Here is a 68,239-nt window from a genome sequence, read left to right on the forward strand (position 1 = left end):
CGGAAACGTAGATCTATGTTTCTGTCATGGTATTTCTTTTATTCGCTATTGCCATTCATAATTCAGCGGGGCACCTTGTGCATACTGTTCTGAGTGTGTCTGAGCTGGCAGACGGTCTTAGACCGCCCTCTAACGCCTTCCGGCATTAAACGGGTTAGTTTATTTTCCCTACCGAGCTGCGGCGTGGGGGCGGGTCCTAAACACTCCGGCAAAACACGCGCTTGTAGGGATGCGTTATTTCTAAACCTAGCCGCATTTCTGGCAGACGCTCTCTGATTGGCACTGACTGACGCTCTCTGATTGGCCACTGACATGTTTGCCCAATCGCGTGACGAGCTGTGTCTTTGCCCATTTCCACGTCAAACAGCCTGCAAAGCACCTGGCGTTCTATCGCCCTGCTCTAAGACAAACTCTAACCTTAACCAACTTCGAAAGAGTGCCTAAGCTTAACCAGTGTAGAAACAGGCATCGGCCAATCAGAGAGCGTCTTGCCAGAAATGCGGCTAGGTTTAGAAATAACGCTGTAGGGATGGTTTGGACTGCTGACCCCGCCCGTCCGTTGAAGTGCAATGCCCAACAACGTCGGAGACAGGATTGCTGTGGATAACTGGAATGACGATGAGATTATTGGATTCTTTTTTTTATCTGTGTTTTAAGTCCATGAGTTTGCTCTGAACAGGTCAAATCTGCATTTTTGCTATAATGGAATGAACTCCAACAGTCATTAAGCTTGAGATTTTCCCCTCTGTTGTAAAGTTTAAACCTTGATCTCCAACCTTTGTCAATCAAGTTGTACATGTTTAATTGATTGTTATCCTTGACCGTCCTTACTTGTCTTATTGTTATGGTTTTATATGCTGTGTGATTTTATATTCCTTTTTTGTTTAACTCTGTATGTACACTTGAGGTGACTGTAAATGGGGGAAACCTCAGTTGCCTTTCGAGTTTAAATAAAGTTTTTCTTTTTTTATCTACTTTTTCTCCCCATTTTTCTATTTTTCTGCCTTCCCCAATTTCATATTGTCCAATTCTACCCTCCCCTGTCTCAAACGTTGTTAGGCCATGCCTCCCACAAGCCGGCGGCAATGTGGACGAAGCCTTGCATCACGTGTCCCCTCCGGTACTCGAGGAGGCAGCCGTCGCATCTTCTCACCTGAACAGCGCAATCTCTCAGCGGCGAGGGTCTGCGTGGGAGGCTCACGCTGCCCTCGTTGCTTCCTGATTCTACCGTGCAGGCGCACCAACCGACCTGTAGGAGTCGCTGTCCACAACGTCCGATCCCCACCCATCAGCTTCCCACCCCCTAATACTGCCAATTGTATTAGTATGAACGACCAGCCAAGCTGGTAGCAACGCCGAGAGCTGGGCTCGAACCCAGCATCTCCTGCGTTGGTGGCGAGCGACTGCGCCACCTAGCCGGCCGAGTTTAAATAAAAGTTTGAAAGGAAATTAAATGTAAAACATTTACAGATTGTAGGGTTTCCTCAGTTAACCTGTGATTTAGGTCGAAACGATTTAGTTCGATCATCTTTATTGACCTCTGAACACACAGTCACACTGGCATCTGAGAGAAAGCCTCAGATTGTTCTTAGTGATTAACAGTAACAGATTAACAGATTAACAAAATTTAATCTGTAGCGTAGCTATGCTAAGCGTAGCTATGCTAACTTACAGACTATTTGATTGCTACATTATACCAAAGCTACGGATAATACAAAATGAAAATAAAAATCAACCCATATCTATTGAACAATATTTCCAGTCCCTGATGTCTGCGTCATTGAGGCTTCGGGCGATCGGGTGATTGTCTGCATCAGTGAAGATGTAGTGCTGGGTGCTGTGATCATCCAGCGGACCGCAGAAGAGCTCCATCATCTCCCCCTGGCCCTGCAGGGTGATGTGGGCCTGGGAGCCCTGGTACCGCCAGGAGTTGACCACGAGGTGGTGGAGACACACCAGCAGGCCCTTCCCCACTTCTCCGCTTTGCTCCAGGTGGGTCTTCACCTCCAGGAGCCTCTCCAGGGTCACGTCGTGGCCCAGGTTGACCCTCCGTGGAGGCTGGATCAGCACACTGCGACGCGGCTGGACGGGGGAGTAGGTCAGGTGGAGCTCACCGCACATGATCCTCAGCTCCAGGTTGCTCAAGTCTTCATCACTGCCATCGCTCAAGATCCGCCGAGCCTTGGCCAGACAGGAGTCCAACTCGTCCCGGCAGTGGTGGCCGCAGAAGTGCGTCTCCAGGACGTCCGAGAGCATCAGCCTGGAGCCGGAGCTGTAGACCTTCTGCCGGAACTCCGGCCCGTCTTCGCCGAGGTGGATGGTGTAGTGGAGGGAAGGCGTGCCGGCCACGAAGCGCACCAGCAGCGCGCCTCCCTCCAGCACCAGCGAGACGTCCCGGAGCTTGGCCGGAGGCAGCCGCACCACGACCCGCATGACGTACTGTAGCGTGGCTTCCAGGACCGCATCGAGGACGCCCGCCTGGCGGAGTTTGACCTTCACTGAGAGCAGGTCTCGCAGGTCCAGAGAGGGAACGGTGAAGGTTCTCCTGGAACGCATTAAACATAGTCAGAAAACATATATACTATAAATTAGGGATGTCCCGATTCGATCACGTGATTTTCAGAAGAGCGGGACACGCTGCACGTGTTTATCAGGGATTCAGGGCACGCTGCAAGTACTTACTTATTGTTAATAATTATATATATTATAATAACTTTTCAATATGATGGTACTTACTTATTGTTAATAATTGTATATATATATTATAATAATAACTTTTCAATATGATGGTACCTACTTATTACCTCTTTGCGCCGCCCCTGTGCCTCAAATAGATCCGCTATCAGCTCTATCTTTAATCTTTCAAAATGTTCAGTTGCTATCGCTATCAGCTTTATCTTAAATTTTTCTAAATTGCTAGGTTTTAGTGAGTTTTTCCTTACCTTCGCGTGGAGTGTGTCTGGGAGTGTTGCATTCATTTATTTTGCATTTATTTTAAATTTGTTGGACCTTATGGTGTTCTTGTTTTGTTCTTGACTTATTGTGATGTTTCTTCTTGACTTGTTTAAAGAAGACATGTCCGGCCCATGGGGACATTAACGTGTGTTGTCGGGCCTTACAAATAAATTTGATTTTGCGGTTAGGTGGCCGAGCGGAGATTGCGTTCGTCACCAGCCCCGGAGCTGAGCTGGATTTGCCTGTTCGAATCCAGCTCACAGCTCCGGGGTTGTCACCAGCTTGGCTGGCCGTCTGCACTAATACAATTGGCTGTATCAGAGGGTGGGAGAAGCTGGCGTGGTGGGTCCGGGTCGTTGTAAACAGCGACTCCTACAGTTCGGTCGGGGCGCCTGCTAAGCGCGGATTGGACGTGAGGGGGATAGTGTGGTCCTCCCACACGCTACGCCCTCTCAATGAGAATCCGCGCTGCCAGGTGAAAAGAAGCGTTGATTGGCTGGACGTGTGTCGGAGGAAGCACGTGGTAGCCTCCACTCTCCCAGATGATCTGACTGTGGGGGGTAAAGCGCAGCGACCAGGAAGGGACTGGGAATTAACATACGACTAACATTGGGATGGGAGAAAATCGGAGGAAAAATGGAGGGGGAAAAAGACCAATAATAAAAAAAAATAAAAAAAAATTTGATTTGATTTGATTTGATTTGATTTATTGTTAATAATTATATATATATATATATATTATAATAACTTTTCAATATGATGGTACCTACTTATGGAGCATGGTTCCTTCACAACACGTCTTCCTCAGGGTTTCTCTGTTCTTGATTCTTCTTTATCAGATCAACATGTTGAGAAACGAGATAGAATAATACATTGTATGTCATTGTATTAATTTGGATCTATTTAGGTCCAAAGGCTAGTCTTCCATGAGTCCATAAGTACAATCAAATAAATACCGTTACACTAATACTTACAAGAAAGAAAAGGAAAAATAAAATATTGTAAGCATTAATTAGTCTAATTACATTCCTGTATATACTATATCTGTATTTATTACATGGCGTTTTAACATTCGCCAAAATGCTTGATTGTGATTGGACAGCGGTGAATTATTTTTCGATAACCACCGGTGATTATTGTTTTTCGCAGCTGGAGCAATCAAGCCCGTGCACTGACACACACTGTTTCAGTGCAATCAGACACACCTGCCGGGCTGCCGGCGATAATAATAATCACTTTATTTGGGCTGACAGAGGAGCCACAGAACAACTGCGTCTGCATTTGATCTCGTCTTGTCGATGAATTGGGTATATTGTTAGTAAGTTAGCCATGTAATAAGCGGGATAATGTATAGCTATACTCGGTCATCATCGCAAAATAATTGACCTTCACTGACGTTTAAAACACCTCGCCGAGGCGCCTCGGTATTTTAAACTCTGTGTCGGTCAATTATTTTGCGACAATGACCTCGTAGCTATACATTATCCCTTACGTATCTCTTACCTACTATTTTTTTCTATCTATTGCCTATTTTATTATAACATATAAGCGATAGGGTATACCGACCCTCATCTGCACCTTTGTTTACACGGTTTATTTTTCTCATATATTTACATTCAGATCTAAATATTGTAACGCTGTGAATACATCTGATTAGCATTATCACTCAGTAGTACTCATTTATATATACACTCCAGTTTAACCACCTGTACATTGTACATTACTATTGCACTTTACTGTTACATTTGCACTCTGGTTCGGATGCCAAACTTGTTTTCGTTGTACTGTTGTGCTGTATGATGACAATACATTTGAATCTAATCTAATAATTCCAACATCATTCCAGAACCACCGTTTACTGACATCAAGCACAGCATTAAAACAGAATAGCAGTGCCATTATAACTGACGGCGTACTGCAGGGCTGGCCAACCAGTCAGAGACAAGAGCCACAAAAAATTACTGTGGTACCACAAGGAGCCACACCATATATACCAGCGTTTCTCAAACTTTCCTATCCGAGATATCCGCATTCATATACTCCCCCAATCACATACACACTGGAAAAAGTATTATCTTGAATGAAGGAATTGATGAAGGCAAGCCTAGTATTTAGATATCCATCCTCATTCTCACGGCACCCATAGGGGTGTATACACATTTAGGATGATAAATTCCTTATCATTATGAGTCAATTGTATTCAATGAATGAATGAATGACTTTATTTGACACTATATAAAACAACACGTGCCAGAAGCGCAGTCAGGAAATACGGACAAGGATGGACACAAAAAAGCTTCAGAGCGTTATTTCCATTGTGGTCCTTGTGATTGCAATACACCAGTCAACTCCAAGCCTGACCACGTTTATCAATGAGTCAAGCTTCTTGTTCCATAGAATAGCCACGCCCCCTGGTATATCCTACACCTGACTATCCCCATGCCAAGGTCAGTTGTGTTATCAAAAGAGTAAAATGTTTCCAAGTCTTGCTTTTGCTAAAAATGTCTCTTGCTATACGGTAGTATGTCACAGTTCTCCAATATGTTTGTCAACAACTATACGGCGAGCTTTACCCCCTGCGCTCAGGCCCAAACGCAGAGGCCACGACAGTTGTATGATAAGACCTGAATGGTGGGTGCACTGCCCATAGCACGAGCAGGCACACTCACCCCCCCCCCCCCCCACAGCTCCAGGCCGCGTGTATGCCTTCTACGACGGAACTGCGTTTCCGCGTTCGAGTTTTGCGCTCTGATTGGCCAGGTCATGTGACATGTACGCCAATCGTGGGACAGAAAGTTCTGCGCCTATTTCCGGGTCTAACAGCCTGCAAACTACCTGGCGTTCTATCGCCATGCTCTAAGACAAACTCTAACCTTAACCAACTTCGAACGAGCGCCTAAGCTCAACCAGTGTAGAAACTTGCGGTCCCACGATTGGGCGTACATGGCACATGACCAGAAATGACCTGGCCAATCAGAAACGCGGAAACGCAGTTCTGTTGTAGACGGCATTCAGGCCTCCAGGCCTGCATGGCTCACAGTAGCGCCGGACAAATGCCCCTTCTGGCCAGAGCTCCGGAATGTACATTTCACCAACATCATTACATATTTCAGCAGATACTTTGAATGAGCCAAATCTACTGTGTACAGTACAGTGTCAATATTTTGGCAAATGACCTCACGGACAACTTTTTTTTTTTTTAAAGATACACAGATAGTGTTACAGCATCTATATAACTTTAAACCATTGGTAACCAAACATAGTGCTGAAAGTATACACTTTGACTGCTGCTTTGATATGTGACATGGGGCTATCCCATGCCCTATACGTAGGGATGCACATACACACACCACTCCTCTATGTATTCTGGAAGACACTGACGTCACGAGACCGCCGGCCATCTTCAGTACAAATTTCGCAGGTCCAACCATTTTAATTAGTATATTTGTTTCTCTGGCCGAACTAACGCTAACGTTATTAATCCTGCGGCCGCGCTTTATTTAAAAACAGCCAATCAAATCCCATCGTTGGAAAATGTACCCGCCCATACCCCTGCCAATTGGTCCTTGTGCAAGTCAGAAAAAAAGTTTTTACTTTTACTTTTTAGTACTTAAGTACATTTAAAAGTAGAAACTTTTTTACTTTTACTCAAGTGTGTTTTTAGCCAGATACTCTGACTTTTACTTGAGTAAGATTTTGAGACGGTACCCATACTTTTACTTAAGTATCATTTCTGGGTACTTTTTACACCCCTGGTTAATGGGTTCTCCGAGTTGGAATGGCCTTAATTGGTTTGGCCTGTTCCCCACATGTGGTTATGTAACGGGTGTAAAACTCACTCCCCAGAGGCATACAAACTGAGCGCTTACAAGGGAATTCCTTTCTTGGCGCAGCGGTTTGTTATGTCGCCCGCAGTGCGGACGCCTGGGGTTCGACTCCCACTCAAGGCATGGTCGAATTCGTGGCAGGGGCGAGTTGCCTCTGTTACACTGGTGCCGTAGACCCGGATGCCTTGGGTGGTGTGAGTTTAGGGGGGGTGAATGTAACGGGTGTAAAACTCACTCCCCAGAGGCACACAAACTGAGCGCTTAGAAGGGAATTCCTTTCTTGGTGCAGCGGTTTGTTATGTCGCCCGCAGTGCGGACGCCTGGGGTTCGACTCCCACTCAAGGCATGGTCGAATTCGTGGCAGGGGCGAGTTGCCTCTGTTACAGTTACATGGTCACATGTCACATGGTCATGTGGTCACAGGGGCGGTGCTAGCATCAGACCTTTAGGGGGGCTCAGCCCCTAGAGCAGTAGCATAATTTCACTAAATGCCATGGTCAGGCAAGGGAGGGTGCGGGGGGCGGGGGGGTAAAGGATTTTTTTTGTTTTGTCATACTGTACCTGATGACTTATACCTGTATACCTCTAGTCAATTTTGGTGAGTTGTTTCTATATAATTCACTTATGACATTTAGGTAACATTAATGAACAACTACAGTATTAAGGAGACTACTACAGTATGTAAGTAGTAAACCTATTATTATTATTTTATATTCCAGTCGATCATAATGATCATGATCATATTACGGAGCGCTCACTGCGTTCGAGAGAGAGAGAGAGAGAAGGAGAGAAAGAGAGGGAGAGAGAGAGATAGAGAGGGAGAGAGAGACTCACATTTTCGTGACATTACACACACTTCTGCAGTCCCTCCCGCCGTCCCTCTCTCTCTCTCTCTCTCTCTCTCTCTCTCTCTATCTCTCTCTCTCTATCTCCCTCCCTCTCCTCGCTAGTTCTCTGCCTGTCAAACCCCATTTGAGGAAGTGTCGGGTTACACTATGCCTACGTCCCCGACACACACACAGTCGGAGAGAGATGGCGCACACACATTACACACACTTCTGCAGTCCCTCCCGCTCTCTCTCTCTCCCTCTCGCTCGTTCTCTGCCTGTGAAAACCCGTTTGAGGAAGTGTCGGGTTACACTGCACTACAACCATAGAGGGGGCGTTACTGCAGATCAATGCTATGTCGACGTCACAGAAATCGTCAAATCAGAACAGTTTAGTTGAGTGAGGGAAGATCTCGTGAACTCGAGACTAGACTGATGAGTCAATATGGTAATTAGAGACACAGACCCATTGATACTAACCTGTATTACTATAAAACCATGCTAAACACAGAAAAAAGCCATTTATATTGCATGTCCCCTTTAAATCAACTTTCCAGCCCCCTGTCAACTATCAAATGATGTCAACTGTCAACCTGAATTAACATTCAGTATTCAATATGGTCTGATATTAACATTCAGTATTCAATATTGTCTGATTCAATAACATTCAGTATTCTAGTAGAACAGCTAGCTAGCCATTGTGGACACTCACCTCCACAGCAAAACGGTCAGCAAGGCACCTTGGTTGAGAAATGCAGGCTTTTTCAATCTATGTTGTTTAGTCTATCTGTTCAGTACTGTCTCAAGATGCACAATGAGATCTTCTGAGAGAATTGTTGAATATATATAGAACACAAATGTCCTAGAATGTACTATTATGACATCATACTGTGACATCACAAACGTTCTAGAATGGTCTATTATGACATCATACTGTGACATCACAAATGTTCTAGAATGGTCTATGACATCATACTGTGAGATCACAAATGTTCTAGAATGGTCTATTATGACATATTATCTATTATCTCCCTGTCTCTCTCTCTCTCCCACTCTCCCTCTCTCTCGCTCTCTCTCTCTCCCACTCTCTCTCTGTCTCTCTCTGTCTCCCTCTCTCTTTCTCTCTCTCACTCTCTCTCTCCCTCGCTCCCACTCTCTCCCCCCCCTCTCTCTCTCTCTCCCACTCTCTCTATCCTCTCTCTCTCTCTCTCTCTCTCTCTCTCTCTCTCTCTCTCTCTCTCTCTCAGAGTCCTGTGGAGGGTCAGCTGCTGGGAACGAGGATGTGCTCGTATAAAAACGTTCTGATCTACTGAAGCGTGTGATTGTGATAAGATATTCAGTAAATACACAATACTACAACCTAACTTATTACAATCATCCAGAAACAGACATCATACAAAAGCTGTGGTGACTCTGAACGTATGAACTTAAAATGCATTCATTCCAAATGACTTGTTCGTCACACCCCATTGGGCCTGTTCTCCCCCTAGCATATCTCTCTCCCACCCCCATAGCATCTCTCTCCCCCCATAGTATCTCTCTCTCCCTCTCTCGCCCCCCCATAGCATCTCTCTCTCTCTCTCTCTCTCTCTCTCTCTCCCCCTTTATCTCCCCCATAGCTTCTCTCTCTCCCCCCATAGCATCTCTCTCTCCCCCATAGCACCTCTCTCTCCCCCTCATAGTATCTCTCTCCCTCTCTCTCCCCCCCCATAGCATCTCTCTCCCCCTTTATCTCCCCCATAGCTTCTCTCTCTCTTCCCCCATTTACATTTACATTTACATTTAGTCATTTAGCTGACGCTTTTATCCAAAGCGACTTACAAGTTCTGTACGACAAGACAGCAAGAAGGGTACAACTCTATCAGCTGAGTAACAATGTTCATCAAGTGTTGCGTGTTACAGTGTAGGTTATAGTTTATTAGGACAAGTGCATGACAGTAAGGTTAGTCAGGGTTAGATCTTTTTTTTTTTTTTTTTTTATTAATCATTTCAGATAATGGTTGAAGAAGTGAGTCTTTAGTCGACGGCGAAAGATTGGACGGGATTCGGCTGTCCTAACTGGGATGGGTAGTTCATTCCACCATTGTGGGGCAAGGACTGAGAATAGGCGGCTTCTCTTTGATGACCCTCCGGGAGCTTGGATAGGAGTGGGTCTGAGGCGGCCAGAAGATGCAGAGCGTAGGGGTCTTGAGGGTGTGTAGTTAGAGACCATTGACCGGAGGTAGGCGGGAGCGGTTCCCTTTGCCGCACGGTATGCTAGGTCGAGGGCCTTGAAGCGGATACGTGCCATAGCATCTCTCTCTCTCCCCTCATAGCATCTCTCTCCCGCCCCCATAGCATCTCTCCCCCCCATAGCATCTCTCTCTCTCCCCCTTTATCTCCCCCATAGCATCTCTCTCTCGACAGCTTCTCGGTTACAGTGGGTGACAATATTGTCACAAGGAAAGATGAAATTACCTACCTGAGTTCCATCCTAGAGGCTAATCTTTCCTGTGACAAAATGGCATCCAATGTAATAAAAAAAAGTCAACCAACGAACTCGATTCTTGTACCGGATCTCCTCTCTGGTAAACAAGAATACCCTGAAGACTCTGGCAGGAGCACTCATTCAAGGGTACTACGACTATGCTTGCACCTCATGGTACCAAAGCACCTCAAAGGCGCTAAAACAAAATTACAAACATCTCAAAACAAACTGGTCAGACTACTGCTTGACCTTACTCCTAGAACGAATGAAAATGGGGGACCCTGATGGAAACAAGACGAAAGTCTTTCTCAGGTCTGCATCCTCTTAACAATTGTATGTATTGAGCTGTACTAGGGCGGCTAGGTGGTGTAGTGGGCAAGGCACTCGCCACCAGTGTGGAGACGCTAGGATTCGCGTGTTCGAATCCAGCTCTCCACATTGTTTTTCAGTTTGGCTGGTCGTCCGCAGTAATACACATTGGCCGTATTACGGGGAGGGAAAACTGAAGGGTGGGGATCGAACGTTGTGAACAAGCGACTCCTACAAGTCGGTTGGTGCGCCTGCGCAGTAGAATCAGGAAGTGTCGGGGGCAGCGTGAGCCTCCCACGCGTTACTCCTCGACACTGAGAGATCGAGCTGCGCAGGTGAAAAGATGCGACTGCTGTTACCTCAAGTACCGGAGGGGACTTGTGCTATGTATGACTTAGTCCACATTGCAGCCGGCTTGTGGGAGGCAAGAAACAGCGTTCGTGACAGGGGAGGGTTGAATTGGATGATACGAAATTGGGATGGGAGAAAATATGGAAAAATGGGAGAAAAAGTGGATCAAAAAAAATGTATTGAGCTGTACTGTACTGTACCCATTCTGCAATCTGTTAATAAACTTTTCAATCAATCAATCAATCAATCAATCAAACCCACCTCACCCCTGCCCACTTTGACAACCTAGGATGGCTTAGAGTAGACGACAGACTACAGCAACTTGCAATGGGCCTGGTCTACAAGATACACTACACGACCAAGGTACCCATGTACATGTCAAAATACTTCCCAAAGGTCAGTGAATACCACGATCACAACACCAGAGGGAGCTCCACAAATCATGTTAAACCCAGATTCGGCTCAAACAAGGGACTAAGCACGTTTCGCAATTATGCCACATCAATGTGGAACGCCCTACCCAAAGCTGTAAAGGAATGTGAATCACTACCCACTTTCAAAAACACTCTCAAAGAACACCTACGGGAGACTGCAATTAGAAACTGGCCCCTACAAATGTCCTAACCCAGTTGTACAGTAAATGACCAAGTATGGCTTTGTCAGTATTCCAATGTACAGTGTACAGTGTCGTCGTCGTCCCCCTACCAACCCCCCCCCCCCCCCCCCCCCCCACCTCCAATGTACAGCCCCCACCCACCCACCCAACCTCCCCCAATGTACAGTTTCTACGTCAAATGTATATACACTCTTTTTCTGGACACTTTTTGTATCACAAACAGTACTGTATTTGCAAATCTGATATGTCATAAATGTATAGATGTAGCAGTACTGTCTATCTGTATGTCATGTATGTCATATATGTTATGATGAATTGAAAATGGGGGACCCTGATGTAAACAAGACGAAAGTCTTTCTCTGGTCTGCATCCCCTTAACAATTGTATGTATTGAGCTGTACTGTACTGTACCCATTCTGCAATCTGTTAATAAACTTTTCAATCAATCAATCAATCAATCAATGGTCTGCATCCCCTTAACAATTGTGTATTGAGCTGTACTCTATTGTACCCATTCTGCAATCTGTTAATAAAGTTTTCAATCAATCAATCAATCAAGATGTGGATATATTGAGGCATATGTCAATTATATTGTTTACACTGCCTATTTATATTTTTCTACTGTACTATAATTTGTATTGCCTGTATTTATGTCTTTCTATTATAAACAGAAACTTTTATTTTCATCATACACTTTTATTTTGAATGTGCAAAGTGGGCATGTTCGACTTTAATGTTTTTGGGGGTAACTTTCCTGGTTTTTAGATGATATTAATTTCCTCATGTTGAGTTACTGATTCTCCAAACGAAATCCCATTTGGTTTTTATAATGGGTTTAGAGTTTATAGATCATCATTTTGGTTGGGTATTTCGTTTATTTTAATGAATGTACATAAATATATATATATACATAATGGATTCACCTGTTCTGCGTCGTAAGGGACTTCACTGTGCGCATGCGCGCTCTTTCTGGCTGGAACACGCAACACACAGGTACCATTCTCGGTGTTCCGACACTTGTTTGAAATTCTTATTGTCTACATATTGTAATTGTGAGTTATGGTTTAGTTTTGGTGCTGCCTGCAATTTTCACGTGTGTGATACTAACTATTTAGTCCTGTGTCGAACAGCAACAGTACCGTGGTGTAATTAGGAACATTGGCACGTGGAGTCGCAGACGGCAGCTCACGCCATCTTGTTTGTGACTAGCCCCTTTCGTGACTGTGAACTTCCTTATTATTTCATATGTTTTCTCCTGAGTTAAATGTATATATGTTTGTAGTACACGACTAGGGTTGCCACCTTTCACTAATAGAAATAAGGGACACCTGTTTATTTCGGGGTTAGGGACATAGGGTAGCCCCTTTCGTGACTGCGATGTGCAAGCCAGGGGCTTTTGAATACGCAGTCACTCGCAGCGCCCTAGTATAGCCAGGTTAATTTGCACCACCAAGCACTGCTTAACAGCTCGGGGTGGGTCCGAAATATATCAGATATACATTTCAAAGGTACCCAGCGTTCAATTAGGGTTTCAGACACACACACGCGGCAGGGTTTGAAAGCTCGGCGTTGCTAATAAACATTTTAAATCATTTTATAAACTGGTCAACACTGCTCAAAAAGGCTGTATTTCCGTATTTGGCTGCCTGGCGCGCCGCCTGTGCTGTGATCACAAATAATGCCGTGTTGACTAGTTTATAAAAATGATTTAAAATGTTTATTAGCAACGCCGAACCTTCAAACCCTGCCGCGTGTGTGTGTGTGTCTGAAATGAATGAATGAGAACTTTATTTAACAGATTGCAGAATGGGTACAATACAGTACGGCTCAATACATACAATTGTTAAGGGGATGCAGACCTGAGAAAGACGTTTGTCTTGTTTCCATCAGGGTCCCCCATTTTCAATTCATATAGACATTTATGACATACACAACATACATGACATTTATGGCATAGGGACATATAGGTATTTAGTACTGATACATTTGTGACATAACGGTATTCAAATATACAGTACTGTTACCCCTAGATCCTGACAGAGTATATACATATGATGGGGAGGGAACTGTACATTAGGAGGGGGTGGGTGGGTGGGAGGGAAATATACATACGGCGGGGAGGGAATATATACATGCGGTGGTGAGGAGACTGTCTATTAGGAGGTGGTGGGGGTTTTGGGCATTTACGGTGGCCAGTTTCGAATTGCAGCCTCCCGTAGGTGCTCTTTAAGAGCTGTTTTGAATGTGGGCAGGGATTCACATTCCTTTACAGCTTTGGGTAGGGCGTTCCACATTGTTGTGGCATAATTGCGAAACGTGTTTAGTCCCTTGTTTGAGCCGAATCTGGGTTTAACATGATTTGTTGAGCTTCCTCTGGTGTAGTGGTTGTGGTATTCACTGACCTTTGGGAAGTATTTTGACATGTACATGGGCACCCCGGTCGTATAGTGTATCTTGTAGACCAGGCCCATTGCAAGTTGCTGTACTCTGTCGTCTACTCTAAGCCATCCTAGGTTGGCAAAGTGGGCAGGGGTGAGGTGGGTTCTGGGGTTCAGGTCAAGTAGTAGTCTGACCAGTTTGTTTTGTGATGTTTGTAATTTTGTTTTAAGCGCCTTTGAGGTGCTTTGGTACCATGAGGTGCACGCATAGTCATAGTACCCTTGAATGAGTGCTCCTGCCAGAGTCTTCAGGGTATTCTTGTTTACCAGAGAGGAGATCCGGTACAAGAATCTAGTTCGTTGGTTGACTTTTTTTATTACATTGGATGCCATTTTGTCACAGGAAAGATTTGCCTCTAGGATGGAACCCAGGTAGGTAATTTCGTCTTTCCTTGTGACAATATTGTCACCCACTGTAACTGAGAATCCGTCGGTCTTGCTGAGTTTGTTATTTGAACCGAAGAGAATGGACTCTGTTTTGCCCATGTGTAATGATAGTTTGTTATCAGCGAGCCATATGCAGATTTTGCCTAGTTCCGTGCTGAGGGAAACCCTAATTGAACGCTGGGTACCTTTGAAATGTATATCTGATATATTTCTCACCCACCCCGAGCTGTTAAGCAGTGCTTGGTGGTGCAAATTAACCTGGCTATACTAGGGCGCTGCGAGTGACTGCGTATTCAAAAGCCCCTGGCTTGCACATCGCAGTCACGAAAGGGGTTAGGGTTATGTTATTTAATTATTTAGGGGAGCCAGCCAGCCCCCCAAACTCCTGAAATGCATAGAAAACAAACAGTCTGTTGTAGCTGAGGTTGTGTTTAACCGTGTGGTGTTACCTGTGTCACCTCAGCTGCAGTGACCTAGGGGAGGAGTGGGAGGATAACATTGAAATGAAATGAAATAGAACAGCAGGACTTTTATATTGTCTGAACACTATTTATTTATGTTTAAGTATTTATTGTAATCCCCCCTTCTTTACCACCGACAAACTAGCTCAATTGGTAACTCTGCTTGGCTGTGGATCCTATGGTCCTAAGTTTGATTTTTTTTTTTACGTGCATAGCGTATTGTATATTGTATGGTACAATTTACAGTAAGGTGTATGCGTTGCAGTGCAAATGCTTCTTACTGTTGCGCTCCAGAGACCGTTACTGTACCATACACGCTATAGTGCAATGCACGTTAAAAAAAAAAACTTAAGGGAATCGAACTTAGGACCATAGGATCCACAGCCAAGCAGAGTTACCAATTGAGCTAGTTTGTCGATGGTAAACAAGGGGGGATTACTGCTACATAATGCTGCCGCGACGGAGCTCCGCCGCGACAATATTATTAAACAGCGGCTCTGTCATTGAAGTGGGAAAAGTGAGCCGTATTGTATATTAGTACATTGAACAGTGATTAATATTATTAGAGATGACTGATGATATTATTATGACTGATGACAGTGAAAGGCGCCGCGAACTCCTTCTGCTGCGGGCGGCGTTGAAGGCGGAAAGCGCCTGTGAACCACAGCAGCCTCGTTGCCGTGTCGCGGGGCTGCCGCGGCGGTCACGTGCCTGTCGGGGCCAATCAGGTCTACCCCGGAAATAGCTACAGTTGCGGAACAGCTACAGGCCTCCAGGCCCCGCTGCAGGCCCCGCTCCAACGAGAAACACATGGGGGAAAAACAACCTGACAGGATACTAACACAGACAAGAACCAAACACACTGGGAACAACACTAAAGGACGAGAATAACACTTAACAAAAGCACGGGGTAACAGACACACAAGGAGGGATAACAAGATGGGGAAAACACAGAGAAACAAGGAATATATAAACATGGATAGGTGCACAAGGAAGACAAGGGGCAGTGACGGTAAATGTCCAGCAGAGGGAGGTAGCAGTCTGTGCAAAGGTGGGGGCGAGTGAGGAGCAGGGGGAGGAATCTGGCCAGGAAAAGGTGGATCATAACACAATCCCTGATAAACACTTGCAGGGTGCCCTCAAGGATGTTGAGACACCTTTTAATAGAGTTCAGGGCCCTCATTTATCACCAATTCTTAGAAAGTGTTCTATTTTCGTTCTTAAGCACAGAATTTATAATGTGTGTACGTACAGAAAAACCTGGATTTATCACACGTGCGTAGACGTGTCCCACGCACACTCTGTATTGATAAATACCATTTGTTCTTAACGTCTATGCTCGTGCACGATTATCCATATATGGTCATGAAGCACCCCCATGGGATGTGAAATAATGGTCTTACCCGAGCGAACTCTGAGAAACTTCACAGAGCGAGATTGATCACCGAGGTCTAACCAACTAATTCAACGTGTACAGCATTTCCCGTTGTGAAACATGACACACAGAATAATAGTATTTAGCGTTTTATTTTAAACGATATTTAATCGTATGATTATAGATATTTTTAGAGAATAAATATATCCAATGAAGTTGTCAACAATGCCTATTGTGCGCTCGTGAGCCCGTGGTTCTGGTCAGTCATTATGGCTTCAGTCAGTGGATAACCCTGATCTGCATTTAAGTGATGTTTTAATTATAGATTCCCCAGTAATAACATTACAATTGAATTAAATACAATTAGGCCTGAATGAGTCGTGTTCCTCCCGGCCACCGGCAACGACATTATCAGCCAAATTTGCTCCACGCTCCAATGTGGGTCTCAAATTGCGGTACAAATCGAGGAGAATGTGTCTCGGGTAGCGAACTCTACTTAATATTATTATGTTCTCTCTCTGCAAATAGACATGCCCTATATCTCTGAAAACATCTGAGCGTACACCGCGAGAAGTATTCCTATAATAACTAACCAGGCTGAATTCATTCGGAAATACCTATTCCAAATGCTATTTAGGGTTTGACAATAATTACACTAATGTCGCTATTTTACAATGCACTATCGTGAATTACGGGTCATACAGAACACGTCATTGTTGAAACTAATGCATGAAACGGATGAAAGCATAATGCCGTCCGTCTGCAGTCTTCATATTCTACCGCTGGGCGCCAGGTACGCACGGCCTGAGCTGTGCGTAAATATACGCACAAAATCAAGCACACGTTCAAATTGATAAGTCCCACACATTGCTTAGAAATGATCGTACGCACGGGTTACGCACATATCTGTGCATACGCACCATTGATAAATGAGGGCCCAGGATGTTTATCTGATTCTAGATCACCCGTCTCCAAAATAACATCTGATAATTTAGATGTATTTATAGTATATGTTTTCTGACTATGTTTAATGCGTTCCAGGAGAACCTTCACCGTTCCCTCTCTGGACCTGGACGGCCTGCTCTCAGCGAGGGGTCACACTCCGCCAGGCGGGCGTCCTCGATGCGGTCCTGGAAGCCACGCTACGGTACACCCAATTGCCCAAAGCCTCAATGACGCAGACATCAGGGACTGGCGGGGATACTCGCCACTATACTAACTAGGAGGAGGAGGTGCAGCCGAGAGGAGGAGCAGGAGGAGGAGGAGGATGGTCTCTTCTTCTTCTTCTTTCGTGTAACGTCAGAGGTCCAACTCCGTATCTTGTAGCCATGCCTTTTCCTCAGGTCAGTCTTTTACAAATGAAATGATAAAAAATATATATTATTTATTTAAATTTTTCTTTTTTTATATATATATTTTTTTTAATAGTTTAGTTCATAGCAGCGGTGGTCCTAATTCACCAGCATATAAGGGAAACACTAAATACTACCGATACATCCCTATTGGCAAACTTTATATTTAAAAAAAAATATATATATTTTTTTTTGTTCATTATAAAACTGTGGCGAGACTAATTAGACTGGACAAGTAAAAAAATATATATATATATTCCCCAAACGAATAGTAATATTATTCCATATGATCAGAAAGTGCCTGTCACAGTGTCTCACTGGAAACTCTCCATCTCTGTACGTCAATATTACTTGTCCGTCTTCTGAGCGCTCGCTTAGTTGACACTGACAGTGGCACGAGACCTGTGAAAATATCAGAATGTTTAATAGAATGTTTAATAAAAGTAGGTTGTTTTGTTGTTACCTGTTGATCTAATGTGCCTATTGTTAAAAGAAATTATTTCAACAGGGTGTCCGCGGATCCTTAAAAAGTCTTACATTTGTTTATCAATAATTAAGGCCTTAATTTGTCTTTAAAATGTCTTAAATCCATCTTTCATAAGTCTTAAAAATGCCATAGACAGGAAAGATAAAATGCCATGTCATCTTATGTTTTATTATGTAATCTGGGGGAAAACGGTTAACGGGAGATAAAGTTTGACTTTTTATTTACCGTGTTGTAGCATCACGCAGACCGGGGCGGAACCAACACGGGTCCTTATGTTGGCCGGGAACTATTTCAGCAACGGAGTGTTCTGACTATGTTTAATGCGTTCCAGGAGAACCTTCACCGTTCCCTCTCTGGACCTGGACGGCCTGCTCTCAGCGAGGGGTCACACTCCGCCAGGCGGGCGTCCCACGCACACTCTGTATTGATAAATACCATTTGTTCTTAACGTCTATGCTCGTGCACGATTATCCATATAATTATGGTCATGAAACACCCCCATGGGATGTGAAATAATGGTCTTACCCGAGCGAACTCTGAGAAACTTCACTGAGAGCGAGATTGATCACCGAGGTCTAACCCAGGGGTTCCCAAACTTTTCAGGCCAGGACCCAGAAAATAAGGCGTCAGAGAGCCACGGCCCAATGCACATCGTCAGGCTTTTTTTTTTTTTTTTTTTTTTTTTGCCAGGTGACCGATTTTTTAAGCCAAATATCACTTCAAACCTATTAAGTTAGTTCATGTTAGTTATTCATTTATATGTGCTATTTATGAGAGGGCTAACTTGTTGCAAAATAATAATAATAGCCTCATTAAAATACTATTGTTGCTTCGGTTGTTTTCAGTGTTTTATGTGCATAATCTGTTATTTAGTTTGAAATGTTCGTTGAAATAAGTAGATTTTTCATTTTTGTTTATTTATTAAGTTAATATAAAACCATATAGTCACATTTTAGAATACAATAGAATAGAATTTTAGAATACAACTAGAAACACTGTCCTGGCCTGTTTCTAAATAAGTAGATTTTTCATTTTTGTTTATTTATTAAGTTAATATAAAACCATATAGTCACATTTTAGAATACAATAGAATAGAATTTTAGAATACAACTAGAAACACTGTCCTGGCCTGTTTCTAAGTTCAGTGGCCTTTTTTTTTTTTTTTTTTTTTTTTTATAAATCATCTCGCGGCCCTCCCGTGGCTGCTCGCGGCCCACCTTTGGGTCGCGACCCCGACTTTGGGAACCACTGGTCTAACCAACTAATTCAACGTATACAGCATTTCCCGTTGTGAACAATCTTATTTGGAAACATGACACACAGAACAATAGTATTTAGCGTTTTATTTTAAACAATATTTAATCGTATGATTATATAGATATTTTTAGAGAATAAATAAATCCAATGAAGTTGTCAACAATGCCTATTGTGCGCTCGTGAGCCCGTGGTTCTGGTCAGTCATTATGGCTTCAGTCAGTGGATAACCCTGATCTGCATTTAAGTGATGTTTTAATTATAGATTCCCCAGTAATAACATTACAATTGAATTAAATACAATTAGGCCTGAATGAGTCGTGTTCCTCCCGGCCACGACTTTATCAGCCAAATTTGCTCCACGCTCCAATGTGGGTCTCAAATTGCGGTACAAATCAAGGAGAATGTGTCTCGGGTAGCGAACTCTTACTTAATATTATTATGTTCTCTCTGCAAATAGACATGCCCTATATCTCTGAAAACATCTGAGCGCACACCGCGGGAAGTATTCCTATAATAACTAACCAGGCTGAATTCATTCGGAAATACCTATTCCAAATGCTATTTAGGGTTTGACAATAATTACACTAATGTCGCTATTTTACAATGCACTATAGTGAATTACGGGTCATACAGAACACGTCATTGTTGAAACTAATGCATGAAACGGATGAAAGCATAATGCCGTCCGTCTGCAGTCTTCATATTCTACCGCTGGGCGCTAGGTACGCACGGCCTGAGCACAAAGTCAAGCACACGTTCAAATTGATAAGTCCCACACATTGCTTAGAAATGATCGTACGCACGGGTTACGCACATATCTGTGCGTACGCACCATTGATAAATGAGGGCCCAGGATGTTTTATCTGATTCTAGATCACCCGTCTCCAAAATAACCTCTGATCATTTAGATGTATTTATAGTATATATGTTTTCTGACTATGTTTAATGCGTTCCAGGAGAACCTTCACCCTTCCCTCTCTGGACCTGGACGGCCTGCTCTCAGCGAGGGGTCACACTCCGCCAGGCGGGCGTCCTCGATGCGGTCCTGGAAGCCACGCTACGGTACACCCAATCGCCCAAAGCCTCAATGACGCAGACATCAGGGACTGGCGGGGATACTCGCCACTATACTAACTAGGAGGCCCAGGTGCAGCCGAGAGGAGGAGGAGGAGGAGAGGTGAGGAGGAGGAGGAGGAGGAGGATGGTCTCCCTGCAGCCTTTTCCTCAGGTCAGTCTTTTACAAATGAAATGATAAAAAATATATATTATTTATTTAAATATTTTTTTTATATATATATATATATATATATATATATATATTTCTTTTTAATAGTTTAGTTCATAGCAGCGGTGGTCCTAATTCACCAGCATATAAGGGAAACACTAAATACTACCGATACATCCCTATTGGCAGACTTTATATTTAAAAAAAATATATATATTTTTTTTGTTCATTATAAAACTGTGGCGAGACTAATTAGACTGGACAAGTAAAAACAAAAATATATATATATTCCCCAAACGAATAGTAACGTTATTCCATATGATCAGAAAGTGCCTGTCTCAGTGTCACACTGGAAACTCAATCTCTGTACGTCAATATTACTTGTCCGTCTTCTGAGCGCTCGTTTAGTTGACACTGACGGTGGCACGAGACCTGTGAAAATATCAGAATGTTTAATAAAAGTAGGTTGTTTTGTTGTTACCTGTTGATCTAATGTGCCTATTGTTAAAAGAAATTATTTCAACAGGGTGTCCGCGGATCCTTAAAAAGTCATACATTTGTTTATCAATAATTAAGGCCTTAATTTGTCTTTAAAATGTCTTAAATCCATCTTTCATAAGTCTTAAAAATGCCATAGACAGGAAAGATAAAATGCCATGTCATCTTATGTTTTATTATGTAATCTGGGGGAAAACGGTTAACGGGAGATAAAGTTTGACTTTTTATTTACCGTGTTGTAGCATCACGCAGACCGGGGCGGAACCAACACGGGTCCTTATGTTGGCCGGGAACTATTTCAGCAACGGAGTGTTCTGACGATGTTTAATGCGTTCCAGGAGAACCTTCACCGTTCCCTCTCTGGACCTGGACGGCCTGCTCTCAGCGAGGGGTCACACTCCGCCAGGCGGGCGTCCCACGCACACTCTGTATTGATAAATACCATTTGTTCTTAACGTCTATGCTCGTGCACGATTATCCATATAATTATGGTCATGAAACACCCCCATGGGATGTGAAATAATGGTCTTACCCGAGCGAACTCTGAGAAACTTCACTGAGAGCGAGATTGATCACCGAGGTCTAACCCAGGGGTTCCCAAACTTTTCAGGCCGGGACCCAGAAAATAAGGCGTCAGAGAGCCACGGCCCAATGCACATCGTCAGGCCTTTTTTTTTTTTTTTCTTTTTTTCTCCAGATGACCGATTTTTTAAGCCAAATATCACTTCAAACCTATTAAGTTAGTTCAAGTTAGTTATTCATTTATATGTGCTATTTATGAGAGGGCTAACTTGTTGCAAAATAATAATAATGATAATAATAGCCTCATTAAAATACTATTGTTGCTTCGGTTGTTTTCAGTGTTTTATGTGCATAATCTGTTATTTAGTTTGAAATGTTCGTTGAAATAAGTAGATTTTTCATTTTTGTTTATTTATTAAGTTAATATAAAACCATATAGTCACATTTTAGAATACAATAGAATAGAATTTTAGAATACAACTAGAAACACTGTCCTGGCCTGTTTCTAAATAAGTAGATTTTTCATTTTTGTTTATTTATTAAGTTAATATAAAACCATATAGTCACATTTTAGAATACAATAGAATAGAATTTTAGAATACAACTAGAAACACTGTCCTGGCCTGTTTCTAAGTTCAGTGGCCTTTTTTTTTTTTCTTTTTTAAATCATCTCGCGGCCCTCCCGTGGCTGCTCGCGGCCCACCTTTGGGTCGCGACCCCGACTTTGGGAACCACTGGTCTAACCAACTAATTCAACGTATACAGCATTTCCCGTTGTGAACAATCTTATTTGGAAACATGACACACAGAACAATAGTATTTAGCGTTTTATTTTAAACAATATTTAATCGTATGATTATATAGATATTTTTAGAGAATAAATAAATCCAATGAAGTTGTCAACAATGCCTATTGTGCGCTCGTGAGCCCGTGGTTCTGGTCAGTCATTATGGCTTCAGTCAGTGGATAACCCTGATCTGCATTTAAGTGATGTTTTAATTATAGATTCCCCAGTAATAACATTACAATTGAATTAAATACAATTAGGCCTGAATGAGTCGTGTTCCTCCCGGCCACGACTTTATCAGCCAAATTTGCTCCACGCTCCAATGTGGGTCTCAAATTGCGGTACAAATCAAGGAGAATGTGTCTCGGGTAGCGAACTCTTACTTAATATTATTATGTTCTCTGCAAATAGACATGCCCTATATCTCTGAAAACATCTGAGCGCACACCGCGGGAAGTATTCCTATAATAACTAACCAGGCTGAATTCATTCGGAAATACCTATTCCAAATGCTATTTAGGGTTTGACAATAATTACACTAATGTCGCTATTTTACAATGCACTATAGTGAATTACGGGTCATACAGAACACGTCATTGTTGAAACTAATGCATGAAACGGATGAAAGCATAATGCCGTCCGTCTGCAGTCTTCATATTCTACCGCTGGGCGCTAGGTACGCACGGCCTGAGCACAAAGTCAAGCACACGTTCAAATTGATAAGTCCCACACATTGCTTAGAAATGATCGTACGCACGGGTTACGCACATATCTGTGCGTACGCACCATTGATAAATGAGGGCCCAGGATGTTTTATCTGATTCTAGATCACCCGTCTCCAAAATAACCTCTGATCATTTAGATGTATTTATAGTATATATGTTTTCTGACTATGTTTAATGCGTTCCAGGAGAACCTTCACCCTTCCCTCTCTGGACCTGGACGGCCTGCTCTCAGCGAGGGGTCACACTCCGCCAGGCGGGCGTCCTCGATGCGGTCCTGGAAGCCATGCTACGGTACACCCAATCGCCCAAAGCCTCAATGACGCAGACATCAGGGACTGGCGGGGATACTCGCCACTATTCTAACTAGGAGGCCCTGGTGCAGCCGAGAGGAGGAGGAGGAGGATGGTCTCCCTGCAGCCTTTTCCTCAGGTCAGTCTTTTACAAATGAAATGATAAAAAATATATATTATTTATTTAAATTTTTTTTTATATATATATATATATATATATTTCTTTTTAATAGTTTAGTTCATAGCAGCGGTGGTCCTAATTCACCAGCATATAAGGGAAACACTAAATACTACCGATACATCCCTATTGGCAGACTTTATATTTAAAAAAATATATATATATTTTTTTGTTCATTATAAAACTGTGGCGAGACTAATTAGACTGGACAAGTAAAAACAAATATATATATATTCCCCAAACGAATAGTAACGTTATTCCATATGATCAGAAAGTGCCTGTCTCAGTGTCACACTGGAAACTCTCAATCTCTGTACGTCAATATTACTTGTCCGTCTTCTGAGCGCTCGTTTAGTTGACACTGACGGTGGCACGAGACCTGTGAAAATATCAGAATGTTTAATAGAATGTTTAATAAAAGTAGGTTGTTTTGTTGTTGCCTGTTGATCTAATGTGCCTATTGTTAAAAGAAACTATTTCAACAGGGTGTCCGCGGATCCTTAAAAAGTCTTACATTTGTTTATCAATAATTAAGGCCTTAATTTGTCTTTAAAATGTCTTAAATCCATCTTTCAGAGGTCTTAAAAATGCCATAGACAGGAAAGATAAAATGCCATGTCATCTTATGTTTTATTATGAAATCTGGGGGAAAACTGTTAACGGGAGATAAAGTTTGACTTTTTAATTTACCGTGTTGTAGCATCACACAGACCGGGGCGGAACCAACACAGGTCCTTATGTTGGCCGGGAACTATTTCAGCAACGGAGTTGTTCTGACTATGTTTAATGCGTTCCAGGAGAACCTTCACCGTTCCCTCTCTGGACCTGGACGGCCTGCTCTCAGCGAAGGTCAAACTCCGCCAGGAGGGCGTCCTCGATGCGGTCCTGGAAGCCACGCTACGGCACGCCATGCGAGGGTCGCGGAGCGGCTGCCTCCGGCCAAGCTCCGGGACGTCTCGCTGACGTGCAGCTGGTGCGCTTCGTGGCCGGCACGCCTTCCCTCCACTACACCATCCACCTCGGCGAAGACGGGCCGGAGTTCCAGCAGAAGGTCTACAGCTCCAGCTCCAGGCTGACGCTCTCGGACGTCCTGGAGACTCACTTCTGCGGCCACCGCTGCCGGGACGAGTTTGACTCCTGTCTGGCCAAGGCGCGGCGGATCTTGAGCGATGTCCAGGGAGGCTTGAGCAACGTGGAGCTGAGGATCATGTGAGGTGAGCTCCACCTGACCTACTCCCCCGTCCAGCCGCGTCGCAGTGTGCTGATCCAGCCTCCACGGAGGGTCGACCTGGGCCACGACGTGACCCTGGAGAGGCTCCTGGAGGTGAAGACTCACCTGGAGCAAAGCGGAGCAGTGGGGAAGGGCCTGCTGGTGTGTCTCCACCACCTCGTGGTCAACTACTGGCGGTACCAGGGCTCCCAGGCCCACATCACCCTGCAGGGCCAGGGGGAGATGATGGAGCTCTTCTGCGGTCCGCTGGATGATCACAGCACCCAGCACTACATCTTCACTGATGCAGACAATCACCCAATCGCCCGAAGCCTCAATGACGCAGACATCAGGGACTGGAAATGATCAAAGCCTCGTCGCTCGTACATAAAGAGTTGACTTGACGTGTGCGACTCAAGAAATGCTTTGCTATTGTTCGATAGATCTGGGTTGATTTTTATTTTCATTTTGTATTATCCGTAGCTTTGGTATAATGTAGCAATCAAATCTGAGTCTGTAAGTTAGCATAGCTACGTTTTGTTGTTGTTTTACGATCAAATTGTTAATCTGTTTGTTACTGTTAATCACTAAGAACAATCTGAGGCTTTCTCTCAGATGCCAGTGTGACTGTGTGTTCAGAGGTCAATAAAGATGATCGAACTAAATCGTTTCGACCTAAATCACAGGTTAACTGAGGAAACCCTACAATCTGTAAATGTTTTACATTTAATTTCCTTTCAAACCTTTATTTAAACTCGAGGAGGCAACTGAGGTTTCCCTCATTTACAGTCACCACAGAGTTAAGCAAAAAAGGAATATAAAATCACACAGCATATAAAACCATAACGATAAGACTCGTACGGTTTTAAACTCTACAACAGAGCGGAAAATCTCAAGCTTAAGGACTGTTGGAGTTCATTCCATTATAGCAAAAATGCAGATTTGACCTGTTCAGAGCAAACTCAGGGACCTTAATTGGCAGATATCAATCCCTGTCTCCTGAGCCGTTCAGCCATTGTGTGGTGTGATGTGTGCCTGGTGCCAGTGTATGGCAGCCATTGAGCCTGCATAGCCCAAGGTTGGGTGCTACCAGTGGTGGTGAAGGAGGCAATTTGAACCCTACTGTACATTGTGGGGAGCGCTTTCGAGTGTCTAGAAAAGCGCTATATAAATGTAATGAATTATTAATATTACCACAGTCTGGTTTCTACTGCTCTGCCCCAGGCAGTGAAAACAGTGTTATACAATGGCATGCACATTTCTTGATTCTGATTGGCTGAAACAGTGAAGTTGCCGGTTGTTATTGAGTATAACACACTAGTGTTGTCAAAAATCGAAGTATCGATACATATCGATACTGAATATTTAAAACTGCTTCGATACTCATTTCCCGAAATACCGATACTTTCTGCAGTATCGGTACCAGCTGGCGAGTGTTCTACAGCAAGTTGTTGACGCGCTGTTCCGCCTGCTCCGAGTCCAGCCCTCCCCCTCACAGAGCAGTCTTCAGTTTGTATTTGTAAACAAGAGCTTTTAGCTGAAAATGATGGCAAATGCAGAGCCTCCGCAACTTGTGCTTGTGGATAAAGAAAACAGCAGAAGTGCTGTTTGGAGGTACTTCGGGTTTGAAGTAAACAACGAAGGACAAGCTAAAGCTTCCCCAATGCTATTTGCAAGCGGTGTTACAGAGCAGTGCCAGCGTGGATCTCCATAAAGAAATTAAAGAGGTTCGTGACAGCTGCTCTTTCAACGTCACTGTGACTGAAGCATTAAACCATTAACTCTAGTTTAATACATGATACGTTGTCTACTGATGGCGCATAATATCAACAGCTGATTCGTTGTAACGTTACAGCTACCAGCTAACGTTAGCTACTGCTAGCAGTTAGCTCCCTTAGCTTAGCTGGCCACCGTTATAAATACTGCATGGAAACGGAGTAACGTTAACGTGTAAACGTTATGTCGAGGTCATACAATACTACAGTCGACATAAGGTTAACGTTACCCCGTTTCCACCAAGTGTTTAAATAGCAGCAATCTTGTTGAAAATGTAACATTACTAAAATGCTCCGAGCATAGCCTCTCTCTCTCTGTCTCTCTCCATCTACCGCTACCTCTCGCTCTCTCTCTCTCTATCTACCGCTACCTCTCTCTCTCGCTTGCTCTCGTTATCTTTAAATAAAAACTGTTACTAACTGTTCAGTTTGTGAGGTACATGCAACACAGATTACAGTGTTTACATCTGTCTGCTTGAGAAAATACCATGTTCTGCATTTGCAATAAAAATGATTGAAGTGAGATGAACAGTTATTTTTAAATGTGTGATCTAAAGATAAACAAAGGGTTTTAAAAGTTGTAATGGAAATTATTAAAGGACAAACGATGAGCCGCTTACATTAATCATTCTGAGTCATTATTAATAATAATAAGGTTTATTTAATAAAGAAAGTTCATGACAGCGTGGCCACGCTGCCAGACCAGTCACCCCCCCAGAGGCAGACATGTTAACCCACTAGCGTCTGACAGGGGACTGGCCTAGAGGCCTGGTCAGACATACAATTGAATACATGAAATTACGTAGAAGAAAACAAAATGGCTGGTTAGAGAAATTAATAATACGACTATGTTATGGCTAAGCCTGGAAGGAAAAACAGCTCCATCTTACAGTTCCCATGACCTTGGGTTATAGCTCTATGGCTGGTAGGAACAGCAACTTCGTTACGACTGAGAGAATGATAGAGTATCTTAAAGAGACATACACACATTAACCAGTAAATCTGGTTGGACTGAAACTCTAGCTGTATGACATGATAAAATAACAGAGACTCATAATGACATGATAATATATTCCACGACAGTTCCCTCCTCTTGATAATTATTAATCACAATCATTTATCATTTCATAAAGATAACAAAAAATATTATCATTCAAACACAGATTATAATAACCCAGCAAAAACTATTTTTATTATCTAAAAAACAAAAGGTCCTCTGCATAGACCCCGTGGCACGTGCAAAAGAGAAGTTGTCATAACAGCAGCCATCATTAGCGTCTCTTTGCAAATGCCCAGACGGATGGTCGGAGGACTCAAGGGTACAGTGTCCAGTCTCTGGTTTTGTCAAGGCCATACTTCTCCCACCACCAAGCTGAAAAATTGAAATCACAAAAGAAAACACAGGGCAGTACCTTGCAAGATAGACTGCGCTCACGAAATATAACATAGCGAAAACAGAATACACGTGACTGCATTCTCCGGGAGATAGCCAAAACAAAAACAATCTGCAGACTCCTCACAAAGAATGAAAAAATAACTGGTTACTATTATAATGCACAACATATTACAAAATCTCCACCTGAATCAAAGAAAGTTCATTACATCATTACCTAACATCTTTTAGGACGATACTGTAATATCTGCATGTATTGTGGTTCAAACCTAAGCATTGTGGGTAAAACTTGCCTCATCCCGGAAACGGTCTCTTCTCCCTCCCCCGGTCGCTGGTCCAAGCACCCCCCTCTGCAGTCCATGTATGCCGTGGCTCGGTCAAGGAGCCTGTCCGGTGAATGGCTTAGACCTGCTGGAAACTGTCTCTAAGATCTTTATCTCAGGACCACTGATCCTATCAGACTGGAGTCAGCTGTCGGTTGATGGTCTTAGCGCCCCATCGTTCACTAGCCGATAGGCCCTCTGCCTCCTAGTTCTGGAGCAGATTGGGACAGCTTACTTTCACAGAAACCAGCTGTAGTCGGTCCCCCCACTCAGGCCCTTGGTTGTGGCCCTGATGGAATAGGCCTGCTAGAAACTGTCTCAGTGTCCATGCTCGGCTGATGGTCACGGAGTACTGTCCATGTGTCACCGCTGTAACTGCAGAAGCCTGGTACAGACAGTGGTCCTCTGCGCGTCCTCCTCTTGGTCAGAGATGGGTGCCCGACCGCAAGGAGAGTGAAGAGACCGTTCAGCAAGACCCCACCACAGAAAAAAGAAAGAAGGAAAAAAAAACCATCAGTACATAGCTCAAATACAACTGAGGTTTTTGACCTAGGCTTTCTGATACTTATTGTTATGGGAGATTTATAATATAATATGAGCAATAACTTGTAATGTTATCAGTACATGGCTCAATCACAACTGAACACCATCACGTGCACTCCTGTGACATACGAATAAGATTAAAGAGAGAGAAAGAAAATAAAGAATTAATAATAAAAAAAACTGTATTCTGAAGCTGGACGAAGGTCATTCAATCACACTGTCACTCAGGGGTGACATGTTGTAGTTCTCACCTCCTTACCAGAGGACAGGTCTAAGACTGAACTGAACTTAAAGGGGAGACACTGCAGGTGAACTAATATATATCACACTGAAACTTCCCCAGTTCACTACTTACATTAAGACACTACTTTTTTTTTTTTTATCACAATTGTATGTTCAAACATGCACATGAGGCCTGCTCTACTTAAATATGCACTAATTTGCATATAATTCCAGGACAGAAATCTGAACATTGGATAAAGCCATTTTCAAAATTATAGCTCCATTTTGTCGACATATTAGAGCCAAAGGGGATTTTGGATATCTCTTTTTATCACTCCATAAATCAGAATATACTCCATTCAGTCATTGTTATGGCAAAATTCCATACTATGCCAAATCAGATATGAATAGAATCTGGACAAACCAAATAAACAAAAAATAAAAACCCACTCTCGCTGGCAGTGTGCTAAACATCCTGCCTCTGAACCACTCCTTCTATCGCCCTTTGCTAAGCCAACACATTTCGATCACCGTGTGTATTGAGCCCCACTGTACTGACTCCCCAATAAATCTACTTTAATATTGACTGGTTGAGTGGTGCTGCTTTCCCAGTTCCCTTTTCAATAAATATGACAGGATCTCAGCTAGTGGGGTTCTCTACCTAGGCATAAGTGACCATTGCCCCACAGTTTTAAGGAGGAATTTTAAATCAAATGTACTGTTCTGCGGGCAAGGCTGACTACTATGGCTGCTTTACAAGGAAAACAAAACGGATCCCATAACAATGTCACTTATGGCCTTATAGCAAGGATCAACATAGATCATAACCAAATTGTTTTGACTGGCTAATGTGTGCCTCTCTTAAAGAGAAACGCACATACTACGCTGATACCTGATGACAGCGCCCTCTCATACAATACCAAAATCTTTAAAGAGGACTGTTGTTCATCGTGCCATCAATCATTGGAATAACTGCCCACTGAACATAAGTAAATTGAATAGTAAAGTGTCTTTCAAATACCACCTAAGAATGCACTACTTAAATATGTGAGCTGATGTTGATAATGATGTCTGCCCCCCCATTATACCTGTCTCTCCCCCCAATATATATATATATATATATACACATAACATATATATATACATATATATATATACAGTGGCTTCCCCTCGCCACAATGTATAGCTAAATAAAGCGCTTTGACCCTTTTAACCTCCTTCCAGTTAAGAGTACCCTCCTCCCGTTCGGATGCACTCCTTCCCCTACTTAGATGCACCTCTCCCCGTAAGGTTTAGGCAGTCCGCTACGACGCAACAACCAGCTCCTTTCTCAGGACTGCCTTGTCCGACGTCGGCCCCTCTCCCCCAACAGAGATGCAGGTCTCCACTTCCGGCGGTAAGGTCTCCTCTCATGAACGGAAGCAGTCCCCTTATTTTACCTTCAGGTGCAGTTTAAGGCTGGGTCCCTTTCTCTATTGGAATGGAGACTTCAGCTCAGGCGACAGCTAATGGGGATCCTTTTCAACAATAAACCCGCCTTCTGGTTGTCATGCGACGTGTTGTCATGACAACTGCGTTTAACCTTTACACACACTTCAAAACGTTTCTCTACTGTTGCATTAAAGAGGTCACCCCTCTCCCTCGCTCTGGGCCTCCAGTACACTCTAATCTCAGATGTTCTAATGAGGAATGTCAACAAACATTCTCTCGCTGGCAGTGTGGCAATATGACTTGCTGCACAGGATAAACTAGGGATGGGCAAAAATAATCCAGATCGATTGATCACATGATGTACTCGAGTACTCGTGGAGGAAAACGCTGTACAAAATAAACTTATTTTCCGGTGTTTTAGACTTTTATTTTGAAGCCCACCGCTCCGTCTTTTCCGGTGTTCTAGACTTTTATTATGAAGCCCACCGACCGGACCGGAAGTATTGTTGTGTGATTATCACGACAGCCGCTTTGTATTCCCTTGTAAACGATAACGAACCAGAGCCGCGTTGGGAACCCTGTTGGTAAAAGCAATGACGCCTGCCGCGGACGTCAAGTTGATAAAGTTCCTATAATAACTTTACGAAACGTGTGAAGACATTTTGATCGACTTCTTTTTTTTTAGTTCATGTTATTAGATTAAGCACTTATTGTATACACATGAAGCACTAGATAGACTATTTGTTTAGTTCAATAGTTGTTCTTAAAGAAACATTCCCATCAGGCACCTCGCGGAACCCCTGTGTGCCCCGTGGTGTGCAGGCAATCTACCCGTTATGTCAGTCCTTTGACCACCCGCTTATTGTAAACAATCATGCATGCACTTGTTTTAATGTTGTTCTGTGTCGTTAGCCACGCTATATGTCGTATTCATTTTGTTAGCTATTTAGCCAATGTTGTTATCACTGAACGAACACCACCAAAACGTTACTGATCTCTAATCCTCATTTAGCAGCCCAATTTCTCCGGCAGTAGCTATGTATTGATCACAGACACAAGTGTCAATCTATGTAAATATTGATGAGTATTTTGGTGGCTGATACAATGTGATGATGAGCAAAAACAGTCCAGCTCTACTATCAATAACAAGATACTAACTGACGTAAATTCACCCATGGCAATGTCAACACACACAAACGATGCAGATAAACACAAACGATGCAGATAAACACAAACGATGCAGATAAAATAGCGAATTGTTTATCCCCTATCACAGCGTGCATGCATGTAAACGTGTGTGTGTGTGTGCCTACACAGACAGAGGAAAATATTTCTATGTAATATAACAGCGTGCACAGCCTGTGCTACCGTATGCACTTGTTTCTATTCTATCCTGTATTTAATAAAAATAATTACCCATATTTGTGCCTTTATGGCTGCTCTCTTTTTTTTTTTTTATGTTGATTCAAAACAGGGTATATATTGAAATGTATTTAAATCCCAGTCTCAAAGGTATACCTAAACCCTATACACTTTATGATAACTTTGGAGCTACTAATATAAATTTCAGAAGGCCCATTGTCAGTGATTTGTTCACATGGCCTTAATATATTGCTGTACCTGTATCTCCATCGATCTGTGTGCGTGCATGTGAGTGTGCGCTATACTTTGCCTGAGCTCAGGTCGATGTCTCCCCGCCGTGCGTCCAGCCAATGCGCTGTGGGCCCGTCCCGTCCTGCACCTCCGCACGCCATTGTGCTTTTTTCCCCTCGAACACCTCCTTATAGGCTCTATAGGTCTTTACACCAATGCCCGGCGCACCGGAGTTGATGGTCGCCGGCGAGACCAGCGGATAGGAGACGGGACGGCCGGTGACGGTGACGCACACGGAAAGACACCGAGCCCAAAATCCAGCCCCGGGCACACCGTGGGAGAAAAGACAGAAAAACAGATTCTTAGCTTCTCCCGTCATGACCCCACAGGCCCCCCTTTCTGGCCCCTCTAAACAAACAGAAAATAAAAACCCACAATATGTGGCAGACAAATCGTTTCCTCTGAACACTTTCGAGAAAAAAGCTCTGTGGAGTAGCGTATCACGCCTAATTATCGGATACCATGCCCCTATCTTATTTCTTTTCAGAAAAACTGCAGTATGACCAGATAAGACAGTGAAAACTAATCACACGACCCCCTGACCCCCTATCTTTTGGCATCCCACGCACGGTCCAACTTCCCGCCTCCTTGTTAGGAAAACAACCAAAAAACCCAGAATCAGTGCCTAAAACCCTTTCCACTATACTCCACAGTACATTCTGCACACGCCTACAATATCGGATACAAATGTAATTCACGCCTAATTATCGGAACATACCTCTTAATTTAAAGTGTCCAGAGGAAAACCATAAAAAAGGTACCCAAAAAAATGTACAAATTATGTAGCCCCCAAAAATTGGTTCCTCCTGAGCACTCGGAGACAAAAAGCTCTGTAAACAGCGTACAGCCAGAACATACCCCTTAAATCCCAGTACTCAAGGAAACACAGGGGGGTTACACACATTATCCTATATTCAATACCCCACTCGCATAAGTACTTTATAGATAGAAACAAAAACCGCTTTTAAACAGAATGGCTACTTTATACATAACCGCTTTTAAACAGAATGGCCACTTTATAAATAACCGCTTCTAAACAGAATGGCTACTTTATACATAACCGCTTTTAAACAGGATGGCCACTTTATAAATAACCGCTTTTAAACAGAATGGCTACTTTATACATAACCGCTTTTAAACAGAATGGCCTCTTTATAAATAACCGCTTTTAAACAGAATGGCTACTTTATAAATAACCGCTTCTAAACAGAATGCCCAGCTCAACGAATATCTCCCCCACGCTCCCATGGATTCTAGCCGTAGTTGGCAGCCAAACTGACGCTAGCAAGCGGTTCCTCACTCCCTTCCCATCATGTGCGGGGGAGTATTGAGGAGAAGAAAGCGCTTTCCCTGAAGCCCAAGACTTCAACCTGCCCGCATAGCGCCTCGGCTCGCGGCCAACTCGACCCCCATCGCTCTAAAATATATATTAACCTAATTTAAAAAAAAATCGCTTTTAATTCTTCTCGTCGTCAACATATTTTATTATACTCGTGGTAGGCACCCGCACCCCGTCTATAAGGCACGAGCCTAATCCCTGCCTAATACATTCGGGACGTACCAAGATTGAGAAACTATAGAAAAAAAACCATCGCCAGTCTACCAAGCACAGTAATACACCAATACAATGAAAAAAATAACCACTGCAGAGCACATAGTAATATACATTTAAAAAATAGCTCTGACCGGCACCATGTTCTAGTTTAGACCTCTAATTATAAATTTAAAAACAAAAAATGTTTTAAACAGAAATCAGAATGTCAACAGCTCACCGAGTGTTCCTCATCACACGTCCCCAAGGTTCATGCCGGAGGTGACAGCCAAGCGGACGGCGCAGCTGGTTCTCTCCCCTCGGTGTCTCGCACGGAGGAGCCTCGAGACAGCGCTCCCCCGGAATTCCAGGATTCACCCTTTCTGCAGAGTCCGTTTGGCGGCCGACCTCAACACCCATCGGTTAAAAAAAACATCTCGTCGCCATCTGTAATGGAAATTATTAAAGGACAAACGATGAGCCGCTTACATTAATCATTCTGAGTCATTATTAATAATAATAAGAAGGTTTATTTAATAAAGAAAGTTCATGACAGCGTGGCCACGCTGCCAGACCAGTCACCCCCCCAGAGGCAGACATGTTAACCCACTAGCGTCTGACAGGGGACTGGCCTAGAGGCCTGGTCAGACATACAATTGAATACATGAAATTACGTAGAAGAAAACAAAATGGCTGGTTAGAGAAATTAATAATACGACTATGTTATGGCTAAGCCTGGAAGGAAAAACAGCTCCATCTTACAGTTCCCATGACCTTGGGTTATAGCTCTATGGCTGGTAGGAACAGCAACTTCGTTACGACTGAGAGAATGATAGAGTATCTTAAAGAGACATACACACATTAACCAGTAAATCTGGTTGGACTGAAACTCTAGCTGTATGACATGATAAAATAACAGAGACTCATAATGACATGATAATATATTCCACGACAAAGTGTTATATTTATCTTCTCTTATAGTACCAGACTCGAAGCTGAGGAGAATCAACCAGCAACAAAAGCTAAATTTGTTAAAACATTTATTTATTTTTTATTTTTGGGGTATCGAAATGGTATCGAAGTATCGATACTTTTCAAGGTATCGTATCGAAGTCGAAATTCCAGTATCGTGACAACACTATAACACACTCCACGTGACCCCAGATCCCTCCCACAACCGAATTACTTTATTTCTTCTGTCTGAATCAATCCGCCATAGATAGAAAAATGGAAGTATGAATAGCTTTTGAACGAATCCTCCAAAAAAGATAGTCAACTGGAATATGTTAGTTTGTTACATACACACATGGATTATGTAATTAATTTGTCATGACTCATTGTGAAACAAAAGAAAAATCGCGGAAATTGTAAAAAAAAAAAAAAAAAAAAAAAAAAAAAAAAGGCCGACCTTTTCATTATTTATTTGTGTCGGATTTGATTGATTGAAAATGTTTTACCAGATTGCAGAATGGGTACAATACAGTACGGCTCAATACACACAATTGTTAAGGGGATGCAGACCAGAGAAAGACTTTCGTCTTGTTTACATCAGGGTCCCCCATTTTCAATTAATCATAACATATGACATACACGACATACAGATAGACAGTACTGCTACATCTATACATTTATGACATACCAGATTTACAAATACAGTACTGTTTGTGGTACAAGAAGAGTCTAAAAAAGAGAGTATACATTTGATGAAGAAACTACATTGGAGGAGAATAGGTAGGAGATTGGTAGGTGGGGCGGGTATTTTGTATAACACACTCCACGTGACCCCAGAACCTCAATGTAAATAAACCATAATCAGTACTGTATTTGTAAATCTGGTATGTCATAAATGTATAGATATAGCAGTACTGTCTATCTGGGTTTAACATGGTTTGTGGAGCTCCCTCTGGTGTCTAATAGTGCAGCGGTTCTCGGTGCCTTGAGATAGAAAAAAAAAATTAAAGTGCAACCTCCACGTTGTATTTTTGTTCAATAAACAATGTGGACTAGGCCAACAGTGACTTTCATGAAGAATTGTAAAAAAAAGTATTGAAATTGACCCAGTTTTAGCGTTTTTATCAAAACATTTTGTCTGCCCAACACAATCAACATGCACTTGCATATTTTAATCAATGGTTTATAATGTGCACGTGTAATGTCGTCACAACAGGTATTGGTCACCAGGGGTATCACCAGGGGGCGCTGAGAGTCACACAGCTAGTGGCAGGCAGAGAGCCTTGCTACCATAGATATATGCTTGCTACTACTAGCCGAATGGAAATGTATCTGTTTCACCTCACTATTGCTCCGTGATTATAGCCATCCATCCATCTCTAAAGCTAACCACGTTACCATATTTGTAATAATGTAAATCATTGTGTCGTTGTACACATTGTGTTTATAACGTTAGTAGATAACATAGCTTAGCTTGGTAGCTATTGTGCTAACAACATATCCCGACATCCGGCTCGCTGGCCGGCATGAACGGCCGACCCAAAATGGTTCTCTCCTCTCTGTACACCCCGACCCCACGGGGCCCATGGTTCTTTTTGGATTACAGAAAATTATCACTAAAGTTCTATATGTTGCAGCTGCACTGTTTTCCATGAAAATACCATATTTGGATAAGTTTGACCATTTCTCAAAATCTGAAAATCATTATTTAAAGGGGAACTATTTTACTATTTCTTTCACTATTTGGGCACTTTTACACAATTCCTGTGAGTCTATGGAACACCTCTGTAATATATATATATTTTTTTATTCATTTTGTATTTCTAATCAAGTCCTCAAAAACAGCATTTTTCTACCTCAAGATCTCGAGCCGTTTTGAGGCTGGGCTCCTAAACCACTGTGTGCAGCTCATCATGTACCTCTCCATTATCATGCAGCGGTGTCTCTCTGACATCACAAATCATCACATTTTCAGATGACTCAGTTCAGTGAGGGTGAATATTGTGAGAGGAGAATTGGAAGAATGCGCCAATATGAGAATTTTGAGACATAGATCATATAAACATATAATATATAAACACTCAAAAAGGCCATTTATAAGATAGTTCCCCTTTAATAAAACACAGAAAAGGATCACCAAGTTACTCTGGATAAAAAATAACTTTACAGACAACATTGAGACAAAGCTTCCTGACACATCTCCATCCAAACTCTTGGAAGAACTCATTGAAATCTCATCTGATACATCCACCTGGAGAGCTCGATTCAGAGTGTGGTGCTGAGTACCAAGTATCTCATCGTGCAGCAGTTAAGGTGTTGATACCATTCAGCACCACATATCTGTGTGAAGCTGGCTTTTCATCCATGACAGCTCTGAAAACAAAATATAGGGCCAAGTCGAGCCTTGCGGATGACATGCGTGTTGCCTTGTCAAAGATCTCCCCACGTATTGACCGTATTATTAGCCAGCAGCAGCAGACCTCTCATTGAGCTAGAAATGTCCACTGAGTGAACAAGTGCTTATCTTCTGTATTTATTTATATTTTTTGTGAAATGGTAACTTGGTGATCCTTTTCTGTATTTAAAAAAAATACATGATTTTCTGTTTTTGAGAAATGGTAAAACGTATCCAAATATGCTATTTTTATGGAGAACAGTGCAGCTGCAACAGATGGCACATTAGTGATCCTTTTCTGTATTAAAAAAAAATACTTGATTTTCAGTTTTTGAGAAATGGTCACTTATCCAAATATGCTATTTTTATGGAAAAGTGTGCAGCTTGAAAGCAAGCACTTTTGTCATCATTGTAGCAAAAAAGACAGGATCGGAAAAGTCTATCGTATGTAGGGGTGCCCTGGAATATTTTATTGGACACGGGTGCCTTGGCAGCAGAAAGGTTGAGAACCCTGTAACTAGTGGATCTACTTTCTCTGGATGGTTTTGTGAATAAATCTCCATTATGCTTGATTTACTGTGTGTTTATTCTATAGCAATACGGTTCGGCCATTGTATAAGATAAGATACATTACACCACTTGTAGTCGTGTGTTATATGAATTAGATCATGCCTAGGGGGGTCTAACAACCATCCCTAGGCATGATCTAATTCCTATAACACACTCCTGCACGTGATGTAATGCTTAATCGTTGAGGACCCCTCTCACCCCAACCACAGACTGTTTACCCTCCTCCCCTCTGGGAGGCGCTACAGGAATCTCCATTCCAGGACCAGCAGGCTCAGGGACAGCTCCTTTCACTCGGATGTCACCTCGTTGAACTACACAACCTACTCCAGAATTCTGTGGCACTCTGTTGTCTAGACTCAATGCATACTTATTGGTTAATTGATTGATTGCAATTTTTATTAACAGATTGCAGAATGGGTACGGCTCAATACACACAATTGTTAAGGGGATGCAGACCAGAGAAAGACTTTCGTCTTGTTTACATCAGGGTCCCCCATTTTCAATTCATCATAACATTTATGACATACATGACATACAGGTAGACAGTACTGCTACATCCAGACATTTATGACATACAAATATACAGTACTGTTTATTTACAGACAGAGTTTCTAAAATATAATTATACATTTGAGGGGGAGGAAACTACAACTGTACAAGCAAAACTGTACATTGGAATATCGACGAAACCTTACTTGGTCCCAAGAAGAGGGTCTTGTGTATTATTGGGTTAGGACATTTACTGTACATTTACAGGGGCCAGTTTCGAATTGCAGTCTCCCGTAGGTGCTCTTTGAGAGTGGTTTTGAAACATTGTTGTGGCATAATTGCTAAACGTGTTTAGTCCCTTGTACTGTATCTACTGGCCACATCTGTCTTACACTATATTCATACCTACATAGTTTATAACACCGTATAATGACACTGTACACACTATATACATACATGTATCTATATCTGTAAAAATAAATATACTCTAATATTAGGGGACATTAACCCTTTCACAACCACACTACAGAAGGTTAACCCTTTCACTACCACACTACAGAAGGTTACCCCTTTCACTACCACACTACAGACAGTTAACCTTTCACTACCACACTACAGAAGGTTAACCCTTTCACTGCCACACTACAGAAGGTCTAGTGTTGTGTAGTGAAAGGTTAACCTGTAGTGTGGTAGTGAAATGGTTGAGCTTTCTTGTTGTCGTTTTGTTATTAATTAATTAACTCATTTTACACAAGTACTTTCTGAGATTATTGGTTTGTAATTAATTGGAGGCCATGGATTTGAATAATTTTTCATTGGATTATCTTTTCCCCCCTTCTTTTTCTGTTTTTCTCCCCTCCCAGTGTTAGTCGTTATGCCAGTTCCCAATCCCCTTCCTGGTCGTTGCACACTCTACCCCCCTACCGTCGGTCTGGGAGGGCGGAGACTATCACATGCTTCCTCCGACACGTGTAGCCAGCCCACCGCTTTTTTTTTTTTTTTATTCACTTTTTCTCCCATTTTCTATATTTTCTCCCATCCCAATTTCGTATCATCCAATTCAACCCTCCCCTGTCACGAACGCTGTTTCTTGCCTCCCACAAGCCGGCTGCAATGTGGACTAAGTCATACATAGCACAAGTCCCCTCCGGTACTTGAGGTAACAGCAGTCGCATCTTTTCACCTGCGCAGCTCGATCTCTCAGTGGCGAGGAGTAACGCGTGGGAGGCTCACGCTGCCCCCGACACTTCCTGATTCTACCGACCTGTAGGAGTCGCTGTCCACAACGCCCGATCCCCACCCATCAGTTTCCCACCCCCTAATACGGCCAATGTGTATTACTGTGGACGACCAGCTAAACTGAAAGCAAATGTGGAGCGCTGGGCTCGAACTGACAAGCCCAGCGTCTCCAGCATTTCGTGGCGAGCGCCTTGCCCACTACGCCACGTAGCTGCCCACCCAGCCCACCGCTTCTTTTTCACCTGGCAGCACGGACTCTCACTGGGAGAGTGTACCGTGTGGAAGGTCACACTACCTCCCCCAGGATCCGACCTCGCTGTGCAGGCGCCCCGACCGAACTGTAGGAGTCGCTGTTTACAACGACCAGGACCCACCCTCGCCGGGTTTCCCACCCTCTAACACCGCCAATTGTGTTAGTGTGGACGGTCGGCCAACCCGGAAGCACCACAGCTGGATTCGATCCCACTGTCTCTGTGGTGGTAGACAGCCGCTTACTCCGCTGCACTACCCGGCCGCCCTGGATTTTAATCATTTAATCGTCATCCTTACTCACAGCAGGTACATCGGCTCCTACCAGCGAACAACAACATGACGACCGCGTATTCATTCCGGATACATTGTGAACAGAATACCGCTTCTCCAGCGCCGCGGACGCACGAGGACGCGCAGTCAGTGTCTCGCTGCGTACAGAGCGTTTTCTCGTGCCATATATCAAACGGTACAGGAAGCAGACGTCTTTCTGCTAATGAGGAAACTTGAGGGAAGTCTTGAAGGAAACGGACGAATTCTCTCTCTCTCTCTCTCTCTCTCTCTCTCTCTCTCTCTGGGGTGGAAGAGGCAGAAAGAAACCCTGACAATGTCTTTGAAGCTCTGTGCTGCGGAGGTGGGCTGGGTGAGGGGGGGGGGGCAGGGGGGGGTGGGTGATCTCTGCAGCGGAGGTGGGCTGGGTGAAGGGGGGGGGGGTGATCTCTACAGCGGAGGTGGGCTGGGGGGGGGGGGGGGGTGATCTCTGCAGCGGAGGTGGGCTGGGTGAGAATGGGGGAGAGGGGGGGCTGCGAGGCTTTGGAACCAATTTGAGGACCTTGTGATGCAAAACCAGCCCTTGCCAACAGACAGTTGCCATGGCAACGGCGAGCTGCCAAAGTTCCTTGTTGACAAATGACAGCTCCCCTCTTCTCAGCGGCCTGGCTGTGTGTGCGTGTGTCTGTCCGTGTGTGTGTCTGTGTGTGTGTGTCTGCGTGTGTGTGTGTGCGTGCGTGTGTGTGTGTGTGTCTGCGTGTGTGTGTGTGTGTGTGTGTCTGCGTGTGGGTATGTTTGTGTCTGTGTGAGACGCCGGGTCCCCATCCATGCCTAAGGCTTCTAAAGGAGGAGGGGTGGAGAGACAGACATGGAGAGAGAGAGAGAAAGAGAGGGGGGGGGGGTTGAGAGAGAAAGAGAGAGATAGGGTGTTTGAGGGAGAGAGAGAAGGGGGGTTTGAGAGAGAAAGAGAGAGATAGGGTGTTTGAGGGAGAGAGAGAAGGGGGGTTTGAGAGAGAAAGAGAGAGAGATAGGGTGTTTGAGGGAGAGAGGGTGTTTGAGAGAGGGTGTTTGAGGGAGAGAGAGAAGGGGGGTTTGAGAGAGAAAGAGAGAGAGATAGGGTGTTTGAGGGAGAGAGAGAAGGGGGGTTTGAGAGAGGGAGAGAGGGTGTTTGAGAGAGGGAGAGAGGGTGTTTGAGAGAGGGAGGGTGTTTGAGAGATGAGAGAGGGGGTGTTTGAGAGAGGGAGAGTGTTTGAGAGATGAGAGAGGGGGTGTTTGAGAGAGGGAGAGGGGGAAATAGAGAGGGAGAGAGAGGGGGGGGGAGGAGTTGTATACTGAGAGTGCTGAACTTCACTGGGGAGAGAGGAAGAGAGAGAGATATAGAGATGGAGAAATAGAGAGAGAGAGAGAGAGACACACACTCCACTGGAGCAGTGAGGTAGTGAGAGTGTTGGAGAGAGATGAGAGAGAGGGGGTGCTTGAGGTAAAGTGAGAGTGTTGGAGAGAGATGAGAGAGAGAGAGAGAGAGAGAGGGTGCTTGAGGTAAAGTGAGAGTGTTGGAGAGAGAGAGAGAGAGAGAGAGAGGGTGCTTGAGGTAAAGTGAGAGTGTTGGAGAGAGATGAAAGAGAGAGAGGGTGCTTGAGGTAAAGTGAGAGCGTTGGAGAGAGATGAGAGAGAGAGAGGGTGCTTGAGGTAAAGTGAGAGCGTTGGAGAGAGATGAGAGAGAGAGAGGGTGATTGAGGTGAAGTGAGAGTGTTGAAGAGAGATGAGAGAGAGAGAGAGAGAGAGGGTGATTGAGGTAAAGTGAGAGTGTTGGAGAGAGATGAGAGAGAGAGAGAGAGGGTTCTTGAGAGGTAGTGAGAGTGTTGGAGAGAGGGGACAGGGGGTTGAGGTAAAGTGAGAGAGAGAGGGAGAGAGCGACACACTCCCCTGCGGCAGCAGTGTTGTGTAAAGATGATGATCTCCCATCCTCACCTCGTGACAGAGCTGTCAAGATGTTTCAGCCATGATTTAACCCCCCCCCCTATCGCCCCCCACCCGCTCAGTGGCTCAGAATCCTGCCTCCCAGCAGTCCGTCTGCACCAGCGCAAAACACACGCGCCAGCGTTAGAAATAATAATAATCCAGCAATTAGGCCACATTCATATACAGTGATGTGTTGCAGGATCAAAAGGAACTCAAAACTCTTAATCATTCTTTTTGATGACGATATTCCACAAGCAGCAGCCTAACATACAACAAGGGTAGATAATAATGAGTGTTTCTTCTTTTTATTAACAGCCGACTCCGCCGTCATCTCCAGCGCGCGCCCCCGGGGGGGGGGGGGGGGGGGGGGGGGGGGGGGTCGCTCGCCAGCGCTTTCCGCAGCCAGTAAATATTGTTTCCATAGAGATAATAGATATGATAGAGGGAGGAGAGAGAGCCGAGGTGACGGCGCCTGCAGCAGAGCGTCGGGAAGATTAACGAGAGGGAGAGGGGGAGAGAGAGAGGGGGGGAGAGGGAGAGGGGGGAGAGATAGAGGGGGGGAGAGATAGAGGGAGAGGGGGGAGAGAGAGAGGGGGGGAGAGATAGAGGGAGAGGGGGGGAGAGAGATGGGGGGAGGGAGAGAGGGAGATAGAGAGGGAGAGAGAGAGAGACAGAGAGAGAGAGGGGGAGAGAGGGAGAGGGGGAAAGATAGAGAGAGAGGGGGAGAGAGAGAGATAGAGGGGGGGAGAGAGAGAGGGGGGGAGAGAGAGAGGGAGATAGAAAGAGAGGGATAGAGAGAGGGAGGGAGAGGGGGAGAGGGGGGAGAGAGAGGGAGATAGAGAGAGAGACATAGAGAGAGATGGAGAGGGGGAGAGAGAGAGGGGAGATAGAGAGAGAGGGAGAGAGAGAGGGGGGGGGAGAGTGGGGGAAGGGAGAGAAAGAGAGAGGGGGAGAGGAGCTGTATACTGAGAGTGCTGAACTTCACTGGGGAGAGAGGAAGAGAGAGATGGAGGGAGGGAGAGACTGAGAGAGAGCTAGAGAGAGATGGAAGGAGGGAGAGACTGAGAGAGAGCTAGAGAGAGATGGAGGGAGGGAGAGACTTAGAGAGAGATGGAGGGAGAGAGAGACTGAGAGAGAGCTAGAGAGAGATGGAGGGAGAGAGAGCTAGAGAGAGATGGAGGGAGGGAGAGACTGCGAGAGAGCTAGAGAGAGATGGAGGGAGGGAGAGACTGAGAGAGAGCTAGAGAGAGATGGAGGGAGAGAGAGACTGAGAGAGAGCTAGAGAGAGATGGAGGGAGAGCTAGAGAGAGATGGAGGGAGGGAGAGACAGAGAGAGCTAGAGAGAGATGGAGGGAGAGACACACACTCCACTGGAGCAGTATTCTGGAGTGCTGCACTTGACTGGATATAGAGAGAAATAAAGAGATGGAGGGAGAGAGAGCGGGTGGAAGACAATAAAGGAGAGTGAAGCGGCGCGGCCAAACACATGTAGACACCATCGCTGAGCTAATGTACCTACTGTGTTACACACTTTACACACACTTTTTACTGTGTAACGAGAGTTGAGCATCAGGGGTATTCACATCAGGTGATAGTTATGATAGTTATGAATCTGAACCCTGGGTTACACAGGCATGTATAAGCATTATGCTTCAGTCTGTACCTTTTCAGTCACTGTAAAATCAAATATTGTTAAATGATTGTGCATATTGTATTGTGTGAGATGATTACTGAATAAACTACTACTACTACTACATTTACATTTAGTCATTTAGCTGCTGAACGCTTTTATCCAAAGCGACTTACAAGTTCTGTACGACAAGACAGCAAGAAGGGTACAACTCTTATCAGCTGAGTAACAATATTCATCAAAGTGTTGAGTGTTACAGTGTAGGTTAGTTCATTAGGACAAGCGCATGACAGTAAGGTTAGTTAGGGTTATATATATTTTTTTTTTTTTTTTTTTATTTCTTCAGATAATGGTTGAAGGAGTGCGTCTTTAGTCGACGGCGAAATATTGGACGGGATTCGGCTGTCCTAACTGGGGTGGGTAGTTCATTCCACCATTGTGGGGCAAGCACTGAGAATAGGCGGCTTCTCTTTGATGACCCTCCCGGAGCTCGGATAGGAGTGGATCTGAGGCGGCCAGAAGATGCAGAGCGTAGGGGTCTTGAGGGTGTGTAGTTAGAGACCATTGACCAGAGGTAGGCTACACATGTAGACACCATCACTGAGCTAATGCACCTGTTACACATGTAGACACCATCACTGTCCTTTTATACCTGCTTTTTTAATACCAGACGAGCAGCAAATGGGATGCTTTTAAATGTTCCTTTGATGCAGTCAGAGCTTGGTAAAGCTGCATTCTCCCACTATGCTCCCTTTTTATGGAATACGCTGCAAGTGAAACTTTGTCTAGAGGCACTTCCTACTGTGAATGCTTTTAAAGGTATGCTACGACTAGCCCTTCACGAAACATGTAACTGTTTTACCTGATGCTAGTGCTGATCTGATTATGCTTTATATTCTATATGCCCTGTTTTTATGTTGAAACTTGTTGTGTGCCGTGTCGGTCAGGACTCCCTGGAAGAAGAGATCTTGTATCTCAATGGGACATTCCTGGATAAATAAAGGATACAATTTAAAAAAAAAACATGTACCTACTGTATGTGAGAAGAATGTTGGGGATTGGCGTTTCTTGCGTCTTTAGGTGAACGTTCAAACAGAAATAATACACAATAGCATAGAGAGAGAGAGAGAGAGAGAGATGTAGAAGAATAAATAAATGAGAGAAAAACCAGACTTTTTCAACATTCCTTTTACTGATCTTTTTACACTTGTCACAAAAACATCACATGAAAATTGTCAAAGTAGATTTACTCTCGTCGTCGTGTTCCATAAAAGATGATGCAGATATAATGTATGTCTTCTTCATGTCATTGTCTGGGAAACAACTATTGCTTTTTTCGTCTGCTTCAAACACTTTGATGCCATGTGGGCGTGGCCTCGTGTGAACGGGTGAACGCATGCGGGTAATAGACAACTTATCTGTGGTTTTGGGCTAAGAAGTTAAGATTAAGAAAAATATGTTCTCTCTAATTTAACCTTCTGTAGTGCGGTTGTGAAAGGGTTAACCTTCTGTAGCGTGGTTGTGAAAGGGTTAACCTTCTGTAGTGCGGTTGTGAAAGGGTTAACCTTCTGTAGTGCGGTAGTGAAAGGGTTAACCGTCTGTAGCGTGGTTGTGAAAGGGTTAACCGTCTGTAGTGCGGTCGTGAAAGGGTTAACCGTCTGTAGCGCGGTTTGTGAAAGGGTTAACCGTCTGTAGCGCGGTTGTGAAAGGGTCAACCTTCTGTAGTGTGGCAGCGAAAGGGTTAACACTTTGTCGTGTGTTGTCGCAGTGAAAGGGTTAACCCTTTTGGTAGTGAAAGGGTTAAGGTGAGTCAGGTTTTACTCGCTGACAGAGAAGAGAAGTCACCAAGTCTACAAACCATTCCAAGCACACAGTACTGTATGTCTGGGAGTGTTGCATTTATTTAATTTATTCAAAATATTTTGGACTTCATGGTGGTTTTTGTTTTGTTCTTGATTCATTGTGATGTTTCTTCTTGACTTGTTTAAAGAAGACGTGTCCGGCCCACGGGGACATTAATAACGTGTGTTGTCGGGCCTTACAGATACATTTGATTTGATTTGATTTGATTTACTGTAGTCCATCAGAAAGATATAAGACTGGCAGTGGTGAAGCAGCGATTCCAAACAACCAGCCAACCGGTTTGCTAAAGGTGCGTATACCCTACTCTCTACACTGTAAAAAAAAATAATAAAAAAAAAAAACGGTTAAAATACAGTAAATGTCTGGCAGCAACGGTTGCCAAATACTTACTATTAAATTCCAGTAAAATACCCAAATAAAAGTGGAAAAGCAACACATTTACAGATACATTATTATTATTTTTTTTAGGTGATTTTTACATATAATTCAATGTCATGTAAGATTCAAGACAAATAAGCAAAGGAATAATCCTGTAAAAAAATATTTAAATGCTTATGAATCAATTTATACACCCTTTATTTAAGTAATATTTAATATTTTATATATATATATATATATTCTTTTTTTATATATATATTTTAATATTTTATAATCTGTAAAATAATACAGTGAATTTCCCCGAAAAAAGTTTTACAGTGTAGAGAAGACCACGAGTGTATTGTTTCTGTTACTGCATTTAGTTCTAAAGAACTTATTTTATCGCAGGGTATCTGCAGGTTTCAACAAGTAAAATGTAAGACCCTTTAAACACCACGTTCACGACCACAGAAACACAGCGACACTGAACAGGCGGCGGCCGATTTAGATTCTCCTGTGTTGCACACAAGCTCTCGCCAGACGCACCAAACTCCCGGTAGCCCCGCAAAAAAAAACGACGTGAATACAAAAACATTGAATATATTTAATATTATTTCATCTCCCGACAGCCAGGCTATTTTAATACCGTTGCCTTAAATGATGAAAAACATTATGAATTATGAATTTAAGACTTTTTAATACCCCGCAGATACCCTGTAGTGGCAAATCAATTACATCAGATGTTAGGGGTATAGGGAAAATACTTGTATCTTACAATTCAACGAAGTTTCCAAAAACCACTGCAATCTACACCGTGTGTATTAATGTACAATCTACACCAGTGTATTAATGTAATTGTGCTTTTTACGTTTACATGACAAAATACTTCTAGCCGGTGGAATGTGTTTAGACATCTTGTTCCCTCTCTGGACAGGCCAGGACTTTTTTTATTTTAAATCATGTTATGTCTTTCCAACCTGCATCACACTAAATTTAGACCAAGAATGGCTAACGGTGGCTAACGGCGGCTAACGGCGGCTAACGGCGGCTAACGGTGGCTAACGGTGGCTAACGGTGGCTAACGGCGGCTAACGGTGGCTAACGGCGGCTAACGGCGGTGCGATGACCAGAGGACCTGATGGAGAGCAGTAGGGAGAGATGGTGGTTAAACACCCTCTACCACCACCTGCAATCAAATGCCATGGATATACTGGATACATGTGGGGCGTCAGGGGCCCGGTCGAGGTAGAGCAGTCGTCTGGTAATCCGGAGGTTCCCGGTTCGATTCCCGCTCCTCCACGGCGGGCAGCGTGTCGAAGTGTCCTTGAGCAAGAAGACACTTAACCCCCTAACTGCTCCCGATGCGATGAGCAGGTCGGCACCTTGCATGGTCGCCTCCGCCGTCGGTGTGTGAATGTGTGAATGAACCCTTTTACACTGGCTCTAGGAGTCAGAATGTTCAGAACATCTCCCCATCAATGGAAGATGAACCCGCCCACACCCATGCTGATTGGTCCTTGTGTGCACGACTAGGAAGCGGGGATCTTTGATTAAACACCTGCTATATCAGAGGAATAGACGGTCAGAAAAAAAGTGTTTACTTTAACTTTTTACTACTTAAGTACATTTAAAAGTAGAAACTTTTTTTGACTTTTACTCAAGTGTGTTTTCAGCCAGATACTCTTGACTTTTACTTGAGTACGATTTTGAGACGGTACACACATACTTTCACTTAAGTATAATTTCGGGGTACTTTTTACACCCCTGCAGGCCGCAGCTGGAACACATGGATCTGGATAATAACAGCCAGTCCTGGTCCGTCACCGCAGTATCTGTTGCGATCGAAAACATGCGTTGAAAACAATGAAATGTTGCTTCTATGTACATGAGATGTGCTCGTTGTTTTCAAGACCTGCCAATCTTTGGCTAACCGGCTGATCATAGGACAGGCAAACCGAACCCAAGGAAACTATAAAGGAAGGAAGGGTCGTCACGTCCAGAATACCAGCGTTTCTATGCTCTGCTTGGGGCCAAAAAATATATATACCAGCTATCTGAGGAAATATACTTCAACCAATATATCAAACGTTAGCTAGTTAACAATAATTGCAGATGATTCTGACATCCAAGGTAATAACATAATATTTAACCTCTTGGCCCGATCCATAGGTGTGCAACATATAATAATAATAATAATAATAATAATAATAATAATAATAATAATAATAATAATAATAATAATAATAATAATAATAATAATAATAATAATAATAATAATAATAATAATAATAATAATAATAATAATAATAATAATAATCTTGGCCCGATCCATAGGTGTGCAACATATAATAATAATAATAATAATAATAATAATAATAATAATAATAATAATAATAATAATAATAATAATAATAATAATAATAATAATAATAATAATAATAAGGTCATTTATAGGCCTGATATTCTATATTCTATAATAATATTTCAAATTGCATGTGTCCGGATGGCAGAATTCAGTACTGTATCTACAAAACCTTCTGTTTAATCGTCTTCCCTTTATTCATTTTGCTTAGATCTTTTGTACACGTGATCTCAAGAAGGTCTGGTCACTTTTAGCATGGTGTTATTCACCGTCAAAGATGCAAAGACAAATCATAATTTATATTCTCCTTTGTTTCATCACAATTGACTCAGGCCTAGTAACAGACACAATATTTCTGACACTGGGAATACATTCCCTGAGATCCATAGATGTCCCTATAGATACCAACAACATGCAAATGGACCTTGTAGAAGTGGAGCAATCTTCCATTTACTTAGGTATGTATTTTTAGGCGGATTTTCAGAAAAATAGGGCTAGGGCTCAAGAGGTTAAGTGATCATAAACGAGGAGATGGCGATACCATTTATCGGCCAAACTGAAACGTCCCACACTTGGCACCGACGTGCGTTCACGCGCTGCACGGTGACGCGATGACCCCTCCTTCTTTTATAGTCCCCTTGACCGGACCGTACCTAGATTTCTACTAAGCCAACGTCCGCCTGGATATATTATTTGAAGCGAATGGAGACCTTGGAGGCTTTGGATTTCCAAACTAGAACAAGGTATTCTTCACGTCCACGTTGGTCCTCAAAGGTCAGCGTACTAAGTCCTCAAAGTAGGGCTGGGCGATTAATCGATTTGATCGATTAATTCAAATTCATGATTTAGGACGTAAAAAAAAAATAATGAAAATCGATTTTCAAAAAAATATATATTTATATTTAAAAAAAAATTTATAGCCACCTTTTATTTTACAAAAAGTGATGTTTGGTGAAAGTTAGATTTGCACTTTATTAAATTCATTCTTGTTTGATCATCAACAGGCACCTTTTATTTGTTTTAAGTGAAGTTTGGTGAAAAAGTTATTGCACTATTAATCCCAATACGGGACATTGATCTTTGATCAAGACTAACCTTTTATATATATATATATATATATATATATATATATATATATATATATATATATATATATATATATATATATATATATATATATAATTGTTTTTTTTTTTTAAGTGAATATTGGTCAAAGTTAGGTTTGCACTTCAATCCCAATAGGGAAATTCATCTTGGTTTGATAATCTTTTTGTGTCAAATAAAAACAAAGCTCATAATGAATGATTTCCTTGGCGTTTCTAGTTCGAATCGATTAAAAAATCATAAATCAGATGTGGTGTGAAAAAATCTGAGATTAAATTTTTAGGCCATATCGCCCCAGCCCTACCTCAAAGGTCAACACACTAAGTTTGTGCATCGTCGTGATAGTTAGTGCGAGGAGAGACATTTTGAGGTGTAAAAAAAAACAATAAGAAAATAAGAAAAGGACGTGGGAAAACATCTGAAATAGGCATATCTGACCATGTTTCACACAGATCATAACGCCGTACAGTACACCATGCTTGGGCCCGTATCGGCCAAAAAAATAAATACGCAGTCTCTTGAAATGCAAGACGACGCAAACGAGAATTATCGTAAGAATATACAACATAGAAAAACTAAGGCACCTTCAACCGTTTCCCTTTGAGAGAAACCGGGTTTGAGCATTTTGCACTGTTCTGATTGTTGTCCGTTGAAAGCGACGTGAAGACTCGACCCCGTTGTGACGACTTCTTCCCTCTGAGCGTGTTCCGTTGAAGAGCTATTGCCTGAGACGCCTCTGAACAACAAAATCAACGACAACAAAAGGAAAAACGCTAAAAAAAAAAAAAAGACTTAAAGGAACACTCCAACATTTTGGAAAATTTGCTTATTTGCTATCTACCCTGGAGTTAGACAAGAAGGTGCATACCTTTTTCTTCTCTGTGCATGCAGTAGGAGTAAGAAGATGCGCACAGTTAGCCTAGCTTAGCGTCAGTCACTGGAAGTAGGTTCCTCCATTAGCCTAGTTCCCAACGTCTTCCTACTCCTACTGCACGCACGGAGAAGAAAAAGGTATGTATCTTCTTGTCTAACTCCAGGGTAGATGGCAAATAAGCTAATTTCCCAAAATGTTGGAGTGTTCCTTTAACCCCAACCTGATGAAAACCGCTTCAAATCAAGTTTTAAAATGCTACATGAAATCGACCTCCCACCCCACCCCACCCCCCACCACTTTTCCTCCCATAGGTTAGTTTAGGGTCCTCCTGCAATGAGACCATTGCACCGGTATTAGAAGCCCCCGTTTTAAGACCTTTAGTTCTGTGCTGAGGGGCTTGAAAGAAAATGGTCTTGGAGACAGTGCAACTTGGAATTCTACAATTCAATATGGAAACCCTGGTCCCAGAGCATGTCACCTGGTCCGTTACCTGGTCCCAGAGCATGTCACCTGGTCCGTTACCTGGTCCCAGAGCATGTCACCTGGTCCGTTACCTGGTCCCAGAGCATGTCACCTGGTCCGTTACCTGGTCCCAGAGCATGTTACCTGGTCCGTTACCTGGTCCCAGAGCATGTTACCTGGTCCCAATCAATGGGAGGCCTCCCCCTAATAGCTGACACTAGTCGTCTGGTCTGATATCAGAGCGTCCACTGTTACACTGTCTCTCTCTCTCTCGAGTCTCACTGTAAGCCTTCTATTGTCTATGACCTCTGTGGTGCCAAAAACCCACAGTGTGGAGCTCCCTTTCCGTGGAGAACGTAGAGTCCTCTTCCTCCTCCTCCTCCTCGTCCTCCACCTCCTCCTCCTCCTCCTCCTCCTCCTCCTCCTCTTGCCTGCCCATCATCACCACGCTGTGTATCTCTGTCCTGCTGCACACGTGTCTCTGCGCCACCGCCAGAGGTCCAGTCCTGTTCCCACGCTTCTGCTTATCCTTCACGCCACCCTCCTCTTCGTACTCTTCCCTCTCCTCCTCCTCCTCCTCCTCCTCCTCCTCTTCCTCGTCCTCCTCTTCCTCCTCCTCCTCCTCCTCCTCTTCCTCGTCGTCGTCGGCGGCCGGTCCCAGCTGGAAGACGTGCGGGGGGGCGGAGGAGGGGCAGGCGGAGGAGGAGGAGGAGGAGGAGGAGGAGAAGGGGAGGTGGTGGAGGTAGTGTCCGGCGGCGGCCGCGTAGATGCAGCAGCACGTCCGCCGCACGCACTCCGGCCCGAGCTCCTCCCCCTCCCCGCCGCCCCCACCCCCACCCCCCCGCACCAGCCGGAAGCGCTTGCGGAAGGGCGGCCCGGCGGCCTGGGGGTGCAGGGGAGGCGGCGCCGCTGCCAGGCACGCGGCGGCCGCTCTGTGGAGGAGGAGGGCCTGGTGGTGGTGGTGGTGGTGGTGGGCGGGGCCGGGGGGCAGGACGCAGGGCCCGGCGGGGAGGGGGGGGGAGGGGGGGGAGGAGCCCCGGGCCGGGCGGCGCGAAGCACCAGTCGGCGCTCTGGAGCAGGATCTCGGCGCGGAGACGCCGCAGGAGGTTGTTGACGAGGACGGAGCGCCGCAGGAACGCCTCGGGGTCGTCGATGAAGCGCATCTTCTCCAGGGAGAGGCGCAGCACGTGGGCGCGCTCCTCCAACGCCGGCGCCACCTAGTGGTGGAGGAGGGAGGACATCTTCTCCGTTAGATTGGCTTTTGCACTCGGGGTCAGTTGATTACAGGCCATCAGGACACTGAACACTGAACTCTCCACTCACATGTACACACGCACACACACACGCACGCGTACACATGAGCACACACACACACACACGTACACATGAGCACACACACACACACACACACACGTACACATGAGCACACACACACACGCACACACACACACACACACACACGCACACACGCACGCACGCGTACACATGAGCACACACACACACACGTACACATGAGCACACACACACACACACACACACACACACACACACACACACACAGACGCACACAACACACATGCTGCTACCGCTTTAAACAAAATGGACATTTTGGAAAGGAATGAGGAATATAAAAGCCACTTCAAGGAAAGAACAGATGTGTTTCTTGTATAGTATAGTTTAGATATAGTAAGTATAACATAATGACGGAGTTGAAATTGTATATTGTATAGTAGTGTACATAGGAACCAGTGCCTTCTCAGGAATTTATCATGTCTATTTTTATCATGCTGCACATCTTATGTCTTACCTGTTTTTTCTTTTTCTATGTCTATTTTATTATTGTATTATTGCACAATCGATGCGGGCATGACCACCCGCATTTCACTGTATGCCCTGGTATGTATGTGACAAATAAACCTCTTGATTCTTGATTCTTGACAGAAGGCTTGAACGCCAGTCCACAGATACTTACAGCCTGGCAGTAGGTCCTGAAGCTGAGGTGAGGGTCCTCCTCGTCGACGAACTTCCTTTTGAAGTAGGCGATCCTCGACATGGTCACATGGTCGGGTACTCGTCTGCAGTGAGGCTCTGCGCGGAAATCAAAACCACAACAACAACAACACCATTAACACTTTGAGCGCCAGCTATCATCCTCATCCTGAGTGTAGTCAATGGGCCAGCTTTCCATTGCCTATTTTCACGATGCGTCACAATGTTTGCAGAGCTATATCTATATTCTATATTATAGCTATGGCGACAATACTATGGCTCATTTGACAGTCACTTTCTCCCTTTCCAAGATGTAAAAATGAGTATACATTTTTTCATGTATACGTTTGCGTGTTATCCCGTGGTGAATATTGTATAGTTTCAGCTAATTCCTGAAAAGCTGAGTTATGGAGCGTTAAGTGAATTTAGCTAAAGTCGTTCGCGTTGCTCGCCTGGACATGTTACTATTTCAAAATCAAAGGTATATAATAGGTATTATGTTTCATCATGAATGCATCAAAGGGGGGGGGGGGGGCGTTTTTTGATTCTCTGATCGTCAGCAACGGCATACGTTTTGGAGTATGTTACATATGATCGTTGCGATCGATGTGAAATCATTGTTGGATCAAAGTAGGATTGATGTCATATAGTCCTTACCTTTGCTAGGAGTTATTTCAAAATGAATATTCCAATTGTCTGATCGCGATTTCCAGTATTGATGTCCATCGGGCCCCTGACATGAAATGGCCCAAATATGCATCAAGTGTGTTCCAAGCGTTCCAAGTTGCTCGAATGAACCGCTTCACTTGCCCGAATCCAAATTCTCCGCCCGGATCATATAAGATGTAACACACAGTGTGAAATAAGGTTTCAAAGGGTAGGCGATACTGCCACCTAGATTCGGCCGGCATTGCACTCTCAAGGTCTCAGAATGAGTTCCAATGATAACACAGAGGTCCGTGAGAGTGTATAGAATATTAAAATAAAAAAAACGATCTAAAAAAGTTATATTACGTTTTTGGCGCTCAACGGTTGGCGAGCAAACACATAATATTACGTGATTGGCGCTGAAAGTGTTAACTAACTATAGCAAAGTACAATGCTTCAACATCATTACCATGAAGGCGCTATTTTTAAATACTTCACACCTAATTGCTATGATGGGAGTCCAGCCCAGAAGAGAGCATGCATTGATTCTAACATGAATTGATTCATAACACATTCATTGATTCATAACACATGAATTGATTAATTGATTCATAACATGAATTGATTCATCAGTGAGCCTCCTACCTCCTCCGGGGCTACCGGGCGGCACCGGTGCAGAGACTAGGCAGGTCTTGGTGCAGGTCTTGGCGCAGGTCTTGGTGGTGCAGGTCTTGGCGCAGGTCTTGATGCAGGTCTTGGCGCAGGTCTTGGTGGTGCAGGTCTTGGCGCAGGTCTTGGTGGTGCAGGTCTTGGCGCAGGTCTTGGTGGTGCAGGTCTTGGTGGTGCAGGTCTTGGCGCAGGTCTTGGCGCAGGTCTTGGTGCAGCGCTCCGACTCCCACACAGGCTGGTATGGAGGAAGCGGAGCCTCTCCCTCTGGGTCCAGGAAAGGATTCATGGACAGAGCGAGGGTCATCTCTCTCGCTCTCTCCCTCGGTTCTGGAGGAAGAGGGGGGGGGGGGGGAGACAGCCACGTAAGTGAGGGTATATTTCGTATAGCTTTACGCTCTGCTCTATTGGAACTATCCCTTTAGTCCATTCTAATAATGAACAATTTTCACACACATGTGCACACCTAATTGCCTCCGCCTGGCCACACCCATGTCCGCCCCTACATAAGCGGGGTCGTGGCCACACCATCAGCTCCTTCCTTACTTTCACCACCGAAAAAGTGCCTGTATACACCACTTTAGGTTTAGTTGTTAAAGTACTTGTTGGAAAGGAGCTACGTCGACATTGTATCTTTGTTTTTTTCTCTCTTGCTAATTTTTGAAAAAAACAAAGAGATAATGTCTTCACCGTCGGAGGGTCGAGATGTGTACAACGCTACCCTCCACCAGCGCTTCACTATTGCCGCGTCCTCTGTGCGTCGTTAGGGCGTCCCTGGCTCCACGCTCGTGGCAGGCGGGTGCGCCTGGGCGGCGCCCAGAGGTGAGTTTGTCTCGCCGAGGGGCCGTTGAGCTCCCATCTCCGGTGAGATGGCCAAGTTCCGGCCCTGGTTCCCCCGGCAGAGGACAGTCGGCCGATAGGCTGACGGTTCCTCTGGTGGCGGGGGATCTGCGTCGCAGACTCTTCGCCTCGGCTCGCTCTCGTCGCAGTGGAGGTGAACGGCCTGGCTTTGGTGTCGCGCTGGAGCCGAGTGAGAGTTCTCTCGCCTCTTCTCCATTTCCGATGGAAACTGAGGATTACATGGAGGGGGCGGGGGTTCTCTTGTTTGAAGGCCCGGCGGAGACGTGTCACTCTCCCCCTCGGGGAGTGGCAGGGAGTGATACGTCTTCCTGGGGTTCCTCGTATTCCAGGTCTGGGTTAGAACCTCCACTCCGGAAAGGAGATGCCCAGCTATCTGCCGCGTCGGACGTTGGCGCCCGGTGCAGCCTCCCGGTCGCGAGGGACGCGGGCGACGAGGAAGAAGGTTTGCAAGGGGAGTTGCTTGCTTTGTTCCCTGAGCTCATGGCGGCCGCCGCTGTCGCCAATGGCGTGGCGTTGCCGCAGCCACTGCCCGCACCTGTTCCAGATGACATGATAGGTCATCTCTGGCAACGTCGTCCTGTGAGAGAGACGGGCGCTGTCTGCCCATTCTTCCCAGCGATGGAGGCCTACGTGGAGCGGGGACAGATAATATCCTGCATCACTGGCCTTACCCCTGCCTACGTGCCAGTCACGCGGGTGGAGGGTTTGGTCCAGGGGCTGAAGGACGTGGCGGCTATCCTTTGCCCCGAAGTGGTGTGGGAGCCGTTGAGAAAGCCGGTCCCCCATGGGAAACCGGCTAGGCAGTTGGCTTGAGTGGAGTGACCAGGTGTACATCGCCTCGACACAGAGCCTAGCTGCAACCTCCAACATTGCGCAGCTGGCGCGCTACATGTCGGGGCTGATGGCGGGCGAGGAGGTATTGGATGACCATCAACAATATCTCCATGCCCAGGCGGCTGGAGCCATCCTGCACCTGACTCAGCTGCAGGCGATAGCCGCCGGGAAGGAGCGCGCCCTGGCCACTCTCATCCAGGCTGGAGCAGGCGCGGGTGCCGGACCAGTGGAGGATTCCCCTGCTCATGGCCCCCCTCTCCGATGCTGGATTATTTGGGTCGGCAATGCAGCAGATGACGGCTGCCTGCCGGGAGATGGAGGAGGAACGCTCCGTGCTCCAGCCCCATTTGCCCCGACCCGATGCCACCGGTGACGTCCGGAGGAGGCAGGTTCCCTGATTCCACTCCATGTTAGGATGGAGGGGTCATGGGATCCCCCCCGGCCATGGAATACGTCACTGGGCGCGTTTCTATTGGCCAGGAGACTTCCGTGTGTTTTTCAAGCTCTGCGCTGCAGCCGCTGTCATTGTCAAAGTAGGGTGATGTGATGCATTGAAAACTGTTTTGTTTTCTGCTCCGCTCTCTGTTAATATGTGTATTGGGCCTTTGGTCACTGGGCCCAATTATTCATATATCTTTTTCAATTGGGCTCACGTAGAGGTCTCTCTGTTTTTTTTTTCTCTGTCTTCTCCTCTTGTGTACAGAGCAGAATTGACAGAGTTTACCCTCAGACGCGTCACGGGACCCATGTCTGTGTCTTATTGACCAGCCTCCTGCTGTTCGTCCCACACGGCATTGAGGGAACGTTGTCTGATGTTTTCTTATTAGAACTCACCATTGATGTGTTTTGGGTTCTTGACGTGCGTATAGCGCTGGCCCTGGGTGCTTCCGATGTGGAACCACGTCATGGGCCGGCGCGCCTTGGTTTCCCAATTCATAAAAACAGCGTTTTTTATATACGGGCTACTAGGAAAGAGATTTTTTCCATCTCTACCGAGCGCCAGTGCACTAGGTTAGACTCGATGACTCGCGTTCATCTCCGGGGGGTGATGACGGAGTAGATCGTTACATTGGCGGAGGGGTCTCACGCCCGGGAGGTGGGCCATCGGGAACAGTGCGTTCACGTACTGTCCGTCTTGGTGGCGCCCTCTGTTTTGGGTCGACACGCGTACCTACCCCCCTCTTAGGACTGGGGATGGCGGCGTGACTAGGATGTGGGACTGGTTCTGGTCGCGCCAGACCAGGTCAGATAACCCGTTGTCCGCCGGGGAGGCGCAGATCTGCTGTTCTGGTACCCCGAAGGACTTTGTGCTTTTCCGGGGGGGAAAATGCCGGGTCGGTCCGGGCTTCGCAGGGACTGATGTCATGAATGTGTGTATCATGTGTAGGCCACTACGAGTTGCCCATAACAGTGATGCGCTTGGTCCTTACTTTGTGTACCTTGCGCTATGTTAGGGGGCCTGGTTCTTCTCCATTCTTTTCACCCCTCCCTCCCCCTTGCTGTCAACCCCTCTAGGCATCCCTGTGTAGGTCCCGGTCCGCCAGGCCCAGGTCCGGACTCGTTCTCGTCGACCTGTTGGCCTGGGTTAACACTTTGAAAACTGAAACGCTTGACTGCTTGTATAGCCTGTGTATACGCGCAGTCATGTTTCTACGTTTTTTTGGTGGGTTAAGGGAACAACCGCCCCCTGTTAATAAACGTAGGGGGGTGGTTGGTTTCTCCGGTGTGTTGGTAGCAGAGTCGACTATCGGGTTAGGCCGGGCTTGACCCCGTCTGGCCGTGAGTAATGTATGCCCCCGCATCTTTCATGACGTGACTGGTCTCACTGAGGGCCCCATGGTCTCCGCCTTCGGTGGTGAAAGACTTGGGAAGGAGCTGATGGTGTGGCCACGACCCCGCTTATGTAGGGGCGGATATGGGTGTGGCCAGGCGGAGGCAATTAGGTGTGCACATGTGTGTGAAAATTGTTCATTATTAGAATGGACTAAAGGGATAGTTCCAATAGAGCAGAGCGCTCGCTATACTCATATAACTAGGTTATAGAATAACCGTTCGTTTCTGCAGGTGCAGTGTCATGGCTAGAGACTCCTATTACAAGTCTGGAACACCATCCCATCACACATCCGCAGTACTAATACACTCAGGTCAGGTCCTTCACACACACACTCAAAGCATGGCTGTTACAAAATCAGGTCTGTGACCATTAGCAAGTCACGTCACAGTCCAGCTGCCCAGCCCTCGTATGCTCGCCCACTAGCCTGACTGTCCTGATTGTGATTATGTGGTTATGTGATTATGATTATGTATATGTGTGCCTGCCATATATGTGCCTGCCTTATACATGTATGGGCTTTGATTTGTCCCTGTACACTGTTTTTCTTTTATAGATGCACGAATGCCTAGTGAGTGAATGTACAGAATATGTTTTATTATTAAACTGTTTTTATATTAGCTTTAATGTCCTTCTATTTTTCTGTTTCTTTCTGGCTTAAACATCTAGCCCAGGGACTACAACTGAAAACTAGCACCCCTGCTAATGTTGGCATATTTACAGTTTTTTATTTGGATTCATTTATAAATGTATAACTGTTGATTGATATGCACTAAACCATTAGTCAGCTCAATGCACAGTCCGTAGTTATCGTTGTGTTACTAGTAGGGCTGGGTATCGCCACTGATTTCCCAAAACTATTTGATTCCGATTCACAAGGTCCCGAATCTATTCGATATTCGATTTCCGATTCGATTCAATGCTATAAACGGTTCAAGGAACCCTCTAACATGTTGCATTGTTAAAAATATCAATGTTTACATTAAGAATTTACTCTCAAGCAGTTACATGAATGTACTTTTGATTGGAACATTGGCTTTTGCATATGTCACGTCTGGGTGATGTCTCGATGTCACTGCCCTTACCCAGCCCTCCCCAGAGACAGTCGCATTTCTCTCCTCTCCCCAGGCTCCTCAAGGCCGTTCCTACCGCCACCTCTACTGCTCCATGGAGCCCGACGCTGCTATGCTCTGCTTCGTGCCGGTGGCCGGACTATACTCAAATCAACTCTAAATGGATCTAATCAGTGGATTGCATATTTTCTTCAAGAAGCAGAATAAGGCTAACCCTCTCTGCCTATTGGGACATCATAATTGGGCTACCAACTTGAAGACGTGGTCATTTTTGGATTATCGAAGCTTTTGGACTGCAATAAGAATATTTTGGATCTGTTTACCGCGCACAGGACCTACCAAAATGAACTGATTAAGACACTTGGACTAATAATGCATTCAGTCATTTGGGCGGAGTTGTTAAAACTCACTCCACTCAAATCAATAGAGTTATATTTCACTCTATTCAAATCAAATTTAAAGTGACGTGGCTGGGATAAATGTGCCAGTCAGTCAGCCAAAACAAATTCCTGGACCAAGGTCGAACCAGAGAGCTGTGGAGTCGAAGGCCCTCTGGGAGATAAGAGTGGCGAGCGTCTTCCCCCACCTCCAATCCCTACCCAATGACGGCAGCCAACTAGTATGCATGCTGGAGGGGGGGGCCTAAGACTGTTTCATCACCAAAGTCCTATCCCCCAGTCCATGCCTCTCCCTCTGGACAATCTTTTCCGCCCTCCCTCCCGCCACCTGGCGCGACGACACTTTGTTTCAGACACTTTGTTGTTGTTGCAGCCGACTATCGCATATGGCGTCTCAGGCATTCTGTAGATGACGTGTCAACAAATGTACATGTCTGTGTGAATTTATGTTGTGCCGTTGTTACTGTAAAAATGTAATGATTGTGATATGTTGTTATTAATGAGACGATGAGCTGTATGTGTGTGTCACTGGAATTTCCCCAAGGGGATTAATAAAGGAATATCTTATCTTATCTTATCTTAGATTTGTTGTATTTCCACAATATTTCACCTCCACTTTGCACAGCTTACATATGGCTTTGATTTTGTCCAGCTCTTCTCTGTTGTCATGTTTTTTTAAATCCAAAATGCAACCAGACATCTGCTTTTGAACCTGGCGGTGACTTTCACTTGATCCATGTTTTTAGATTCAAACACGTTGCGCGAGATCTCGACACAAGACGACCAGGAAGGAAAATGGCATAACGACTAAATCTGGGGATAATTATTATTATTATTATTTTTAAATCATATCGATCTAGGGATTATGAATCGATAATCGCTCATTCAAATGAAGATCGATTCAGAATCGAGGACCCAGCCCTAGTTACTAGTGTGGTAGATGTTTTGTCAAAGATGTCGGCAAATGGCATCTGCGCCACTTCAAAGATGTAAACCCTCTTCCTCACAAGCCTGCGTGACTAATCATGGTGGAAATAATGGCAGGGCGGCACACATTGGCAGATGGCTGACATGACGCGTGGCACCATCACAAGTGAGACACAGATGGAGAAATGCCACCCACTCGCACGATTAATTCACTATTGATTAGTTGGCAGGACATGTCGGTGGGATGTGTGACCGCCTTCCTGTCACTGAAATAGATCCCTCACTGGAACTGTTGACAGCACGTCAATCAATCAATCAATCGATCGATCGATCAATCAATACAAAGAACGAGGAGGACAAACCTCGCCGGCGAAGGCAGATTTTTAGTCACCGATAAACAAGGTTTGAGGTTTTGTCGCCACATATTAGAAATAATGCAGACATTATGACACAAGCGCTCCAAGATGAAATGGAGAAGCTACTGTATAAGCTGTTGCTTGGCAACAGGGCAACAACAAGCGCCGCTGGCCAATCCACCGAGTTTATCTAAAGACAAGAGCCCTACTGTCAAACCACAGAGTGGTCTGTATCTGAAAGCAGAACTACACAAACACAAAGCTATCTGGAACACTGAGTGTGCGTGTGTGTGTGTGTGTGTGTGTGTGTGTGTGTGTGTGTGTGTGTGTGTGTGTGTGTGTGTGTGTGTGTGAAACAGAGGGAGAGAGACAGGGAGAGAAAGGGGAGGAGAGAGAGAGAGAGAGAGGTTTATTGAAGGAGGCGAGAAACCTTATCCTCCTTTTGATCAGTCATTTGGCCCCGTGTTGATGCCTCCCCTTCATGCAGAGACACAGCTGTTTTCTGGACTCAGCAGTGGGAGCTCTGCTTCCCACGCTGCCCTCCTCCTCCTCTAGCTCCTCCTCCACTATCTCCTCCTCCTCCTCCTCTAGCTCCTCCTCCACTATCTCCTGCTCCTCCTCTATCTCCTGCTCCTCCTCTATCTCCTCCTCCTCCTCCTCCTCTATCTCCTCCTCCTCCTCTATCTCCTCCTCCTCTATCTCCTCCTCCTCCTCTATCTCCTGCTGCTCCTCCTCTATCTCCTCCTCCTCCTCTATCTCCTGCTGCTCCTCCTCTATCTCCTCCTCCTCCTCTATCTCCTGCTCCTCCTCCTCTATCTCCTGCTCCTCCTCTATCTCCTCCTCCTCCTCTATCTCCTGCTCCTCCTCCTCTATCTCCTGCTCCTCCTCTATCTCCTCCTCCTCCTCTATCTCCTGCTCCTCCTCTATCTCCTGCTCCTCCTCCTCTATCTCCTCCTCCTCCTCTATCTCCTGCTCCTCCTCTATCTCCTCCTCTATCTCCTCCTCCCCCTCTATCTCCTGCTCCTCCTCTATCTCCTCCTCCTCCTCTATCTCCTGCTCCTCCTCTATCTCCTCCTCCTCCTCTATCTCCCCCTCTATCTCCTGCTCCTCCTCTATCTCCTCCTCCTCCTCTATCTCCTGCTCCTCCCCCTCTATCTCCTGCTCCTCCTCTATCTCCTCCTCCTCCTCTATCTCCCCCTCTATCTCCTGCTCCTCCTCCTCTATCTCCTCCTCCTCTATCTCCTGCTCCTCCTCCTCCTCTATCTCCTGCTCCTCTATCTCCTGCTCCTCCTCCTCTATCTCCTCCTCCTCCTCTATCTCCTCCTCCTCTATCTCCTGCTCCTCCTCTATCTCCTCCCCCTCCTCCTCTATCTCCTCCTCCTCCTCTATCTCCTCCCCCTCCTCTATCTCCTCCTCCTCTATCTCCTGCTCCTCCTCTATCTCCTGCTCCTCCACCTCTATATCCTCCTCCTCTATCTCCTGCCCCCCCCTTTCTATCTCCTCCTCCTCCTCTATCTCCTGCCCCCCCCTTCTATCTCCTGCTCCTCCTCCTCTATCTCCTGCTCCTCCTCCTCTATCTCCTGCTCCTCCTCCTCTATCTCCTGCTCCTCCTCTATCTCCTCCTCCTCCTCCTCTATCTCCTGCTCCTCCTCTATCTCCTCCTCCGCCTCTATCTCCTCCTCCTCTATCTCCTGCTCCTCCTCTATCTCCTGCTGCTCCTCCTCTATCTCCTGCTCCTCCTCCTCTATCTCCTCCTCCTCCTCTATCTCCTGCTCCTCCTCCTCTATCTCCTGCTCCTCCTCCTCGATCTCCTGCTCCTCCTCCTCTATCTCCTGCTCCTCCTCTATCTCCTCCCCCTCCTCTATCTCCTCCTCCTCTATCTCCTGCTCCTCCTCTATCTCCTGCTGCTCCTCCTCCTCCTCTATCTCCTCCTCCTCCTCTATCTCCTGCTCCTCCTCCTCTATCTCCTGCTCCTCCTCCTCTATCTCCTGCTGCTCCTCTATCTCCTGCTCCTCCTCCTCTATCTCCTCCTCCTCCTCCTCTATATCCTGCTCCTCCTCCTCTATCTCCTGCTCCTCCTCCTCTATCTCCTGCTCCTCCTCTATCTCCTGCTCCTCCTCCTCTATCTCCTGCTCCTCCTCTATCTCCTGCTCCTCCTCCTCTATCTCCTGCTCCTCCTCTATCTCCTCCTCCTCCTCTATCTCCTCCTCCTCTATCTCCTGATCCTCCTCTATCTCCTGCTGCTCCTCCTCTATCTCCTGCTCCTCCTCTATCTCCTGCTCCTCCTCCTCTATCTCCTGCTCCTCCTCTATCTCCTCCTCCTCCTCTATCTCCTGCTCCTCCTCTATCTCCTGCTCCTCCTCCTCTATCTCCTGCTCCTCCTCCTCTATCTCCTGCTCCTCCTCCTCTATCTCCTGCTCCTCCTCTATCTCCTGCTCCTCCTCCTCTATCTCCTGCTCCTCCTCTATCTCCTGCTCCTCCTCCTCTATCTCCTGCTCCTCCTCTATCTCCTGCTCCTCCTCCTCTATCTCCTGCTCCTCCTCTATCTCCTCCTCCTCCTCCTCTATCTCCTGATCCTCCTCTATCTCCTGCTGCTCCTCCTCTAGTTCAAGTTCAAGTTCAAGTTCTTTAATAGTTGTCATACAGAAGTACAGAATACTTTCATACAAAATGCTTCTTACTGTTACGCTCCAGAGACTGTGCTAGACAAGATAGTATCAAATAACATAATAACATAATATAGCATGAATTTAGAAGAAGAAAATGAGGTCACAGTGTTCGGTATAGACATATGTACAATGTTCTGAGTTACCATATAATATACAATACACAATACTATGCAGTGTACTAATGTACAGTACTATCTAGTGCAAAGCAGAAATGGGATGAGGTACAATTTTAGGTACAATTTACAGTAAGGTGTACGAGTTGTAGTGCAATCCTTCATCCATAAATATAAAGTGTGGGGAGTGGGTGCTACAGTGTGTTTGTTTAAAGTGGGTGTGTGCTATAAGTGTGTGGAGTGGGTGCTACAGTGTGTTTGTTTAAAGTGAGTGTGTGCGTGTGGATGTGTGTGCTATGTGCGTTTGGTGGTTGTTGTTGTGTAGTGTTCATTCATTGTTCGTTTAGCAGCCTGATGGCCTGGGGATAGAAGCTTCTTCTGAGTCTTTCTGTGCTCGCCTTGAGACTCCTGTATCGCTTGCCTGACCGCAGCAGTTCAAAGAGGCAGTTGTTCGGGTGACTGGAGTCTTTAATGATTCTCTTAGCCTTGCCCTTGCAACGCTTGTAGTAAATGTTCTGGAGGGTGGGGAGCCCCCCTCCAATTGTGCGTTCGGCTGAACGTGTCACTCTTTGTAGTCTGCTTTGGTCTTGTGCAGTGCTATTCCCAAACCAGGAGGTGATGTTGCCGGTCAAGATGCTCTCTATTGTACATGAGTAGAAGTTCTTAAGGATCTTCTGGCTGACTTGGAACTTCCTTAGGCGCCTGAGGAAGTAGAGGCGTTGTCGTGCCTTCTTCACAACACTGTTAATGTGTGTGGTCCATGTCAAGTCCTCGGATATGTAGGCTCCGAGGTACTTAAAGCTGTTGACTCTCTCAACCGGTGCCCCGTCGATGCTGAGGGGGCTGTAGTCCTTGACCCCCGACCTCCTGAAGTCCACAATCATCTCCTTTGTTTTGCTGACGTTCAGGGAGAGGCTGTTTTCCTGGCACCATCCCGCCAGGACCTTGACCTCTTCCAGGTAGGCCCTCTCGTCGTTGGCAGAGATCAGGCCCACCACCACTGTGTCGTCAGCAAATTTGACGATTGTATTGCTACTCCGCTGAGCCACACAGTCGTGTGTGTACAGGGAGTAGAGGAGGGGACTCAGAACACAGCCCTGGGGGGCCCCTATGTTGAGGGTGATGGATGAGGAGGTGCAGTTGCCTGCTCTCACCACCTGGGGTCTGCCAGTCAGGAAGTCCAAGACCCACTGGCAGAGGTCATAGCCCAAGCCCAGGTCCCTGAGCTTGGCTATGAGTATGGAGGGGACTATGGTATTGAATGCCGAGCTGTAGTCGATGAATAGCATTCTCACATAGTTCCCCTGCCTCTTGTCCAGGTGTGATGCTGCTGTGTGCAGCACATGGGATATGGCGTCCTCCGTGGACCTGTTGGGGCGGTATGCAAATTGCAGGGGGTCCATGTTGATGGGGAGGGAGGAGCAGATGTAGCCCTTTACTAGCTTCTCGAAGCACTTCATGGCTATGGAGGTGAGAGCTACAGGGCGGTAGTCGTTGAGGCAAGCAGGCTTGGATTTTTTGGGTACAGGGATAATAGTGGACTTCTTCAGGCAGGTGGGGATGACAGCCTGTTCTAAGGACAGGTTAAATATGTCAGTGAATACTGGGGCCAGTTGGTCGGCACAGACTTTTAGGACGCGGCCGGGGATGCCGTCTGGACCTGCTGCCTTCCTGATATTCACTTTTTTAAAGGTCCGCCTCACCTCATGCTCTGTTACCCTGAACACTGCGCCTCCATCAGCAGCCGACCCCCCCCCCCCCCCCATTGCCGAGGCTTGTGAGCTGGTGTTGTTATTACCAGCATCAAACCTCGCATAGAAGGTATTGAGGTCGTTTGCTAAGGAGATGTCACTGTTCAGTTTGAGGGAGGCGCCTTTGTAGTCTGTCATCGTTTTGAGCCCCTGCCACATAGCTCTAGAGTCAGCTTGTTCAAACTGGAGTTCAATTTTATCCCTGTAGCGTCGTTTGGCCTCTGACACAGTCCTCCTTACGTTGTATCGCGCCACCTTGTGGTCATTCATGTTGCCTGCCTCTAGGCCGTCGTTGTATGCTTTGGTGCGCTCTCTCAGAGCTTCACGGACGGATTTGTCTACCCAGGGTTTTTGATTTGGGTAAACTTTCATTTTGGTAGTGGGGATTGTTTCTTTCACCCTAGTACAAACATAGTCCAGCACTGTCTCCGTGTAGGCATTAATGTTATCTGTGTCGCGGAACACATTCCAGTCTGTGTTGTGAAACACTGACCGGATCGTATCCTCTGACGTCACATCCCATTTCTGCACCTCTCGCGAGACTACGGGAGTACTTTTAATTCTCTATCTCCTGCTCCTCCTCTATCTCCTGCTCCTCCTCCTCTATCTCCTGCTCCTCCTCCTCTATCTCCTGCTCCTCCTCCTCTATCTCCTGCTCCTCCTCTATCTCCTGCTCCTCCTCCTCTATCTCCTCCTCCTCTATCTCCTGCTCCTCCTCCTCTATCTCCTCCTCCTCCTCTATATCCTGCTCCTCCTCCTCTATCTCCTGCTCCTCCTCCTCCTCTATCTCCTCCTCCTCCTCTATATCCTGCTCCTCCTCCTCTATCTCCTGCTCCTCCTCTATCTCCTGCTCCTCCTCCTCTATCTCCTGCTCCTCCTCCTCTAGCTCCTGCTCCTCCTCCTCTATCTCCTGCTCCTCCTCCTCTATCTCCTGCTCCTCCTCTATATCCTGCTCCTCCTCCTCTATCTCCTGCTCCTCCTCCTCTATCTCCTGCTCCTCCTCTATCTCCTGCTCCTCCTCTATCTCCTCCTCCTCTATCTCCTGCCCCCCCCCCTTCTATCTTCTCCTCCTCCTCTATCTCCTGCCCCCCCCTTCTATCTCCTGCTCCTCCTCCTCTATCTCCTGCTCCTCCTCCTCTATCTCCTGCTCCTCCTCTATCTCCTGCTCCTCCTCCTCTATCTCCTCCTCCTCCTCTATCTCCTCCCCCTCCTCTATCTCCTCCTCCTCCTCTATCTCCTGCTCCTCCTCCTCTATCTCCTGCTCCTCCTCTATCTCCTGCTCCTCCTCCTCTATCTCCTCCTCCTCTATCTCCTGCCCCCCCCCCTTCTATCTCCTCCTCCTCCTCTATCTCCTGCTCCTCCTCCTCTATCTCCTGCTCCTCCTCCTCTATCTCCTGCTCCTCCTCCTCTATCTCCTGCTCCTCCTCCTCTATCTCCTCCTCCTCCTCTATCTCCTGCTCCTCCTCCTCTATCTCCTGCTCCTCCTCCTCTATCTCCTCCCCCCCTTCTATCTCCTTCTCCTCCTCCTCTATCTCCTGCTCCTCTATCTCCTGCTCCTCCTCCTCTATCTCCTGCTCCTCCTCCTCTATCTCCTCCTCCTCCTCTATCTCCTGCTCCTCCTCCTCTATCTCCTGCTCCTCCTCTATCTCCTGCTGCTCCTCCTCTATCTCCTCCTCCTCCTCTATCTCCTGCTCCTCCTCCTCTATCTCCTGCTACTCTATCTCCTCCTCCTCCTCTATCTCCTCCTCCTCCTCTATCTCCTGCTGCTCCTCCTCTATCTCCTCCTCCTCCTCTATCTCCTGCTCCTCCTCTATCTCCTCCTCCTCCTCTATCTCCTGCTCCTCCTCTATCTCCTGCTGCTCCTCCTCTATCTCCTCCTCCTCCTCTATCTCCTCCTCCTCCTCTATCTCCTCCTCCTCTATCTCCTCCTCCTCCTCTATCTCCTGCTCCTCCTCTATCTACTGCTGCCCCAGCCAGAGGGATTCCAATGATGTGCAATACCATCCGGGAGACGATAGGCGGCGGTATTTGCCCTTTTGCGAGCTCAGACCCATTCCCAACGATAACATCGTTTTTTTACCGATACCGATATACCGATATTGTCCAACTCTTAATTTCCGATACCGATATCAACCGATACCGATATATGCAGGGTTCCCCCCCCCACCCCCAACACAACATTATGCATACTTTGACAATAAATAAAATAATAATTTGTTCTTACTTGCTTGCCTGGGTAAATAAAGGTTAAATAAATGTAAAAAAATAGAAATAAAATATATTTAAAAAAAATTTAAACCGATACCGATATTTTCCGATATCAAAATTGTATGCCAATATCGGCCGATAATATCGGACATCCCTAGGTTGGATGGATGAAAATGAATGGATATCGCTAATAAAAGAAATAACGATTAAAACCCGACTATACTCGGGTCTGGCGCTCAAGCGATGGCAAGTTAACCCGACTATCATCGGGTCTGGTGTCCAATGAGTTAAGAGCGGTTTTGAATGTGGGTAGGGATTCACATTCCTTTACAGCTGTGGGTAGGGCGTTCCACATTGTTGTGGCATAATTGCGAAATGTGTTTAATCCCTTGTTTGTGCCGAATCTGGGTTGCACATGATTTGTGGAGCTCCCTCTGGTGTTGTGGTCGTGGTATTCACTGACCTTTGGGAAGTATTTCGACATGTACATGGGTACCTGTGTGGTGTAGTGTATCTTGTAGACCAGGCCCATTGCAAGTTGCTGTACTCTGTTGTCTATTCTAAGCCATCCTAGGTAGTCAAAGTGGGCAGGGGTGAGGTGGGTTCTAGGAGTAAGGTCAAGTAGTAGTCTGACCAGTTTGTTTTGTGATGTTTGTAATCTTGTTTTTAGTGCCTTTGAGGTGCTTTGGTACCATGAGGTGCAAGCATAGTCGTAGTACCCTTGAATGAGTACTCCTGCCAGAGTCTTCAGGGTATTCTTGTTTACCAGAGAGGAGATCCGGTACAAGAATCTAGTTTGTTGGTTGACTTTTTTTTATTACATTGGATGCCATTTTGTCACAGGAAAGATTTGCCTCTAGGATGGAACCCAGGTATGTAATTTCATCTTTCCTTTTGACAATATTGTCACCCATTGCAACTGAGAAGCCGTCGGTCTTGCTGAGTTTGTTATTTGATCCGAAGAGAATGGACTCTGTTTTACCCAGGTGTAATGATAGTTTGTTATCAGCGAGCCAGGTGCAGATTCTGCCGCGTGATTTTTTTTTTCGTAGCCGCAGTTTGCGAAGACGCTCTGATTGGCTAGCCCACGTACAGCGAAGACCCTCTCTGATTGGTTTAGCTCCGAAGGGCTCTGGCATAGAAATGTCGGCCTTGTACATATATATATTCTCTGCTTCGAAGTGGTTATGCTTTGGCCCTCTTTCGAAGTGGGTTATGCTTATCAGTTTGGAATCAGGGCTGGTGGTCCATCGCCCTGCTCTAAAGATAGGGTCTTCGCTGTACGCGGGCTAGCCAATCAGAGAGCGTCTTCGCAAACTGCGGCTACGGAAAAAAAATCACGTGATTCTGTCGAGTTCAGAGCTGAGGGTTTTTTCAACCTGTAACTTGTTCTTGTCAGAGACCAGCAGGGCTGAGTCATCCGCGAACAAGAACAAGTTGCAGTCACAAGCTGACGACATGTCATTTGCATAATGTGTGTGTGCGTGTGTGTGTGTGTGTGTGTGTGTGTGTGTGTGTGCGTGTGACGCCCCTACGCCTCTGTTCAAACAGCCACAGGTCCTGCAGCCTCATCTCCTCTTATCTCTCTCTCTCTCTCTCTCCCTCTCTCTCTCTCTCTCTCTCTCTCTCTCTCTCTCTCTCTCTCTCTCTCTCTCTCTCTCTCTCTCTCTCTCTATCTCTCTCTCTCTCTCTCCTCTCCTCTCCTCTCTCTCTCTCTCTCTCT

At 45.3% G+C, this 68,239-nt stretch overlaps 2 protein-coding genes across 2 annotated transcripts; one reads left to right on the forward strand and one right to left on the reverse strand.

Moving 5' to 3' along the window:
* The first annotated feature begins 23,219 nt into the window (after positions 1-23,219).
* Positions 23,220-25,131, forward strand: LOC311225515 (uncharacterized protein). The gene is made up of 2 exons (XM_084310831.1): positions 23,220-23,295; positions 24,132-25,131. The coding sequence occupies exon 2, from the start codon at positions 24,212-24,214 to the stop codon at positions 24,545-24,547; it is 336 nt and encodes a 111-aa protein (XP_084166957.1). The 5' UTR covers positions 23,220-23,295; positions 24,132-24,211; the 3' UTR covers positions 24,548-25,131.
* sertad4 (SERTA domain containing 4) lies at positions 24,733-53,802 on the reverse strand (the record flags this gene model as incomplete). Its single annotated transcript, XM_084310330.1, is given in 6 exon segments — positions 24,733-24,811; positions 50,624-51,075; positions 51,187-51,228; positions 51,230-51,409; positions 52,165-52,280; positions 53,475-53,802. Coding segments are annotated over 6 exon segments (1,197 nt in total).
* Between the last annotated feature and the right edge of the window lie 14,437 nt (positions 53,803-68,239).

This window comes from Notolepis coatsorum (genome assembly GCF_963971535.1).
Source record: "Notolepis coatsorum genome assembly, chromosome: 3".
Taxonomy (NCBI): domain Eukaryota; kingdom Metazoa; phylum Chordata; class Actinopteri; order Aulopiformes; family Paralepididae; genus Notolepis; species Notolepis coatsorum.

Coding starts and splice junctions, on each gene's coding strand:
- LOC311225515 (XM_084310831.1), top strand. CDS start 24,212: ATGCGGTCCTGGAAGCCACGCTACGGCACGCCATGCGAGGGTCGCGGA.